The 72089-nt window shown below is 33.8% G+C and overlaps 2 protein-coding genes across 3 annotated transcripts; both read right to left on the bottom strand.

Moving 5' to 3' along the window:
* Positions 1–29328: 29328 nt before the first annotated feature.
* LOC107891136 (pentatricopeptide repeat-containing protein At3g18970) lies at positions 29329–32591 on the bottom strand. Of its 2 annotated transcripts, XM_016815828.2 has the most exons (3): positions 32427–32591; positions 29959–31786; positions 29329–29582 (listed from the first exon to the last, which is right to left on the bottom strand). In XM_016815828.2, exon 2 carries the CDS (start codon positions 31423–31425, stop codon positions 29995–29997), a length of 1431 nt encoding a protein of 476 aa, XP_016671317.2. In that variant the 5' UTR covers positions 31426–31786; positions 32427–32591; the 3' UTR covers positions 29329–29582; positions 29959–29994. The 2 variants fall into 2 exon arrangements, with proteins under 2 accessions (XP_016671317.2, XP_016671308.2); XM_016815819.2 differs by lacking the exon at positions 29329–29582 and having other exon boundaries at positions 29672–31786.
* An 11317-nt stretch (positions 32592–43908) lies between these two features.
* LOC107891149 (beta-glucuronosyltransferase GlcAT14B) lies at positions 43909–48016 on the bottom strand. Its single transcript, XM_016815839.2, has 4 exons — positions 47373–48016; positions 47186–47261; positions 46982–47097; positions 43909–44530 (listed from the first exon to the last, which is right to left on the bottom strand). Exons 1-4 carry the CDS (start codon positions 47860–47862, stop codon positions 44010–44012), a joined length of 1203 nt encoding a protein of 400 aa, XP_016671328.2. The 5' UTR covers positions 47863–48016; the 3' UTR covers positions 43909–44009.
* Between the last annotated feature and the right edge of the window lie 24073 nt (positions 48017–72089).

Genomic DNA, 72089 nt, shown 5'->3' on the forward strand with positions numbered 1-72089 from the left:
CTGAAAATTTTATGGATAGAAGATATATGAGTTTATTTTCAGGAAAAATTAACGGCACTTGATTTGGAGTTTCGTAGCTCTAGTTATAAATAATTTAGTGGCTGTTGCTCAGGAAGACAGCTTGCAGTGAAATTATGATTATGTGGTAAACATTGACAAAAATTTGTTAATGAGTTGCTTATTGTTTTCTTATAAGCTTAGTATGATCTGTAGGTGTGGTTGGCCGAATATTGTATGGAGTTAATACGTAGTTTGTATTTGAATAGTTAGATTAACGTGTTAGTAATCCAATTGTAGGCGGTTCGTGTGTGGATCTCGTCAACATATCGTCGCAAACAGGTGTGTAACTAACACCCTCTCATAGACTAGATTGGCAAAAGCCGAAAAGTCGAAATGTCGAAAAGTCGGTATTTTGGGAATTTGCGAGTGTGCGAATGCTCGTAAGATAGTTGGGTTTGTATAGTTGGTAATCTAAAGTAATAAACTGCAGTACGCGCGATTTCATACATTTTGATAATTTGGGCTTAATGGGCCAAAGATCGGGTTCATGGGCCAACAGGCCCAACTCGGTAAATATGCGCGGTAAGTGTTCTGATAGTACGTAAATAGTTAGGATATGCATGAAAACCCTAAAAGTAGCTAAATTACTATAATACCCCTATGTATGGAAAATTACTGTTATACCCCAAGGTGAAAAATTACCGTTATACCCCTAGGGTTAATTTTGACTGAAAAGCATGACGATCTGATTCTGTATGATGTATGCCATGATTATATATCTGTTGCATGGGGACATGGGTTATATTATGGAGGAAGCGTCCTGGTGGCTATGCCACAATTATCTGATCTGGTGGCTCTGCCACATATATCTGTCCTGGTGGCTATGCCATAATTATCTGATCTGGTGCCTCTGCCACATATATCTGTTCTAGTGGCTTACCACAATATCTGTATCTGGTGACTTCGTCACAATATCTGGCAGCCTCGTTGCGATTTCTGTGGTGTGTAACGGTTAGGTGGGTCGAGTAGTCTCCCCACATGGTGTAAGGTTGGTACGGGGGTGTTATGGATGAATCTGGGTTGGGTTTCTGCATAAACATGTAATATCTGTTCTGTTCTGTTATGGGCCTATGGGCTTTATTCTGAATTCTGTTCTGGGCTAAGGCCAACTTATTCTATTTCTATGGTTTGAGCTGATATAGCCTATGGTTGGGTTAATTTACACACTGAGTTTCCCTAAACTCACCCCTTTTATTTTCATCCACGCAGGTAATCCCCAACCATAGTGGGCTTGGAGCTGTGACGGAATTCGGAGTGGCCACCCGTTCTGAAATTTTGATTTTCTTCTGGTGAACTGGACATCTTTTTATTTACGTTTGAAGTTTTGGGTTTTTAAATGTAATAAGGCCGCTTAATTATTTTTTATGGTTTTAATATGTATTACTAAGATAGGTATTACTTATTTTAACTGTTGAAATTGGATAGCTTTAGGGCGCGTTTTCAAAAACAAAAATTGATTTCAAAATAACACGACAATAAGCAAAGCTTCCGCAATGAAAGTATTTTCAAAAATTAATCACTTTTCCTAAAAATGACTTAATCAAATCGGTTTCCTAGAAATATCCATGACGTTAAAGTGTGGCAATGGCGGTATGCATGTCTAAGATTGGATCCGAAGGGAGCTTGGTACTTAAGCAGTCTGATGGACTCACCACCTATTTTCCGGTTTCCTACCTGGTGCACAGCTTCCATTCACTTTAACCTATAATGAAATTATCTTTTAAAACACTAAGTAAGTTTTTCTGGATTAACAATATAAAATGTTTTGAACGCTTCGATATGGCATGTCGGATCCAGTCATAACGTCTGGGTCGGGTTTGGGGTGTTACATTACATGTGTAACACCCTTCACCTGTATTTAACAACGGAATAGGGTTACAGAGTATTACCGGACTTACAACACAAATAAACATTCAATTCACGTATAATTTCACAAATTATGTAAACATTATTCAAACTCAAGCACAATGTCCCTATAACGAGCCTACAAAGCCCTAAACATACTTTGGGAGCGGTTTGGAACTAAACTGATCACTTTGGAAATTTTTACGAAACCTTGAATTTTTTTCTCAAAACAGGGGACACACACCCGTATGGCCTAGCTGTGTGTCTCACATGATCAACAGACAGGCTCGTGTCATAGGCCGTGTGGACATTCGAATTGGGAGCACATGGTCGTGCCCCAGCCCGTGTTCGATCCCTTGTAACTCTTTAACTTGGGTCACATGGCAAACACACAGGCCCACGTGCCCCAAAAATGGCCATACACGCCCGTGTGCCAGGCCGTGCCAAACCTGTAGGGTATACTGACTTATGCCACATGGTCAAGTCACACGCCCGTGTGTGAGGCCGTGTGAAGCATACTGACTTTGTTTCAAATTCAACACCAGGGTATACACGACCGTGTAACATGACAGTGTGTCGCACACGGCTAAGACACACACCCTTGTCTCTGCCCGTGAGGACAAAAATAGGCTATTTACTAAGCCAATTTGCCACCAAATTTTGAATGTACCTACAACACATCAATTTGCACTATCACATAGCATAAATAGGCATTTAAACAAGCCAATTCAAACATAGTTCATGCATAGTCTATACCACATTTCTCAATACACACAAGTTGCAAAATAGACCAATCCATTTATACCCAAAATCTCATAAACTTAGATCATCAATATGGCTACTTAAAATATGTATTCTTTACCTTGATTCACAAACAAATAACATCACTAATATCAATATTCAACTTCCTAAATACCAACCATTAATAAGCATTACAAAACCAACCTCAATTTACATAACATAAACTATAGGCACATACACATATACACAAGCAAATTAACTCAAAATAAGCCAACTCTCATGGCTATTATATACAAACCAAGACATATACATTTACAAGCCAATTTAAATGGCCAAAATCATTATCAAAACATAACCAACATGAACAAGTCCCTATATATGCCATATACTCAAAACATAAGCTTAAAGTTACCAAATTGATTGTAGGATTGTGTGACGGAATCTCCGACGATCCCCGAATTTGAGCTAGCTTTGAATTCACTATAAAACATAGAAAAAAAATAACGATGTAAGCTATAAAGCTCAGTAAGCTCATATGAAATATACTCGATATAATCATAAACACATAATTCAACAATTGATTATAAGTACATGAATTTACATCAACTAACAAACTTTTCAATTACTCATTCACAAAACTATATACTTTCTTCACCATTTCTTCGATTCAAAGCTAATATGGTTTATGCACATACCTGTACCATCTCATACCATCTCGTACCGAACTCATTCTCAACCACATCATTCATTTACCCGTTGAACCATTCGAAATAGAAGTCGGATACTCAGGAGTCTCATACACTAAGTACTTGTACCATGGCCCAAAGCCAAATCAAGGTAACTTATATCTGTAGTACTGATATCATGGCCCGAAGCCAAATTAGCCGATATTCATGGCCGAAGCCAAATCAGTATAACTCGCACTCGAAGTGCTAATACCATGGCCCAAAGCCAATTCAATGTATCCCTTAATGACATGTCACTAGTATACTAAACTATTCCTACGGTTCAACCAGGATTTTGAATGCCGAATTACCATCGAGTCATTTTTGAACTTATTCAAAATCTTGTATTCAAAACTTATACAATATCAAAGCATTTAAATTACATTTATAATAAAATTTATCATATACGAACTTACCTCGGATGTGAAAACGACGAAATAGGTCGATTAGTTGATAACTTTAGTTTTCCCCCGATCTAGATCCGAATTCTGCTTTTCTTGATCTAAATATATTCAAAATTAACTTATTTAATAATCTCTCTATTCAATTTAATCCAAACACACATTTAAGCACATTTACACATTTTCCCCTAATGTTTCACCACTTTTACAATTTAGTCTTCATTTCATAAAATCATAAATTCACGAAATTCAATATTAACCCATGCTATCCGATTTACCAATTAGTCCCTAGCAGCCCATATTTTTCATTTATTTCACATTTTAACCACTAAATTTCCACATTTCACAATTTAATCCCTATTTTGCATTTTCACTAAAAATCACTTAACAAAACTTGTATAACTATCATCAAACATTCAAAATCTATCATCAAACATCAAAATACATGCTTATTCATCAATAGAAACTTTATAAATCTTTAACAATTTTGTAAATTAGTCCCTGGGCTAGCTAGACCTAGCTGCAACGATATCAAAAACATAGAAATCAATAAAAACGGGACAAAAATTGTACCTTAATTAGCTATACAAGCTTGGCCGAATAGAAAACCTAACTTTGGCTTTTCTTTTCTTCAAATTTCGGCATTAGGAGAAGATGAACACTATTTTATGATTTTGTTTTATTTATTTTTATGTTATTTACCAATTTACAAATATACCCTTAATGATAAACCATTTAAATCATCCATTTAATGTCCAATATTGTCCACTTACCATAAAATGGTCTAATTCCTATTTAAGGACCCTTACTTTAAGGTTCTATAGCTATTTGACACCTTTAGCTTATAGAACAGCACTTTTGCACTTTACGTGATTTAGTCCTTTTTATCAAATTGACCCATCAAACGATAAAATTTTTAAACGAAATTTTCACACCAACATATTTTTATACTATATACAATAAAATAGTAATAAAATAAATATTTTGACCTCGGATTTGTGGTCCCAAAACACTATTTCAATTTGACTAATAAAACAGACTGTCACAACATGTGACAACGGTTAACCATTTGTAAGAATAGTCTTTTTGATCGTCGATATAGGGTTTTCAAATCCATACTGACAAATCCTTTGTTTTTAGTGACAGATTTTTAGTCGTCACTAAATGATAATTTATTTGTAGTAAATCAATATATGATATTAGATTTTTGTTAAATGATAATTGAAATTATTAAGATCATATTTGTATTATAATTATAAAATTTATAATTATATTATATAATATGTTTAATTTTTACAAAATCCATGTTTTTATAATTGTTACTTATATCTACATTTTCATTTTAGACTTGGATTGAAGTAGAATAAAAAGTCAAAGTAGGAAAACTATTGTTATCGAAGGGCTTTTAGTACATTTGAGTATCACTAGTATGTTTAAGGAGTCTTATCTCACTTATGTTATCCAAACATCACTCAATGCTTTAGTGAGATGAGTTCTATCTTGAAAGTTATGAAAGACAACTTCAACCCAAATACATATCAGCCATTGTTGTATCCAAAATGGAGTAGACTCCTTCTCTATATAAGTTTATTTTTTCTATTTTTTTATGAGTAACACCAAAGATAATCCAAGCTAGAGCCCACCAACTTGTTTGAGAAGAGAAACAAGAGTGCCATTGTTATGAGATGCCATGACTTTATCCATTGCACCTACAAGTTTCCCACCAATGAACAAAACACAAACAGTGGACGATGGAATTGAGGAGGTATCGTGCAATGGCGCAAAGGTCAAAGGAAAAAAGCGCAGATTGAGTGATGGAGTAGGCAAAAGATTTGCATGTGACAATAGTGGCGAAAGAGGAAAGGAGAAAGTGGTGGTACTTCTTATAATTTTTTTAAAATATAATCTTTTATAAAAAAAATTCAATTTTTATATTTTCTTAATAGTTTTATAATTTTTAATTATATTTTAATTTTCTTACAATTTATAATTGTAACATCCTGAAATAGGGCCTAATCGGAATAGTGGTTTCGGGACCATAAATTCGACATCAAAATATTTATTTTATGGTTATTATGAGGCTTAGAATATGAGCATATGCATGTTTTAAAGTTTCATAAAGAAATTCTTTGAGTAAGGTATTCAATTGGAAATTAGGGACTAAATTGAATAAATTGTAAAACTTGAATTCTAGAGCAATTTGTATGGAATTGATTTGGGTTATGAATTAGAAGGTCTTGGAGAGTAATTTTCCCAATTTCTAAATTTTTGGACAAAAATGGGCTTGCGTGGATGAAATTTTAAAGAAATTGCATGAGGACATTTTGGTCATTTGGTTTTTTAATGAAATAAAATGGAAAAAAAATCAAGCCAAAATCAGCCATCTTCTTCCCCATAGCTGCTAAAATTCTCTTGTCACCATAGCTAGGGTTTTCAAACATTTCAAGCTCAATAGGAAGTGCTTCCAAGCCCCGTTTTTAATGTTCTTTGTATTTTTAGAATCCCGGTAGCTTGTTCTCTTCATTTCTACCCATATTTTGTGCTAGGGTTCATGTTTAAAAATTTAACCATGCATGAGTTGCTTGTATTTTGATGGATTATGGAGGAATATGAAAGTTGAATGTGTGTTAAACATCTTTTCCTAGGTGATTTTCATGAAAAACCCTTGTAGGGACCATTTTGCAAAAGTTGTAAAATATGTGGTAGAAATGAGAAAATAATGGAAAATATGGGCTTCTATAAGAGAGAAAAGTGTTCAGCTAGGCTTGGGCAAGATAGAAAGTCCATGTGTTTCATTATACGAGCCTAGGGACTAAATTGTAAAAATATCAAAGGTTAGGGGCAAAATGGTCATTTGGACCAGGGGTGAGAATTAGATTTGTAATGTATAATTTGGGGTATTAATGATATAATTTTGTTGTTATAGGCCCCGAGGAACAAATTCCGAAGGTCGATCGAGGTAAAAGCAAGGTTTCGGAATAACCTAAACACAGCTCTGAAACAAATACCAGGTAAGTTCGGGTAACTTAAAGTAAACTCCTAACATGCACAATTGTATGATTTATGATTGTATGATGATTGCATTTATTATTGGCATGAGATATCATAGAAATGCATATTTGATGGTAACATGTGAAAAATATCTCGGTTGAGGTTAAAAAAAGGAGAATTCGATAGATAATCCCGATTGGCATGTGAATTGAGATCCTACATGTGTTGCAGTAAGGATTTAGTCTGGACGGGTAATCCGTGATCTCAAGTATGAAAAGGATCTAGCCTGGACGAGTGTTCCTTGAATGATCGAGCCTCCTGAAGAATATGTGTGCATTATGGATTTAGCCCGAACGAGTAATCTGATTAGGGTCTGAATTTAGCCTGGACTGGTAATTCATATCCGAGCTCATTAGGAGTGTTTTTCGTAATAAGGGATTTAGCCCAGACTGGTAATCCCGAGATAGGATGTGAGGTTCGCGAGAGTGCATATATATGAAATGATCATTCGTATGAATTGACGGTTAATGGGTATTCCATCGAGATTTCCTAGATACTCAACGAGATTAAAATGAGATGTTGAATGATGAACTCATCTAGTTAAATTATATGATGCTTGATTATGTTACTAACTTATTGATTGAATGCATGTAATAGGGAACCATTTCATAATTGTTGGTTTCCTTATCTATCATGGATGCATGTTAAATATTTGGTAAGTCTACTTTCCTATTATTCGAGCTTACTAAGTATGTAAATGCTTACCCCTTTACTTTTCCCTATTTTTCAGAGCTCAAGGACTAGTAAAGATTGGAAGACGATAGAGAGTCAGCACACTATCAACAAGCCCAGCTTTGGTATATAGACATTTCTATTTTATTCAATGGCATGTATAGGGTTTTGAGTATTTTGTTATATGTGTCATTTGCATTTCCAAATGAACGCACGTAATAAAAATATGTTTATTTCTTTATATATGGCCATGGAAATTGGCTTAATTGAAGTAGGCTATAACCTACGAATCTATGCATGATTTTATTTACATGTGATGGGTTGTTACCAATTGGCAATGAGTCGCATGAACGAGCCAATTTCGGATGAATTAAAGTGACATGGAAACCCATAAACACTAAATGGGAAATAACCTTTCATGTATGAAACCAATGATATAAAGTTCCCATACAATAAGATTTATCAAAGATTTACAAATGTGTAGTCATGTTTGGTTTCAAAAATTGATAACTATTAAGTATAGATGGTAGAAAGGGTGACCAAAGGCTTGGAAAATAGCCTATTAGAGTGCACATGGTTAGACACACGGGCGTGTGTCTAGGCCGTGTGTGACACACAGTTCCTTCCTATGGGTGTGGGCTATGGTCGTGTGTCCCCTGCACTTAAAATTCTAAATCAATAGCGCACACGGGTAGGCAGCACGGGCATGTGCTATGGCCGTGTTGATAAGTCAGTGTTGACCACGGGCAAAGGGCATGGGCGTGTCCCAAGTCACACGGACGTGTGTGACCACACGGCCCATCAACACGGGCATGTGACACTTTAAGATAAGAAAAATTTTCTAAGAAGCCCAAGGTTTTTCGAATGTGCACGAATTAGTCCTGCACTGCCTCTAAGTATGTTATAGGCCTCGAAGGCCTATGTATGGGACGGAATATTCATGGTTAAAGGGTTTTAAATTTGAGCAAAAATTTGCGATCCCAAATAGTGTGATACAAATGTAAAGTCCCGGTAACACCTCGAACCCTATACCAGCGTCGGATACGGGTGAGGGATGTTACAATAATAATTTTTAATTTTTATAATTTTATTACAATTTCAATAATCTATTAATAATTTTTTATTATAAAACAAAGAGAGATAGAGAGAGTAAAGAACAAAGAAAATATGGGAAGCAATATAGAATGTATTTTATTGATTAATGGGATGATTATAATGCTTCTTTAAAGTCTCTATTTATAGGCATAAAAAGTATAAATGAAGTAGAGATCTAATTCTAATGACTATGAAAATTTAAAGTACATCAAAACTTATCTTGATCTTTATAGACATCCACTTAATAAGATATTCATAACACTCCCCCTTGAATGTCCATTGGTAGATAATGTGCCTCGTTAAAACCTTATTAGGAAAAACCCTATGGGATAAAAACTTAATAAAGGAAAAAGAGTGCACAATCTTCTATTACAAGCTGCCTCGTTAAAAACCTTTACTAGGAAAACCCAATGAGGCAAAACCTTAGTTAAAGAAAAAAGAGTACAACTTGTTTTTAGATTCCCCTTATGGAAATATTACATTACATCTTTGAGTCGACGCATTACAATCTTGTGTAGTAGTCTTTCAAATGTTGAAGTTGGCAATGCCTTAGTAAAAAGATCTACTAAATTATCACTAAAATGAATTTGTTGAATATTTATATCACCTCTTTTTTCAAGATCGTGGGTGAAGAATGGAAAAATATGTTTCATTCTATCACCTTTGATGTAACCACCCTTCAATTGAATTATACATGCTGTATTATTTTCGTATAAGATAGTTGGAATCTTTTCCTATAAAGACAAATTACATATCTTCTGGATATGTTGGGTCAATAACCTTAGCCAAGCACACTCTCGACTTGCCTCATGTATTGCAATTATTTTTGCATGATTTGAAAAAGCGACAGTTAATGTTTGCTTTGTTGAACGCCATGATATGATAGTATCCCAACATGTAAATAAATATCCTGTTTGAGATCAACTTTACGTGGATCCAATAAATAACCAACATCAGCATAGCCAACTAGTAAATATTTTGAATCATTTGAATAAAATAATCTCATATCAATGGTCCTTCTGAGATATTTGAATACATGTTTAATTCCATTCCAATGTCTACGTGTTAGAGAAGAACTAAATCTTGCTAACAAGTTTACAACGAAAGTTATATTAGGTCTTGTGTTATTTACAAGATGAATCATTGCCATTTAGATATAGTGCTTTAGGACCAAGAAAATCTTCATCATTCTTATAAGGACAAAATTTAATCTAACGATTATACAACCATCAGGGTACTCAATGGATGCACTTTATCCATGTAAAATTTCTTTAAGATCTTTTATATATAAATTGGCTGATGGACATGAATTCTATCTTTTAAATGCTTAATTTTTAAGCCAAGACAAAACTTTGTTTTTACAAGATCTTCCATCTCAAATTCTTTTTTAAACAATTTACTGTATTTTAGAGCTCTTCATGAGTTCCAATAATATTTAGATCATCAACATAAACAAAATTACAAAAAAATTCTTATCTAAACCTTTTTATAAAGACACATAGACAAATTTGATCATTTTTGTAACCTTCTTTTAACAAGTATTCACTAAAACGATTGTACCACATATGTCTAGATTATTTTAATCCATATAAACTTTTCTTTAACCCGATCGAGCAATTTTTCTAAGAAACACTATATCCTTATGGGATTTTCATATAAATTTCACTATCAAGTGTACCATACAAATAGTATGTAACAACATCCATTAGATGCATGTCAAGTTTTTCATGTACTACCAGACTAATAAGATATCTAAATGTGATTGCATCCACCATAGGAGAATATGTCTCTTTATAATCAATGTCAGGCATTTGCGAAAATCCTTATGTTGTCATGATTTATATCTTACGACTTCATTTTTTTCATTTTGTTTTTGCACAAATACCCATTTAGATCCTACCGACTTTACACCTTTAGGTGTTTGGACTACAAGTCCAAAAACTTCATGTTTAGAAAGTGAATCAAATTCTCCTTGAATTATAAATTTTCATTTTGGCCAATCTTTCTGTTTTTACATTCCTCGATAGATTTAGGCTCAGGATTCTCATTTTCTTTTGTTATTTCAATAACAACATTATAAGAAAAATTATTGTCGATAACTACATTTTTTTTCAGTTCCATCTTTTTCTCGTATTGACATAACTTACTGAGATCTCTTTATTTTCATAATTTTCATTTTCACTTTTAGGTACCTGAATCTCTTCTTGAGTTTTATTATTAGTTATGTCATGTTTCTCTTCAGGAACCCTTGCCTCCACTATATGACCATCTTGAATCTTTGCTCCTTTTTTTTTATGAGGATTTTTATCTTTGGACCAGACCGGTCTTCCACGCTTCAGGCATAGATTACTTTCTTTTGCACCAATAGTTTGCCCTATTAGGACATCAATTTGTATTTGAGCATTTTCAGCTGGTATGTGAGATTTAATGAATCTGATAGTTGATTTGTAAAATAAATTATCTGTTGAACTTCTAGTTCACATTGCTTTGTACGAGAATCTTAGACATTGATAATTCATTTAAAGTACTTTATTAATCCATTTTTTTTCTCTCCCCTAATGTAAGGAAAACTGACAACTCATGTCATAACTAAATCTCGAATAAATAGCTTAAAAATATTTAACAATATAAGGAGACTCATATAAATATACATTCCCAATCTCTTATGATGACCCATCTTTGTGCATTGTGGTGGAGCAGTTGGAACATATACCACGCATCCAAAAATTGTAAGATGAGAAATATTTGGCTCTTGACCAAAAATCAATTGTAATAGGAAGTATTTATAATTTATTGACTTGATGCATACAACAAGTAAATCAATACAATCTCATGCTGAAATAGGAAGTTTTGTGCTCATAAGTAATGGTTTAGGTATTAGTTGGAGGCATTTGATAAATGATTCACCTAAATCGTTTTATGTGTGAACATGAGCTACAGGATGTTCAACTTTTATCTTGATTGACATACAATAATTATTGAAAGCTTGGAATATAAACTCACCAATATTAGCAAGATGAATTGTTTTAATTGCATAATCTGAAATTAATCATTTAAATAAGCAATCCCGCAAACGACAAGTTGCAAGTTGATTATCCATGTGATTATTTTGTATATGCATCTACCAAAATCATATAATATCAAAATCAACCACATGGTGGATGAATGGAACCATATTCATTTCAGAAATGCAAGACATTAAATCTCAACTTTAGCCAGTGAGTTTGTAATAATCAATTATCATTAAGAACAAGCAACACATGAGAATTCTTTAAATTAAAGAATTTTCTAGTTCTTTAATAAATATCTATATGAATTCTCAATTAATTTTTGCATCATATATAATCCAGGATAGTCTAACTGGTCACGCCAAATAGTAAATGTATTTGTATCAGTAAACTTTTGGTTTACTTTAACATGTTTTTCAATTGTACTAACAATGTCAATATAAATTTTGACAATTGATAATTTTATCTTATTCTTTTTATTTTGTATCCATATATAAACAATATTGTGACATTTATTTTTGGAAATGTCTACATCAATGTGAAGTCCATAATATTATTAACTCAAAAAAGAAATATAATTTCTAAACAATTATTTGCAATATTCACTTTAGGGAATATGCCAAAATCTTCAAATGTTCAAATTGACGTTAATAATCAAAAGTGATTATACAATTTGTTATATTTATTGCAAACATTTACTTTAAAGAATGTGTAACACCCCGAACCCGAGACCGTCGCCGGAGTCGAACACGAGGTGTTAACAGACTTCAAACCACTTATTTGACATTTCCCAGACAAGCTGCCAATCTGCGTACTAGTCGCTTTAAAAATCATATCTTGAGTTCTGAAAATCGAAATCCAGTTCTGTAAATTTTCCCTGGAACTAGACTCATATACCTATATGGTAGAATTTTTGTATAATTTTGGTCAGGCCAATTAGTACAGTTTATTAGTTAAATTCTCCCCTATTACAGGGTGCGACTACACTGACCTTCTTGCATTACGATTTGGATAACTCCCTGCACAGAGCTTCAATACTGATGCCGTTTGTTTCTATAGAAACTAGACTCAGAGAGGAATCTATACATATATGGCATGACTCCTAATTATCTCTGGTTAATTTATAATTAATTTCCAAAGTCAGAACAGGGAACCCAGAAACCGTTCTGGCCCTGTCTCACGAGAGCCTGAATATCTCTTAACATACTGTCCATATGATCATTTCGTTACTTCTATATGAAAATAGACTCATCGAGCTTAGATTACATAATTTATTCACTATTTAATTCCATTCCTACCAATTTTTGTAATTTTTCAATCCCACGTCACTGCTGCTGCCAGCATCTGTTACTGAAGCAACTATGCCCATTTCGTGATTTCTCATTGATCTAACTAGTAATTCATCATACATATCACAAAATTATAATCATGACTAGCCATACCAAAGGCTAATCATTGTCAAACATCTCCCTACTACACTATTGCCATATCATGAATCTTAACACCAAAATTAATCAGCCATGACATATGGCATAAAAATCGAATTACCAAGACTTACGACCTAACGTTATAAAACCAAATCCAACCGAACATTTATGCCATTTTCGCATGGCTAAAAGTTTACATACCAAATTTCAACAAAACATATTAGCCTATACATGCCGAAATGTTCTCCTAGACCGACTAAAAAGAAGATACCAAAAGTTGCTAGCCGGTGTGATGACTCCGATGACGGCCCGATCACGCAAAAAGAGACGAGTCCAAGAAACCTAAAATAGGTGACAAGGAAACACCGAGTGAGTATATAACTCAGTAAGTCATAAGCAATGCACTACCATCCATTAATAACATTATCACAAGAGGAAGCAAAATGGAACGAGGCTAGTTACTCCATCCATACCGAACCATACCATAGTTCCTCAAACCTATCGGTTCAATCTCATACCAAGTCATGCATTCACATTCCATATACTAATCAATAGGATATTTGAGGCATTTTCATACATCATTTTATTTTCGTTACAATCATACAACTAAACGACCTTTCACCTATTCCACGATAAATCTTATGTACGTGACTTCAATTATAATTGTCACATAGGTTCAAACTTACCAAGCTCAACTTCAAATATAAACATAGCGCCTATTAGTCACGAACTCAAGGTACTTACCCGATCCGCTGTCCGTGATCAACTCAATAATGTCGCACACTTAGTGTCCATAGTGATTCAAAAGTATATATTAAGTCCGCACACTCGGTGCTATATAATCAACTCGCACACTTCGTGCTATATAATCAACTCGCACACTTAGTGCTATATAATCAAACTCGCACACTTAGTGCTATATAATCAAACTCGCACACTTAGTGCTACATAATCAAACTCGCACACTTAGTGCTGTACAATTTAAACCCGCACACTTAGCGCCAATCTCATGATCATAAATGTTTATACCCGCACTCTTAGTGCCGAGATCAACAACTCAATACATCTCACCTCTTTTCTTTTCATTCAACACTTTCATCACCACATACATACATGTATATATATATATTTATCATTCCATTCAGCATCATTACATAGACGTTATGACCATTTAAATTAATACGAACTATATGCTTAATGACTTACTTTATGTTGGGTAAAGTAATTCCAAGTCGGCTACTAGATGACCTTCGATTTCCCCTTGTTGGACGCCTCTCCTTTAGGTTCTTGAGCTTAAATAAATAAATCAACTAGTTTAATTACCTTGCTAGTTATTTATATCCCATAACATTAATAGTTTCCTATCAAAAGAAGCATACGACAACATTTTATTTTTATTCACCTTATGCTTTTTACTAACTTTAAGCCATTCGGCTATTGATCACCTAAGATCCAATTACTAAAATTAACCCAATAAATATTTCAATAAAACACACATAAATATTATATACACGGCAACCACCCTTGTTAATTACTCATATATATTTTAATAATTTTCATTTCATCTTATAACCATTCTTGTTCAAAACATTAGAACCTTAACTAATACTTATAAATTGTCTCAAGGCCGAATGCATTCTTACTTCCAAAGTAACATAGTCGATGATATATTTTATTTCAAGGTACATATTCATAATTCAAATTCAACCATATAAACCAATATCACCCACTTGATCAATTATAGAGAATTAAAGTTAATATCACAATGTGTACTCTATATGGCTCATTATACATAATCAAATTTAACATCATCTATATATTTACTCATATGGCCGAATATACATACCCCCATATAATATCATTTTCATTCCATTTAACACTTAATTTCCACCATATAAACACTTGGCCGAATAATCCTAAACTAGCAAAACTCCACATTTGTTCATACCATCTTTTAAATTCACATGTATATTTTATTTTTACATGAACCATAGCCGAATCGTTTTAACCATGAGTAACATAACAAGCATAAATCATACTTATGGATATACCATGGCCGATTCAATCTAATCACATCCAAAATCATCAACCATTTTCAATGCATATAACATATATAAACATGAATAAGTTTCATATAATCTCTTAACACATTAATTTCTTTCATCAACAATCTTTTGTTTCTTTATCCATCAAAACTTAAAGGTAAGAAAAAATCAAGTTCTTCTCACACATACCATAACCGAAAGTTCCATCCAACACTCTAAATTCAAAATTTTAGTATGGCTAGGTAAGAAAAACGTGATGATTAACCTGAACAAACTAAGATTTCAAAAGAAAGATTAACAAAATTTACTAACCTTCTCTTCATTCAAAAGGCCGAATGCCTTTGCCCCCCCCTCTTTTTCCTCTTCTTGTACGGCTAAGAAGAACAAGGTAATAACCCCCTTTTTTTTCTCTTTTATTATCCTTAGTATTTCTTTTATTATTTCCTTTCTTTTACATAAAATAATGACCACTTCATGGAAATTTACCACATATTCTAATATATGCTCCATCATGGCCGGCCACTATGTATAAAAAAGGAGTATTTGACATGCAAAGCCATTATTTTCACTACATGCTTTAATAGGTCCTTATAAATTAACCTATCACATTTCAAAATTTTCTCACATAAGTCCTATTTACTAAAATTCACCTACAATTAAACAAAATTCAAATATGAAATTTTCGCACATGCATATATACATATAATAAGCATCGAATATGACAGCTAATTATTTTTATGACTCGGTTTAGCGGTCCCGAAACCACTTCCCGACTAGGGTCAATTTTGGGCTGTCACAGAATGTGCAACAAAATAATTTGAATAATAATGTAAGTATATATCATATTCCTTACCAATAAGATTATATAGATATCATTCGCTTCAAGGAATGATTAATTAGTATGAATCATTGGTAATTTTATTCTAAGAATGAACAATTAGCAACACTTCAAATCATCCATCTTCTTTTTATTTTTTTGTCAATAATGACAAGAGGTTCCATTTTATAATTGTTATGTATTGCTACATTCGCTTCGAGGAATGGAGCAGAATCAATAGAAAAAATAATTTATTATTTTGTTTGGCCTTAAGAAGGCATTAGATCAATCCAAAATACTTTTAAAACCCTTTTTCACAAGAGTTTTTCATCATCAATTAACTAGAAAGACATAACCAAGTCATGCATGGAGTTTATTGCAAATCAAATGTGCAAATAAAACTGCCATTTAAAATATCAAACCTGATATAATACTAGTGCCAACAAAAAATTCATAAACTATTGCAGATATATAAGAAGTTTACTTCAAAACATCTCATGTTCACTAAAACTTTTCCATTTATAATTGCTCATATAATTTCTCTAAATAATTAATAAATATAACGTGTATGAACTACCTTTAACAACTTTATGAAAGTAACAACTTTTGTAACACCCGAATTTATTTAACCTTGTTTTTATGAACTATGTCATAAATGAGTATTTTCTTTAGTGGTTAAGTGATTTGAGTGTGTGTTTGAGGTCTTGAATTCAATTCCCACTTTTGGAAAATATGTTATTTTTTATCCTAGCCTTAACTTTGGTGGTTTGACTTATATTTATTTTCGGTCAACTCATATTAGAATGAGCTTATTGGTTCAAGTGGTAAGGTGTTAGCTTATTCTAAGGTCTCGTGTTTGAACCCCGTAAGAGCAAATGATGTAATTTTTGCTTCTGTATGTATCAATTTTGTAGTAGAAGTTCGGTGGAATTGGAAGTTTAAGGTGGGTGGATGAGAATTGGTTGTCGGCTTTAGTGGGATATGCGAGTTAGTGGGTTGGATTTGGGGGAGTTGGTTGGTTAGTGGATAGTGGAGGGAAGTTGGGATTTTATGTGTTAAATCTTTATTTTTATTATTATCTTTTATTTTTATTTTTTCTTTTCTCTCTTCCTCCCTTCCTCTGCAAAAAATTCAGTTGCTCCTTTCTTCAATTCTGTTTATCATTCGTGTTGTAATCATTGTGCATTCGAGTTTTTTGATCCATTCCAAATAGGTAAGCTGCAGTGTAGTTTCTTAATTGTATGGGTTGGAGGGATTCTAATTATGTTTTAACAGAGGGGAAAGACAATAAACGACTGGTGCATCTCCAGCGAATTAAGTGTGGGTGATTTCCGTTCTTTGTCGGTAAGTGAGCAAATGCACTAGATGTTGTTGTGAGGCTTAGTTTTAGAAAATTTTCATTTGAGTTCGTAAATCTGTTACTGAAATTGAGAGTTGGAATGCTAATTTTAGGTTCTGGTTGTCTAGAGATTACTTTCACATAAAAAACGAACCAGGTGTGTAACGAAAACACGAGAAAATAATATTTGACGAAAGCTAAACATCTGGCCTGTCAACGCCACATAGGCGTGTACCCGGCAGTGTGGTAGGCCGTGTGTCGTGTGATAGGTGTATGTGTTGTAACACCCCGTACCCGAGAACGTTGCCGGAGTCGGACACGAGGGGTTCACAGACTAAATTCGCTTACTATCACAGTCCATTTTAGAATTTTCCAGGCAGTTGGCTAACTGCGACACTGTCACCTTAAAAATCATATCTTGAGTTTCACAACTTGAAAATCAGTTTCGTAATTTTTCCCTAAAACTAGACTCATATGCCCATCTACATATTTTTTTCTAGAATTTTTGGCCGGGCCAATTAGTACAGTTTATTAGTCAAAGTCTCCCATGTTACAGGGATCGACTACACTGACCTTTGCGCATTACGACTTGGATATCTCCCTGCACAGAGCTTCAATACTGATGCTGTTTGTTTCTATAGAAACTAGACTCAGAGAGGAATCTATACATATATGGCATGACTCCTAATCATCACATCGGCTATTAGGCCTTATCACACATATACACTTTCACATTCATCACATCGGCCATTAGGCCTTATCACATATATACACTTTCACATTCATCACATCGGCTATTAGGCCTTATCACATATATATACACTGTCTTGGCTGAATCTACATCTATCATTTCCCAATATCACAATTTAGAATTCACGTATGGGTTTAATCAATAGCTTATGAGCAACTAGAACAAGTTTATCAAGGTTTACAACACAATCTCAAATTCAGCACAAGCTGTTTTTCCTGAGCAATAGTCACTAAATCATTTATAACTGGAGCTACAAAACTCCAAATCACTTTCCGTTAATTTTTCCTGAATATAGACTCGTATATATTCCATCCATAAAATTTCCATAATTTTAGGTTTGGCCAATCAATACCAGATTTTTCTTAAAGTTTCCCCTGTTTTACAGTTTGACTAATCTGACCACTCTTCACTACAAATCATATTTCTCATTTTACAGAATTCAAAATGTGTTGTATTTGATTTCATTTGAAACTAGACTCATTAAGGAGTCTAAGCATATAAATTTTATCTTATAACCATTTTTTTACAATTTATAATGATTTTCTGAAAATGGAACAGAGGATTACAGTGTCATTCTGCACTGTCTCACACAACTTTAAATATCTCATTATTGGAAATAAATTTTCTTACACGGTTTCTTTTATAAGAAACTAGACTCATTAAGCTTTAATTTCATAATTTATTCAGCCTCCCATTCAACTCCAACAATTTATGGTGATTTTCTAAATTCATGTTACTGCTGCTGTCCTGAGCAGGTTTATCACAATTTTACTCTTCTGACATATCCTTTTAGCACTTCATAATATCATATCCATTTGGCAACATATCATATCAATAACTTACCTATACTTCATAATAGCCATTAGGCTATATGCAAAAAAAATTTACAATAGAGTTATGATTCTTTTAATATGTGCTTAACATATCATACTCAATCACATTATAGGCTTTAATACTTAAAACTTACCTCAATCGCTAATGTACGTCAATTCCGACTATTCGACCAATTTCCCTTTTTCCACGATCCGACTTTGTTTTCATAAGCTCTTGATGCTCAATCAACAATTTTTAACTTCAAATTTGCAAACAGCAATGTCATCACTTTACATAACAGAAATTAAATTTCATTACTTAAACTATCCACGACAATCACCTTCCGAGCACCTTAATTTTCTTTAAGCTAAACCACCTCATAGTATACATATACACATTCGGCTAATTATAAAACAAATCAGCACTCATAACCGAATCATTGACTAAAATCACATTCGGTAATATGCTTTTAAATAATTTCAATATTTATTAACATCTAAAACTAATTTGCTTGGGGTGCCATGAATTATTCAAATCGGCCGAATATCATTGAATCTCTAAAATCATGCTTATAACCACTTGGCCGAGTTTCACATTTCAAAGCCACATATATATATTATTCAAAGTATTTAACAACACTTAAAAATCCAAAACCATAAAACTCAATTCATATAACACCAAACTCAATGCTAAATCACCCTAGGCACATTCGGCACTAGCACAAGCACACACACATTTAACTTTTCTAAAATTCAACTTTAACAAGCTGCCTATGCTTCCATGATAAAAATCGAATGCTCATCTTACCACCAACATGCATATTTAATTATCTCAAGCCTCTCTTAATCAATTTTATTCATAATAGCATGAACTCAACAATCCATTACTCATACAAAACAACATAACCGAAAACCTTACTCATTCCAAAAATTCAAATCTCAACTTGGTCACAAAAATAACTTGATATCTCACCAACACAACATCAACACCAAGCAAGAATGATGCATCCATGGCCGAGTGTCATTTCCATCACATAGCAAGATTTAGACCATGGGCTAGGTAGAACTCAAGCTAACAACTAAAACATGCATGCATCTCATGGAACATCATCAAACATACCTTAGCCTAGTTACATGCATGGCCGAACCTCTTCAATCTTTCTTCTTCCTTCCTCCTTAAAATTTTCGGCCAAGGATGAACCAAAGGATGAACACTTTTTTTTTTGTTTTTCTTTCCTTCAACTCACGGCAAGGGGGGGACAATCACACATATCCTTTCTTTTTTTTGTTTCTCATCCTACTAACACTAATATTTTATTGCCCATGCTCTTTATTTTATTGTTTCCTCCCATGATGCACCAACACAACATGTCTATGACATGTTTTGCCTATCACCCTTTGTCCATCCTAATGTCATGGCCGGCCACTACTAGATGGGGGGAAAATTGACATGCAAGTCCCCCTTTTTCAACATGCACTAATAGGTCCTTATGTTTTGATCTATCACATTTCAAAAATGTCACACATAAGTCCTATTGACTAAATTCACATGAAATTTACTAAATCGAAGCTTAAAATTTTCACACATTTATTTTAGACAATAAATATCATGTTCAAATAATTTGGTTACTTGGTTTAGCGGTCCCGAAACCGCTTTCCGACTAGGGTCAAATTAGGGGTGTCACATGTGTAGCCATGTGGCATGTCGTTCTGATCGACTATGGGCCTTCCGTAGGGTCGGTATGGGCAAAACAAACCCTTAAGCATGAAACCTATTATTTTGTTAAACTGAAAATGGGCTTAAATAAGGTTTGTATGATATTAATGAAACAAGATATGTATGATCTACTCTGTCACGCATATACATGTATTATGTCTGTTATGTATAAGCATTCATATTATCTGTTATTCTATATATATGTATCTGTGTTTGGGGTAGGATATATATGTAGAGGAAGTATTATGTTAGACAGTATTTCGCTATTATTCTGACAGCATGACTGTGATTATTCTGACAAATTTCGTATGGAGACTATATGGTGTGTAGGGCTAGATGGGTGTCTTATACCCCACATAGCGTGTTGGGATGGTTGGAGTTGGTGTGTAGAAGATGGGGGTAGAACCTTGAATATCTGTATGATTCTTAATCTGATTTTGTTAAGGACTTATATTTGTATTTGTTCTATTATGTGAATGTGAAAATAAAATAAAATAAAATAAAATACACAGATTTTACGTGGAAACCCTTTTAGGAAAAAAACCACGAGCAGAGGAGAAGAAAATTCACTATGTCGAATTCAAATAATTACAAGAGGAATAGATTATGTCTATTTATAGGCTTGTAAAACCATATTCTAATAGGAGTGTAGTAAGATTGAAACACCTTATTCTAATCAATATAAAATAGATGGAGTTTAATAAGGTTTAAAAATCCTTATTCTAAAATAAAATAAAAGAAGTGTAATTCTATATGGATTTTACATTTATTTTATTTTACCACTCTATTTTATTTAAATATGGATTCAGGTCACTTAATTCTAACAATCTCCACCTTGACACGAACTCTTAATGAACAAGTTCTTCATCGTGAACTCTCAACGAACAAGTTCTCCATCTCTTCCATAAAACCCTTTAAGGGTTTAACTTCAACAATGAACACCAACTAAGTCTAAGAAATGCTCAAACTTGGTCATAGGAAGTGACTTAGTCATCATATCTGCAGGATTTTCATGAGTACTAATTTTGCTCACAAAAATATCACCAGGAGCAATAATACCACGAACAAAAAGATATCGAACATCAATGTGTTTTGTTCTCTCATGCAACATTTGATCTTCTGTAAGGAAGATTGCACTCTGACTGTCACAAAATACTGTACTGATTTGAATGTCTTCATTGAGTTCACTAAAGAGTCCTTCCAACTAAATAGCTTCTTTACAAGCCTCATTAATCACCATGTACTCAGCTTCAATGGTAGATAAAGCGCCTGTAGTTTGCAAAGTGGCTATCCAACTAATTGCACAACCTTCGATTGTAAAGACATAACCTGTGAGAGATCTTCTTCTATCAAGGTCTAAAGCAAAATCAGCGTCAACATACCCAATGACTCTTATCTCTAGTTCTTCCAAACTATAAGTGAACATCAATAGTACCTTGTAAGTATCTTAAAATCCACTGAACTGCTTTCCAATGTTCTTTACTGGGATTCACCATGTATCTGCTAACTGCACTGACTGCATATGATAAATCTGGATGTGAACAAACAATAGTATACATGAGAGATCCTACTGCACTAGAGTATAGAACATATGACATGTACTCAATCTCATCATTTGATTGTAGAGACAAAACAGATGAAAGTCTGAAATGGGCTGCTAAAGGAGTACTAACAGGCTTAACACTCTCCATATTGAACCTGCAAAGAACTTTCTCAATGTACCCCATCTGACTTAGGTACAATTTACTTACTTTTCTATCTCTGAGAATCTCCATACCAAGTATCTTTTTTGCTGGTCTCAAATCTTTCATCTCAAATTCTTCACTTAGTTGGGCTTTGACCTTTCTTATCTCTCCTTTATCTTTTGCTGCTATCAATATGTTATCAACATAAAGAAGTAGATGCACAAAAGAACCATCATTGTTTTTCTTAAAATAAACACAACTGTCAAAACTACTTCTTTTGAAATCATGAGAAGTCATAAAGGAATCAAACCTCTTGTACCATTGTCTTGGTGACTATTTCAAACCGTAAAGGGACTTTTTTAGCAATCAAACATAGTCCTCTTTTTCTAAGACTGTAAAACCCTCTAGTTGTTGCATGTAAATATCCACCTCAAGTTCTCCATAAAAAAATGTAGTTTTTACATCTAACTGCTCAAGCTCCAAATCATGTATGGCCACAATACCAAGCAAAGCTCGAATTGAACTATACTTCACAATTGGGGAGAACACATCTGTAAAGTCCACTCTTGGAATTTGATTGTAACCCTTTACAACAAGCCTTGATTTATATCTGGGTTTTTCAACTCCTGGAATCCCTTCTTTCTTTTTAAACACCCAGTTACAACGAACAGTCTTTTTACCTTTAGAAAGTTTCACAAGATCCCATGTTCTGTTTTTTTAGTGATTCCATCTCCTCTTGCATAGAAAACATCCACTTTTCTGAGTCTTCACAGCTAACCGCCTCAGAATAATTAGATGGCTCTTGGTTTGCATCTATATCTTCAGGCACATTTAAAGCATAAGCAACTAGATCAGCCTCGACATACTTCTTTGGAGGTTTAATTTCTTTTCTAGTTTATTTTTTGCGATAGAATATTGTGGTGAATAAGCAATTCTATTATCAAATTTTGTACTGGCTTGAAGAGTCGACTCTGTATTAATCTGATGCTCTTCCTACTTTTAATTTTCTTTATTGGAAGAGTCTTTAAGAGATAAGTTAGGTAGCATAGCAGTTTCATCAAAAACAACATCTCTGCTAATCACAACTTTTTCTATTTTTAGGAAACCATAACTTATACCCTTTTACACCAGCTTTATAACCAAGAAAAACACATTTAATGGATCTTGGTTCCAATTTTCCATTATCAACATGAGCATATGCAGGACACCCAAAGATCTTTAAATCAAAATAATTAGCAGGATTACCAGACCATACCTCTTGTGGAGTTTTTTTCTCAATGGCAACGAATGAAGATAGGTTGATCAAAAAACATGCGGTAGAGGTTGTTTCTGCCCAAAACGACTTTGGTAAGTTGGCATTTGACAATATACATTGAACCTTCTCTATGATCGTTCTGTTCATTTGTTCTGCAATGCCATTTTGCTATGGAGTATGACAAACTGTCAAGTGTCTCACGATTCCTTCTGATTTGCACAGTTTATTAAACTCATCAGAATAGAACTCTAAGCCATTATCTGTACGGAGGTATTTTATTTTTTGTTTCGTCTATTTTTCAATCATAATTATTTAAGACTTAAATGCGAAAAACACATTGCTTTTCTACTTCAGGAAGAACGCCCAAACTTTTCTGGAAAAATCATCAATAAGTTAGCATATAATTAGCTCCACCTCTCGAAGGCACTCTAGATGGCCCCTACTGATCAGAATATACTCCAAGGTTCTCTTCGTGTTATGGATTCCTCTGGTGAATCAAACTCTCTTTTGCTTCCTAAAAACACAATGCTCACAGAACTTCAGTTTGCAAATTCCTTGTCCATCAAGAAGTCCTTTTTTGCTCAATTCTTCCATGCTATTCTCACTCATGTGCCCTAGGCGCTTATGCCAAAGCTTAGTAATATCATCATCTGACAAGGAAGAGGAAACGAAAGCTGCATCACCATTAACAGTAGAACCCTGCAAAACATATAACTTGGTAGTCTTTCTCTGCCCTTTCATCACAACAAGGGAACCTTTGGAAATTTTTAAAACCCTACTTTCAGCTGTGTATCTGTACACATTTGAATCAAGAGTACTCAACGAAATTAAATTTCTCTTCAATTCTAGAACATGGCATATGTCTCTAAGTGTTCTGACAACTCTATCAAACATCTTAACTTTAATTGTTCCAACACTTGCGATTTTACACGAAGCATTATTTCTTATCAAAACAACACCTTCAGACACTGTTTCGTAAGTTGTAAACCAATCCTTATTGGGACTCATGTGGAAGGTGCAGCCTGAATCAAGTATCCACTCATCGCTCACTTTAGAATTGTTGATAGAAGCGATTAAAAGTTCACCATCGCTATAGTCTTCTACAACATCAGCTTCACCGAAATTTTCTGATTGTTTTCCCTTTTGATTCACAGCCTCCCTTTTAATCCTGTTCTGTAGCTTATAGCACTCAGATTTAATGTGCCCTTTCTTCTTGCAGAAGTTAAAGGTTTTACCTCTATTTGAAGACTTCGATCTACCCTTAGATTTACCGCGAGGATTTCATTCCTGTGTTCTTCCACGATCATCATCAGCGTTCTAAGCTTATCTCCCACGAACAATGAGACCCTCTCCCTAAGAGTCGGGTTTAACCACAATATGCTTCATATTATTATACGAGGTCAAAGAATCATAAATCTCATCAACTGTGAGAGACTCGCGGCTATATAAAATCATGTCTTTAAAGGTTGAATAAGATGGGGGCAACGAATAAAGTAGAATCAACCCTAGATCTTCCTTATCATACTAAGCCTCCATGGCCTCCAAGTTTGAGAGAGTTTCTTTAAACACTATTAAATGTTCGTATACAGACGCACTTTCCTCCAAACGATGAACATAAAGACATTGTTTCAATGCAACTTACTTGTTAGAGTTTTCGACATACATATTTGTTCTAGCCTCTTCCATAATGAAGTGGTGGTCTTCTCCTTCATTACATCTTAAAAAATTTCGTTGGACAAATGAATATGTAATTGTGTTAATGCCTTTCAATCCTTACGCTTCTTCTCTTCATCTGTTAATGTTGAAGGCATCTTAGATATCCCTAGCAGGCATCCTCCAGATCCATCTGTGCAAGAACTGTTTGCATCTTAATCTGCCATAATGCAAATATAGTGTTATGATCTAACAGCGAAATTTCATACTTTAAAGACGCTATTATCTTGATCGAGATGAACAACTCGGAAGCTCTGATACCAATTTTTGGAAATAAAATAAAATAAAATAAAAAATAAACACACAGATTTTACATAGAAACACTTTCGAGAAAAAAATCACAGGCAGAGGAGAAGAAAATTCACTATGTCGAATTAGAATAATTACAAGAGGAATAGACTATGTCTTTTATAGGTTTGTAAAGTCATATTCTAATAGGAATATAGTAAGATTGAAACACCTTATTCTAATCAATATAAAATAGATGGAGTTTAATAAGGTTTAAAAAACCTCATTCTAAAATAAAATAAAAGAAGTATAGTTCTCTATGGACTTTACTTTTATTTTATTTTTGCACTGTATTTTATTTAAATAAGGATTCGAGTCACTTAATTCTAGCAGTGAAAAATCTAAGTATTTATATGTTTCCATTAAGTTACGCACTGAGTTTTTAAAACTCATTTTCTGTTCGCCTGTTCTGTTCAAGTAATCCTCAAGCTTAGGCAGGTTAATGCAACGGAGGCTCAGAGGTGTCCACATGTCCAAAAATTTCGCTTATTTAAAAAGTTAATTTAAATTTCTAGTTTATTTTGAGAGTTTTGTAAATATGAGACTTTCTGGACTTTTTGGTTTTGTTGTTGGTTTTGGATTTGATTTAAGTTTCTTACGATGCTCAACAAAACAATTTACGAAAAAAACGTTTTTGAGATCACAAACTCGGTTTTCAAAATGTAACGACTTTTAAATTTCCGCTGCAAATTATCGTTTTACTTGAAAGAGTAAACAATTGATGGTTTCATTAATGAGCATAATAATATGTTTTTCTAAAATGTGGACTTTTTAGTAATAAATTTTATGAGGTTCCAATATTATAGGATCAGATTCTTAACTTTCCTTTGTAACATCTCCAGATTCGGCCATAACGTCTAGGCCGGGTTTGGGGTGTTACAAGTTTCCCAGGGTTTTATAGTAAAAAAAATATAAGGCATTTACAAAATCAAACCACACGAGTTGTTTTAATGCTTCTTATCAAATAACAATTGATTAATACAAACGAAATTCATAGAAATACAAACGATCAAATTAATATAGTAATTCTCATTTTTAATTTTATGAAAATGTTTTCAACCAAAAGAATTCAAGATTTGAAAATGACAACAATTAAACTTGAAATTCAATATTAGAACTAACCTAAAAATCAATTTAGACATTCTTAAAAAAATTGTCTTTAGAACTATGCATGGTATTGAAAAATTTCAAATTGTATAACCAAAATAATAAAAGACATTAAAGGGGCATAATCTATATTCGAACTAAATCAAATCTGAACAATCATAAATTTCATAAGTTTATCAACACAAATTTACATACTAATATGTTTTTAGCCAAATACATTATTTAATTATTAAACCTACTATAGCAACATAAATAAGTCAGTCAACATTCATTTTCATGAACAAATAAGATGTTTGAAACCATAAATAACCCATGGAACCAAAACTTAAAATAAAATCATCTCAAATATATAATTCATATATCAAATTGATTTAATATCTAAAGATGCTATTATTAAGAAAAAGTGTAAAGATAAAGATCTAATTAAGTTGATGTACATTTCTTGTTCAACGAAGTCTTGATGATTTTATCAACAAGTAAGCAAATTTAAACTCCAATAGTAGGCTTTCAATCCAATCAAAATTTATCAATAGCAAACTTTGAAAGTGGATCTTATTTCATAATTTCATATAGATAGTGATATCAAATCCTTCACCATCCTTAATAACATAAAAATAAAATAAGTTAATCAAAATAATTATAATTGATCATGAATTAGCTAAAATAATCAAATATGAAACATTAAATAAAAAAAACTTCTTGCAAAAACTTTGCATCTTGCCATCTAAGATCTTGGAAATCATGAAGAATAAATTTGATCGTCGATAACGTATTATAAAATAAAGAGAGATAGAGAGATTAAAGAACAAATAAAATATGGGAAACAATAGATAATGTAATTTATTGATCAATGGGATGATTACAATGCTTCTTCAAAGTCTCTATTTGTAGGCATAAGAAGTATAAATGAAGTAGAGGTCTAATTCTAATGACTATTATAATTTAAAGTATATCAAAACTTATCTTGATCTTTATGGACATCCACTTAATAAGATATTCATAATATTTTTATTTTTATTTTACAATTTTTAATATTTTTTACCTTTTTATATTTTATAATTAATTTCATATTTGGCATGCCACATGTTACTTTTCAATTGTTTCCTCCTATCATATCACTTTTAATTAAGATTCAAATTCCATTGATAAAACAACTTAATTAGTTTTATTTTTAATATTCACTTCATACATTCTTTTTCTAGCTCAATTTAAAAAAAAATAGTAAGTCCTTTTTACAACCTTTCAGTTGTGGTAACTAATTTTCTTTAATGATTAAATCAATAATGTTTGAATCGTATCAATCTGTCGGTCGATTTGGGAATTAGTGAGATATCGGTTCGAAGAATTACTTTGAACCGGTTAGATCAAGAATTGATACAGACCGATTGAATTGGACTTTTTTTAATAATTTTTTAATTTTTAATATTTTTTAATTGAATCTATTGAATAAACGAACAAATGACCTGGCCGATTCAACCACCACTTTAGCTCAACATAAGATTAAATTCGGTCAACATTGTTTTCATGAAATGCAATTATCTTTCAAAGAAAATGTGCGGGCATTGATGTGGACAACGTTGACGTTTGAGTATTTATTTTATGTGCTATATGTATTCCTTGTTTATGTTTTCGACCCTCACCAAAACAACAAAGATGGATATGGTTTTCAAAATCCGCATATAATAAGATTTGAACCTAAATTAACATGATTTCGTTTTTACCATTTTAACTAACACTTCATTTGCTTTTTTGCAGAAAACATAGCGAGGATCGGGCCACCCTCAGCTGAAGATGTTGATGACTACCCTGGCTAGTGGTGGGAAAAAAAGAGAAAATTCTCAATTAAGTACCACTAGCTACTCTGTCGATCCTCATGATATGAGCAACAACGAATCACATTGGAGATGGTTATGGCATGTTCGGTGCCCCCAACGAATAAGGGTATTCTTGTGACTTGCTTATAAAGGAAAGTTGCTGACTAATGATGAGAGAGTTAGATGGCACATGGCATCGGATTCACGCAGTGAGTTTTGTGCAGAAGTTGAAACGGTGAGCCATGTGCTTCGTGGCTGTCTTGAAGCTTTGGCTACTTGGGTGCGGTTAGTTAAACGGGATGAACTTGATGAATTTCTAAGTATGGAACTGCAGCAATGGTTTGTTTTAGATTTGTCTGATGCTAGTAATTTTTCCAATGAGGTAACAGATTGGGACACCCAGTTTGCAATTATATGTTGGTGTCTTTGGGTTCGTAGAATAAGACTTTTTTACGAGTTTGCGGAAGGAGAGGGACTATGGGAGCATTGTCTACAAATTTGGCAGAATACTTATAGATTGAATATGGTGCAGGGGTCTGTAGTAATCGAGAATTGGTGCATGATCCGATGGATACCACTCCCTCAGGGCTGGTACAAGGTTAACTCTGATGGGTCGCATAAGCTGGACACCAGATGAGCTTCATCGGGTGGTATTATCCACGACCATAATGGTGCTTGAGAAATATTGGTTTACGTTAACCTCTTGAAGTAGGCAGGCTTGGGCATTGGGTTTCAGGCAAATCATCCTTGAAATTGATAGCAAGGCCGTGTGACAAAGTGATCGATAACAGGGGTGGGGAGTTGATGGCTAATGCAGTGGCTCAGACAATGTCTCGAATGAGGCTCCTTAATTGGGGGCATCTCAACATGCTAGAGGATTGCATACTCTCAGGACACCGCTAGCTGAAGTTTGCTCACTGCTCGATGATGATGCAATAGGAAGTGCTAGTGCAAGACTAGTTAAAGAGTGTAACCTCCGGTGGATATTCTTTCTTTACCAAAAAATAATCTAGTACTTATTCACATAATTAAAAGTGTCTCTTTATGGGGTTGATGTGAAAACTTTGAACTATTAATTAAACAACTGGAGCACGACAAACTCGGGCAGGCCAGGGTGCTGCAGCAAGAGCAAGCAAAGGTCCAGCAGTGAGCTGAATGCATTCCAGCATAGATACAACTTCAGCTCCGTCTATGAAATCCTCCAAAAATTGTACCTAAGTAACCAGAAATTTTAGTGCATTGGTAATATATGAAGTGAATTGGAACCAAGTAAAATTAGATTTGAACCAAAGACAAGTTCCTGTAACATCAAGATAATTCAAACTGATCTACAATTTCAAAGTCAAAAAATATCATCAGTGGTTCAGATGAAAAGATTCTGTGGTCCTTATTTGAGATTAGCTTATTACATATTTATTAAGCCACATCTCATAAGTAATCAACAGAATTTGTTCATAAGATGACTTTAATTGTCTCATTAATTTATAATACAATTATCAATAATCCTGATATTTGTTACAAGAAAGAGGAGACATAAAAGGAAAGAAAAAGTTGATGCTAACGCAGAACTTTTGGCTATCTATTACTTACCATCCCATATCAAACAATTGAATCCCACTTCAATCATCAAGGTGAACTGCAGACGGTCCGTATGTAACTACCACCAGGTTTGGTTTCTACCCTCTTTAACTTCATTTTGTTTCTTACCATCTCCACTTGTCGCCATCTTCCAGTAGAAGCATAAACATTTGATAAAGCTATATAATCTTCACTTGTAATAGGCATATGTAAAGAATTCTTCGGTGGCTCTAACCGGAGCAAAATCTTCCCCACTTTTTCAGCCATTGCAAGATCTCCATGAATAGTACATGCACTTAATAAGCTCCGCCATAATACGGCATCAGGTTTGATTGGAATCTCTATGATGAAATCATAGGCTTCATTTAGATATCCTGCCCTGCCTAGAAGATCAACAATGCAACCATAATGTTGTATCTGAGGGTCAAGACCAAACCTGCTCCTCATATTGTGAAACAAGTGAAGTCCCTCTTCAACAAGCCCTGTATGACAGCAAGCTGAAAACAAGGTAGTGAAAGTCACTGGATTAGGTTTAATACCTGAACCCTCCATTGCATCTAGAAGTTCCAATGCTTCTTTTCCTCTCCCATGAACAGCTAAGCCAGTTCCCATGGCAGTCCAAGTCAGAACATTTTTCACACTCATTAGCCTAAAAATGCTTAAAGCACTATCAATGTACCCACATTTTGCATACATGTCAACAAGACCAGTTCCAATAAAAACATCACTTTCAGGCACCCAAATTGTCTTCTCTATAAAACCATGAACACAAGCCCCACTGTAAATCTCTCCTAATTGAGAACAAGCTGAAAGAACACAAACCATGGTAGTATCAGTAGGAATCTGCCCGGAAACATCATTTAACATATCTCTAAAAAGCACCAAAGCTTCCCTACAACATTTCTTAGATCTCCCCCTTTGTGAAGTATAGCCTTTAATCATGGCATTCCAGGTAGCACTGCTTCTCTCAGTCATTTCATCAAACACACTTCTTGCTAACAAAATATCCTTATTATTTGCATAGAAATGAATCAACGTAGTCTTCACCAAAAGATTTGACATAAGACCAGATTTAAAAGCTTTTACATGAACTTGCCTTCCTAACCATAATGTAGACAATGATTGCGATCTAGCACAAGCTCCAAGCACAAAAATATAAGTGAAATCATCAAAAACTAAGAGTCCTTTTGAAACCCAATAGGCAAAAGTAAAGATTGAGTCGTTGGGTTGGCTGCATCTTAACAAAGTGTTGAAAAGGAACAAACTTTGAGTGTGAAAGTGTTCGAATATCAACCGTGCATATTTGGTATTTTGTGGAGAGGATAAAAGGCAGTAGTTTTCAATTAGTTTGGCAAAAAAGGAGGGTTCTTTGAGGCCATTGGTGATTAACTGGGCATGGATTTGTTTAAGGTGGTATGAAGATATTGGTTTTTGGAGGTTTAATAGAGGCAAGAAGCTGAACCTTGATAGAGACTGCATGTGCCCATAATAGTAAATTGATGGGATTAAGCCTTTTTTCTTTGATGATATAATATATCTCGATAGAAACTAAAAAGTATGATGGAGGTTACTTCTGTGACTCTCTCTCCCTCAATACTTCCAGTAACTAAAATCCCATTTTCTTCTTCTGTCCAATTTTATCACGAGCAGTAAAACCATTTCTTTGTTGAACTATACTAAATCTCAAAACAAATCTGTTTTATAGTTGTTCAACCATGAGAAAGACAAGAGCTGAACCTCTTAAACGGGTCTTACTTGCAATGCTTTGTAAGGTCTTGGTCCGCCTGAACTTGTTGTGATTGCTGGAGCAGCTGCTCTTGTATTTGGCCAAAAACGTTACCTGCAATTAGGAGTATTGGGAAAAACGTCATGAGTTTTCAATATATGCTCAATCTTAAATTTGGCTTTGATCTCTAATTGTATCTAAAATATCCAATGCTTTGAGAGCAACTGAACTAATTGGATTGTTTTGAAACACTCATTCCTATTGGATGTCTTGGATCCTTGATAAAGTTTGCTCTACTAGCTTTGTTTTGTTAGAATCAAGAAGTGGAAGCAGATTACACAAAAGACATCACTGAAATTTCATTGAACTTAAAGGACGAATAAATCAGTTAACCACAATAACTGGGATGACGAATAAATCCATGAAATCCATTAGCAGCCAACTTATGATGATCAAATGTGTGAAAGACCGACCAGCGGGTAAAATAGCAAATTTCCTTACGATTTCTCCTACAACAACCATTGCAAGCCCATATTACTAACGCGCAAATGTTCTTCCAGTCCAAGGAATAAAAGGAGTACAAAAAAGTATTCAACCAATGAAAAGAAAAATGTGCTTAAAAAAAAAAAAGAGAATTGCAATGAAAAAAAGAGAGAGAGAGAAAATGGGTTCAGAAAACTGAAACTAAAACAGCATCCTAAATCTCAAAGTAGAGTGGTAAAGTAGCTTCCTTTGAGTTGGGTATTGGGTTTACCTCTAGGTTGCTCTTTGAACCACGGCCTATCTATTGATCTGGACAAAGTTGCTGGCATCTTTGGAGAGAAAGGTGAGGTCGCCTGGGTGTGAAGGGTTTAAATTTAAAAACCTTTTCATTCGCTTGAAATTAATGCGGAGAGATTTACAAAGCTGACAACATTGTTTTTTTGTATTAGAAGCCCTCGAAATTCTATTAAAAATTTAATTAAACCCTTCTCAAACTTTTTGCAGTCATTTAAACCTCCATTAACAAAATTGACCATTCACAATTAGTATTTAATAATAAAAAAATATTTTATAATTATTTTTTAAATAAATACGCAATGAAAATGGCTATCCAAATTAATTTGAATTTCAACATTCATTCAACTTAAAGTTTATAATAATTACTAGATATTAATTAACAACCATAAAATTTTATAATAAAAATATTTTTTCTCATTTTTAAAAAATATTTTACTAATATAACTTATTTTTAAGTATATCAAACATTCAAATGACTTATTTCTATATTTAAGGACTTGATCATTACTTTAATAAAATTGAAGAAAATAAATTTTATAAATTTTATAAATACAATTTAATTTTTTATAATTTTTTATGGTTTTTAATTAAATTCTAACAATTTTTAAAAATTAATTCTTTCTAAATTTTTTATGGTTTTAATAGATTTTTTTTTCTAAATTTTATAAAAATTTATGGTTTCTAATTAATTTCTAAAAGCTTTTTAAAAACATGTTTTCTAAATTTGTATGTGTTATGAATATCTTATTAAGTGGATGTCCATCATGATCAAGATAAAGTTTTAATGTACTTTAAATTCTAATAGTTTTTAGAATTAGATCTCTACTTCTTTTATACTTCTTATGCATATAAATAGAGACTCTGATGAAATATTGTAATCACCCCTTTGATTAATAAAGCACATTCTCTGTTGCTTTCATATTTTCTTTATTTTTTATTCTCCCTATCTCTCTTTATTTTATAACACGTTATCGGCACAATTTTGCTCAAAGTGATAGTTCTTTTTATCGACGATCAAATTTATCCTCCATGATTTTGAATTTCTTTAACGGCAAGATGCAAAGTTTTTACAAGAAATTTCTTTTATTTAATGTATCATATCTGATTATTATTTTTCATTCTTCTTTCATTATATGTTATTATTGTTTTGATTAACTTTCATTATATGTTATTATTGTTCTGATTAACTTATTTTACTTTTTGCTCTTAAGGATGGTGAAAGATTTGATACCGTTATCTATATGAAATCAAGAATATTTTCAAACTATCTCATACCTTTTAATAATGACGATAATGTTAAAGATCTTCAGGTATATTTTACTATGTTTTATTTATTGTTTATTATAATTTGAGACTAATCATGACAACATGAATAGATAGATTATGATTCAAAATCCACGCATGTTTATGATGGTGATTATGAAATAAAGAATCTATTGGGATGCTTATAAGTTCGTCCTACTAGATTTGTTGCATTCCCCGAAGTGAATGTAAACACGAAGAAAATAAAAGATATAGTCATGGACCACTGAAAGTGGGAACATAATAATAAATAAGAGAATAATAAGAGTTCTCAAGATAACTCTTTAAAGGGTAAAGATAACTTATGTTATCAATGTGATATGAAACATTATTGGCCACATATGATATTTTATTTTTGTTAATATTCTTTGAGGAAGGATATGAGAATCTAGTAATAAATTCTATCATTATAGATAGAAAGTATTTATCTTATTTGGTACTAAAACAAATAAATATTATTTCAATATTTGATTGTACAAAATTAGTTGAAAGCTCCAGAAGAGCTAATATATCACTATCTAAAAAGTACAAAATTTGTGATGGTTAATGCATTACTTTTAAAAGTTATTTGTAATAGATCTCATATTGAGATTGTGAATAAAGAAAATATTATATTTCATATGAATGAAAAAGGGGATTGAGTTATTAATTTATAATCTTTATGATATTCTTGTCATCATCCTATTAAAGGGTTGAAAGCAAAATATTTGATCGTGAAATATCTACTCATGAGTAATAGAATATGATAATTCTATCTAAAGCTTATTATGGTTGGATGCACTTAAAGTTGCAAGTATTTTTTAAAAACTGTGAGTATAACTCTACAGTATTCAGAATAAGTTCTCAATTAAAATTACGTGGTAAAATATTACTAATGAGAACTTGCAAAAGAGAAAACTTATGAATGAAAAAAGTCATTGGTTATATACCTATTATACACATGAAAAATAAGATTCCCTTTCAAAGTTTACTATTAATAGATCTTTGGGCATTTGAAGATTTTGGCATATTCCCTGAAGCAAATACTGCATATAATTATTTGGAAATTATATTTATTGACTTTGTGGCATTATAGACTTCACATTGATTTAGACATTTCTAGCAGTAAATGACATAATAGTATTTATATGTGGATACAAATTAAAAGGAATGATAATAAAATTATCAATTTGTTACAATTTAGTATAATTGAAGCACATGTAAAAGTAAACGAGAAGTTTACTAATACAAATGTGTTTACTACTTCGCGTGACCAGTTAGACCATCCTGGATCGAATATGATGTAAAAACTAATTGAGAATTCATATGGACATTCAATCTAGAAGATTCTTTAATTTAAAGAATTCCCATTTGTTGTTTGCTCTTAATAAAAATTGGTTCTTAGAAACTCATTAGCTAAAATTGAGATTTAATATCTTATATTTCTAAAATGAATATGGGCCCATTCATTCACCATGTGGATGGTTTTGATATTATATGATTTTGGTAGATGCATCTACAAAATAATCACATGCGTTATCAATTAGCAACCTGTCGTTTGCGAGGTTGCTTGATTAAATGATTAACTTCAGATTATGCAATTAAAACAATTCATCTTGCTAATGTTAGTGAGTTTACATCCCAAGTTTTTAATGATTATTGCATGTCAATTGGGATAAAAGTTGAACATCCTGTAGCTCATGTTCACAGACAACATGATTTAGCTGAATTGTTTATCAAATGCCTCCAACTAATAGCTAAATCATTACTTATGAGAACAAAACTTTCTATTTCAGCATGAGATTCATGCTTGTATTGATTTACATGTTGTATGCATCAAGCTAATAAATTATAAATACTCCCCATTACAATCGATTTTTGGTCAAGAGCCAAATATTTCCCATCTTACAATTTTTGGATGTGCAGTATATGTTTCAACTGCTCTACCACAACGCACAGGTCATAAGAAATTGAGAATATATATTTGTGAGTCTCTTTATAATATTTTTGAACAATTAATTCAAGATTTAATTGTGACATGAGTTGTCAATTTTCCCAACATTAGGAGGAGAGAAACAATAACTTGTAATGAGTTAGGGGGAGAGTAATTGAGCCAGAAGTTCAATAAGGAAAACTCATTACAAGTTAACTATTAAATGTATTTACAACCTTAATGAGAATAACCAAGTGTTATATACCAAATAATATTTTAATTTGAATCAAAGTCCCAGTAGGACAATCAGTTAGAATAAATAATAGATTGATCGGTTCCGAAGATGAAAATTATTCTAGATGGTCATATAGTGGAGGCAGGTGCTCCAGAAGAGACCTAGTACATAACTAACAAGTAAAACTTCAGAAGAGATTCAGGTACTTGAAACTGAATTTTAAAATAATGAAAAAAAGATCTCGATAAGTTATGTCAATTCGAGAAAATATGGAACCGAATAATAAAAGTGGTCAACGATGATTTTGCATGCAATATTATTATTGAAATAATGAAATAAAAGGAGGATCTTGAATAAATCTATTGAAAAATATAGATATGGAATAAATTGATCAAAATAGAAAGATGCAACTAAAGTATAATTAAATTCGAGGAGTTTTTGGACTAGTAGTCCAAATATCTAAATGTATAAAGCCAATGAGGGTGCAAATAAAGTAGTTTTGTAAAAGCGGAATAAAAATATAAAGTTTTTCTCTAAGTACTGGTATTGATTATGAAAAGATATAATATTCTTTTGTGGTGGATGCAATAACCTTTAGATATATTATTAAATTGACAATTCATAAAAGATTTAATTTGCGTCTAATAGATATTGTTACAACCTTTTATGAATCACTATATAGTAAAGTTTATATTAAAATCCTTGAAGGATTTAAAATGCTAGAAGCATATTAAAATTCTTGGGAAATTTTTCATTTATATGAATTGAAATAATTGAACATATGTGGTAACTTTGACTTAGTCAATAGTAGTTGAAAGAGGATTATAAAATGATCCAAAATACCTATTTGTATTTTTATAGAAAGATCATGATTAAAGTTTGTTGTGATTATTGTTGAAATTCTTGAAGAGATCAAAATATGTTTACCCAAAATTTTCCTTCACTCATGATTTTCAAAAGAATGGTGGTATAAATGCTTAGCAATACATTCAAATAGTCATTTAAAAAACTAGTATTCAAGATTGAATATGTAGAATATGAGAAAGTATGTTATGTTTTCATGAGGGGGAGTAAATACGCGTTGTACTCTTTTTCCCTTAACCGAGGTTTTCTCTCATTGGGTTTTCCTGGAAGATTTTTAATGAGGCAGCATATTATGCGTATTATAGATTGTGTACTCTTTTTCCTTCATTAGGTTTTATCCTACAAGGTTTTTGCTAATAAAGTTTTAATGTACTTTAAATTCTAATAGTTATTAGAATTAGATCTCTACTTCTTTTATACTTCTTATGCCTATAAATAGAGACTCTGATGAATCATTGTAATCACCCTTTTGATTAATAAAGCACATTCTATGCTGCTTTCATATTTTCTTTATTCTTTAGTCTCCCTATCTCTCTTTATTTTATAACAGTATGGTTTTTAATAAATTATTTTTATAAATTTTATAATATTTTATGGTTTCTAATTTTTAATTAAAATAATACTTTTTATAAATAAAATAGTTAATAAAATAGTTAAAAATATAATTGATATTGACCATGATTAATAAAATGGAAGAACATATATAATTTATAAATTATAAACCAATTCATAGTAGAATAAATTTTATAATTTCTATTTTAGTCAATAATATTATCAAAATTTAATATTTTAGTCACTAATCCGTTAAACCATTAATGGTGTCCTTTATTTATTTGCATAATAAAAAACTTAGCCTTCCAATGTTTACAGATTCTATCAAATTTGTAACGCCTTAAAATTTTTAAATTTAATTGTGAGGATATGCAGTAATTAATTTTTGTATCTCTAGTTCTATGCTTTGCTTTTGTGTTTAGGGTTTGGAGTTTGAGTTGTGTCGTTAAAAGTTTTATCATTTTAGAACAACCCCTATCCATCAGTATATAGTTAAGTGTAATTCTGTACAAATTTTTGCTTATTGCCGGAAGTACACTGGTGGTTAAGACAAAAGCATCATTAATTTTTTTTAATGTTCTGAACTCTTCTTCTTTCCCCTTTTTCTTTCTTTTATTTTTTTCTTCTTTTTGCTCCTTTGATTTCTCCTTCTCAATTGTGTTCAACAAGTGAATACCAAAATTAGTGAAACTCTTAAGTTATTGGAAGATTTCTATGTAAGTTCTGTTGGAAACCTTCAACTTCTGCGAAGTTTCGTTAATTTTCTGTTGCAGTGTTAATTGGGAATTCTTTGACTATTTTACATAAACTCTCTAATAATTAGTCGTTTTGTTTTCTTAGGCGTGAGTACGGAGGGAAGTAATCCTTCGCGTGTTGTGCTGATTTAGCACTGATGAATTGTCGGTAAGCGTTTGTCGTCGAAAGTTGACGTCAAAGTTTCAACACATTTTTTTGAGTGTTAATATATACATTGATTCATCGTTATAGTTTTTTGATTGGTTATTGGATGGTTAAATTAGGTTCCGAGATTTCTTCGTGCTATTTCTACTTCAAAACCTCTTTAGGTGTGTGCCGAAAACTTTATTTTTCACGAATTTCTGTTGTCAGAAAACATGGTTGTCCACACCACACGGCCAGGCACACAGGCATGTGCTCAGGCCTTGTGAGCCACACGGCCGTGTGACAGGCTATGTAGTTGGCCGTGTAACTCACTGTTCATCGATTTGGAGCCACAAGGGCAAGGCACACGGGCGTGTGTCCAAGCTATGTGTGGTCATATTAGTGCAGGGTTCACACGGGCAAAGGACATAGGCATGTGTCTAGGCCATGTAACTCACTATTTGTGACTTAAGACCATACAGGCAAGCACACGGGCGTATGCCGAAGCCCTGTGAGTCACACGGGCAAGGATACGGGCATGTGACCTGGCCGTGTAACTCTCTATTTGTGTTTTAAAACCACATGGGCAGAGGACATAGGTGTGAGCCCAAGCCATGTGGCATATAAAAGGCCTCGAAACCCATTTTTGAGGTCGTAAATGTTGTCTAAAACTGATATTAATTTCCCTATTGTATGAATGATTTGAATTTGACTAAAAGAGAACTCTCTAATACTTTGTGACAGATGTATGAATACCATAACTGTATGTATACTGTGATGCTTAATCTGAAATTGAACTATGTTATCTATCTGTGAAACAATTTAGAATAACTGAATACATATTGTGGATAGATTCTGCATGAGTTGGGATATTATGAAGAAGGAAGTAATCTACTTTAAATTAGTGGCTAAGCCACCATGTACATAAATCTGATTCTGGCGCTTCGTCGAATTACAATATAGCAGCTAAGTTGTGTTTCTGCAAATGTGTCAAACAGATACTCTAAGGTCTGTAGGGTTGGTAGGGCATTGAATGCCCTTAACGGTGTGTTGGGATGGCCGAAGATGGTGTGTAATGGATGGAGAGTTAGGAACATCTGCATCTGACCTGTTTTGGATATGAAACTGAAACTATTTCTATATCTGTAATTCATCTATCTCGAATCTAAACTAGAAATGCTTCTGTTACCAAATCGAATCTTTGAATTTGGAAACTATTTGATATATGTGTTTTAGTTGAACAAGCTTCTTTTACGCACTGAGTTCACAACTCACTTTGTTACCGATTGGATTTCAGGTGGTTCTCAGACTTGAAAGGGTCGGCACTACGAGAGCTCGGTCAAGCTTTTATCTTTCTTTTAAATACTACTATTAAGAATTTCAATATTCTAAGATATTATGTTGTTTGGAAAAATGGTATACTCATTTAATCGTTGTGCTGAACATTATGTGTTAAGTGCTTCATTCTAACTGTGTTATAACTGTGGGGTTTTAGTATTGTTGACGTAACTCTCTAGACTTGGTCTGGACGTCTAGGCCGGTTTTAGGGTGTTACAAAATTAGTCCTAAATCTAAAAATATCCAACAAATTTAGCCCTCAACTTTATACATTATATTAATTTAGTTTTACTTCTTAAAAATTCAAAAGTAAAAAATTTTAAAAAATAAACAAAGTATTTAAAAGTTTATTTTTGATAAAAATATATAAGATTTTATAAAAAAAACACATACAAAATTATAAATAAATGAATACACATTTTGTCACATCCCATATTATTTTTTTATTAATATGTGCACAAGAATGAAAATAAGAAAGTGTCTAGTTTAGTGGTTTAATGACTCCTTAGTTATTCTAATAGTCTAAGGTTTAAGTCTTAATGTTCACACTTTCTTATTTAAACTTTTTTTTTACAATTTTTCCATGTGACTTAAGTGCTTTTCATCCACCCCCTTAGTTGCCTCAATAAATTGATTCTCTTCCCCTTTTATGAGTCAAACTTGCCTTAAGTTGTGAAACATGATCCCCCTTTATACTCATATGTTCCCTCTCTTTCTTTTCACTGTATTCTTTCCTATTTGCTATGATTTAATGAACCTGGTTATAGTTGACCAAACTTACCCCACCTTCTTGCCATCCATACCACTTATTTGATCCCATATATATATATTTCTTCCTTTTTCATTTTCTCTCCTTTTTTGACAAACAACCACCACCTAAAATTCCTCCATCACGGGCTATAGCTTTACCACCTCCACACCACTGCCCAATATTCTCTTCTCCTCCTCTTTTCTTTTGGACTACCACTAGACCACCATCGCCAACGCCGTTTTTCACTTGGATTCAATTTTTCCCTTTCGATTTCTCCCATCTTCTCTAAGGATTTAACAATAATATAATCTCAATTTTTATAGCTCAAACGATGATTGTGAAAGGTGAAGACACTTATTAGGCGTACATCTTGGATTCAACAATAGCAAAAGAAGATTTCAATTGGGTGCGAATTGTGAATGAGTTTCCAGATGTCTTTCTGGAAAAGCTTCTAGGGATACTGTCGAATAGAGATATAGAGTTTTCAATTAAAGTTGCATTAGGAACTTCTCCTATTTCGAGTCCATCATACTGAATGGAACTAATAGAATTGAATGAGTTAAAGACTCAGTTGCAAGAGTTGTTAAACAAAGGATTTATCCAACCTAGTGTTTCACCATGGAGTGCGCCAATATTATTTGTTAAAATGGTCTCTTCATATATGTATAGATTACTGAAATCTAAACAAGGTGACCATCAAGAATAAGTACTCGTTACCTATAATTGAAGACTTCTTTGATTAGTTGAGCGGAGCAAAAGTGTTTTCAAAGATTGATCTTCGTTCGGAGTATTACCAAGTCAAGATCAAAGGTGATAATATTCCTAAAATTGTCTTTTGCACTCACTACAAGTATTATGAATTCCTAGTAATGCCCTTCGATTTGATGAATGCGACATCCGTGCGATGAATAGGGTTTTCTAGCACCATTTTGATTGCTTCGTGGTCGTCTTTATCGATGATATTTTGGTTTATTTGAAAAGTGAAGCAGAGCATGTAGAGCACTTGCGAATAGTTTTAAATATCCTTCGTGAAAATAAGTTATTCACCAAGTTTAGACTTCGTTTGCGACTAAATTGATGTTTGAGATTACGATTGATAATACATGTTAGATATTCTTATTTAAATATATGGATGTGGCATGATGAATGTTTAAAGGATGCTAATAAGTTCAGTTAAATTAGACTATAATTGTCTGTTGAGTAGAACATTGTTTTGAGCATGAATAACATTTTAACTTGTGAATTTTTGGTATTTTGAGTAAATGTATCGATACCTTGAAGTTGGGACATTTTTAAATTGACAGAATCCAACTTTGGTATCAACATCCATATACGAGTATCGATACTTGTGATAAAAATATCGATACATGCTCATTCGATATTAGTACCTATGTGGTCTTTTGAGATTTATTAAAAATGAACCTTAATTACGTTTAAAACTATTTCTATTCTCATTTAAATGTTTAAATTAACCATGAACTTTTCTTTAAATGTTAATTTTAGCAGCCGTTACTCTTATTCGAAACCGTATATGCATGTGATTAAGTTCCGTTGGTTGATATAGCATCTTGTAACTTAGGTTCGACAACCAGACCGAGTGAGGGGTGTTACATTTTCAATGGATGACCATGTGAATTCTTAATGATTTTTCGCATCATCAATTATCTAGGATGACCTAATCGGTCATACTAAATAATAAATGAAATTGGATCTATAAACTTCTAGTTTATTCCTAACAAAGATTTGAATTAAATATTTAACAATATATTTTAATAATTTTTATTTTTTTAGTTTATAATGTTAATTGAAAGCTAAATTGTTTCAAATTTGTCCATATATTCTCTAAATATAATATTGCACATATAAAATCATGTATATATAACACTTGTTTTGGAATAAATTTAAAAATTTATGTATATATACTACTTGAAAACGTTCTATTGCAAGTAATAGAGAATATCAAGTAATAAGACTAAGAAAGAAAGTAGTAACTTCTTCTTCTTTTTATGTTTCTTAATAGACTAATAGTCTAAACCAATATAAGATAGAGTTATTTTTATTTTAATATTCTTTTGAACTTTCCAATCTACATGGGAAAGTAACTTTTCCATATTTTATCATGCAAATCACATTGCCATATTAATGGGAAAGTAACTCCCAAAGGAAAGTAAATAAAATTTGACATAGTGAACATTGGAATCACTTTCCAATTGATTAAATTCTCAAAAAAGTAACTACTTTCCATCATACCTAATGCTACTTAAAGTATAACACTTTTCTTACTTTAAATACCTAATTTTTTAAAATTAAAAGTGAAATTTAAACTATCAATTTCGTTTCATTTTATCCCAAAACACAACAACCACTAATAAGAATATGAACGTGACATGTGATACTTTTTTTATTTGACGTTGTACACTTTTGAATAAAACGAGACAAAATTTATAACTAATATACCACTTTGCACCCAAAAAAAAAAATATCTATAATATATATAATTATAATATTTAATTTAAAATTATTAATTAAAGAAATTGATATAAAATATAATTTATAATAATTATACATTTAAAAATAATTATAATTAAAAATTAAAATTAGTTAAAAAGGTTGAGCTAAAATAATTATAATAGAAGTAGAAATTGACGTAAATTTGTTTTTACAATTATAATCATTTAAACAAGTTTAATATTTTTTTTAAATTTTTTTTACTTGATGTTATTTTTTTTACATATTAATTGTATGTTATTAAAAAATTACTATGATCAATTTATTGAATATTAAGAAAATGAAGAGTTTATTTTATAATATATCAAATTTTTATGGTTTATACAAATGCTTTAATAATAAAGTATTAAATTTGAATCATCAAAATAATTAATATATTTTAATAATGTTTATTAGTTATTATTTTAAATAATAATTGCATGCAATAAAATTATATTGTATGTTAAAAATAGTAAAAATGTTTTAGTTATGATTTAAGTTTTTTTAATATTAGTAAAAGAAAAAAAAACTTATTGATCTACATAACCTTTTAATATGATATCTGAAAATTTATTTTTTTTAAATTTGAATTATAAAATAAGTTAATATATTTTAATTATATTTAAAAATACATTATTTAAAATTAATTTAAACATTAAATGTGGAAAGCAGTAAAGGTAAATGAGATTGAAGCCTTATTATTTATTTATTTCTCCAGAGTTTGTTCCGCAATAAAAAAAAGGAAGCATCAGATTCTAGTAATTCGAAATTGGTCAAAATTTTGCCACTGAAAAGATTCCTGCTTCGTGAGCGGACTTTTTAAAATTCTGGGCATGTGAAATTATGCTTCTTCTTTAGATTTATGAAAAAGGGCGAAATGTTGGGGGTTTGATATCAAATATTAGAGATATTTATATAAATCAACGGATTAAACCTGGGTTTATTCTCTAAGCTGTATGTAAGAAATACAGGAAATTACTTATTTTTGGCTTGAAGCAATTTCAATGGTGTCCTTTTTAAGATTTATATTTCTTTTTCCTTCATAAACCCCTTTGATGATTATTTAAGGGATATGCATATAGTTCTTGGAAAAACAAAAGGGATATTAGAAGAACTCAAGCTTTTTAAATTATAGGTAACAACACAAGTTATTTTTCATTCAAAAAAAGGGGAAACAAAGAAACACAAATTTATATTTGTATGGGTTCATTATAAGTAGAATAAAAAATGAATTAATCTATGGTCTACACTGCCTCTTACTGAAACTCCTTGCTGAAGCAATTTTAGTCAACAAAGATTTTAACCTCCTAGAGCCAGCTCCAGGTTTCAAAACACCATAATTCTCACCCTGTAAACTAGAGCATGCCTTTTGTTTCTTCCCATTTTCAGCACACCAACCCCCATATGTAAACTTTCCATGCCTCCTCTTGAGAAGCTCCCTGTCGATTTTGTCAAGAACTGGGTCATTTCTCTTGAATTTTCTGCCAAATGGGCGGCTGCTCTGAACCATTCTTCTATAATCTTTGAGTCCTAGGGACCTTGGGTGCTGTTTTGGAGGAGTGTCCCATGTGATGTAGTGAAGGTCATGGTTCACTGTTGTGTTTTTGTAGTCTACTGAGTTGCATATCAATGTCTGAAAGTAACCTTCTGGAGAAGACACAAAGTTGGTATAGTAAAGTAACAAAGTCCTAGGCAGGTTGTCCCACCCAACAATGGAGTACTCAGCAAAGGATCTTGAGATCACAGTCCAAGCTGAACCTGTTGGATTTTGAACCAAATTAATGATGAGTTGATAATTAACATTGGTTTAAATGGTGATTTCTGATGGATAATCATTCAACTTCATGAAAAAGAATCTGTCAAACCCAGGACAAATTTATTGAATAAAGGATATATGAAACATTCTAAGTTATTAAGGGAATCGCAGAGATTAAGTCTTAATTAAATGTTTATACTAAGTACAAGATAGGATAGCATGTGTATTCCAAATGGAACAAGTCAGGCAAAGATGCATGTGAATCTGTACAGTTTCTTGGTGAATGTGATATAGTTTTAAATCTGAAAGTCCTTGACTCTTTTGAATCAAGGAAAAATACAATACCTAAATAAAAGAAGTCAATCCATGAAAATGTAAAGGACAACCTCCAAAGAGCACATACTGTATCAAACTCATACCTTGCCTCAAATCGAACAGTAAACAAAAAAAAAAAAAGCTTATGATTTGATTTGCTAACAACATTGTTTGGTGATTGATGAAAATGGTAAAACCCAACATATAGGTTACAAGGCTAGTTTGGTAGAATGATGGAAAGCCACGCAACATTGATTAGAAACACTATTAGGTGGGGGGATTATATCAGCAATTTCCCAGCAAGCAACAACTCAGTAACCTTGCCTACCATCACCAGCGCACTAATAGAAAACTACAGGTCAACTTCACACTAAAAAACCTCTTCAATCTTCAAAGAAATCATCCCCTTTTGGTTTTATCGTATCTTTAACTTGCAATTCAAGCCTCTAGTTCTTTTCATTCATATAATTTTGTATTAAATTTGATACTTGAGTTCAAGGGCGTAGTTAAAGGGGCTTGTAGGGCCTCGATCTCCCTAAAATAAAAAATTTTCTATTTATGCTTAAAATTTTAAATTAATAAAGATAAAATTACATTTTGCCCCCTAAAAATAATAAAAATTTGATTTAATCCTTTAAAAATTATAAAAATATAGACTATTAAAATGATGCAATTGCATTTTTACTTCGTAAAAATTACAATTTAATTTCAGCCTCCCTAAAAAAAAATTCTAACTTCACCCTTGCTTGAGTTTAACATTTTTTTATAATGTAGTATCTATATTTTTTTTTGTCTAATGTGATACTTATATTTGACAAAAGTTATTAATTTTGATATTTGAAGGTAACGATGTTAACTTTTTAGTGTTTAATTATTTTAGAGTTGATTTTATGAAAGTTAACATCAAAGCAACCATAAAACCCAAATTAAATCACATTCATCGGACTATATTTGACAAATTAAACAAATTCGTTCTATTATCAAAATCATGACAAATTCAAACATACTAATATCAACAATTAACTTTCAACAAATCAACCCTAAAACCCGTATTAACCACTAAAAAAAGTTAACATTGCTATCTTTGAGTATCAAAATATATAACTTTGGTCAAATACAAATACCACATTAGACAAAACAAAAAAAACATAAGTACCATATTAAAAAAATGTCAAACTCGAGGACCAAATTATGCATTAAACCTATAATTTTCAATAAATTTATCTAACTTTATTGATATATTCACAGCATTAATATTTTGTACGTTTTAAGAAAAATCTTAATGATTTTTATTTATATTGAAAATAAAAGGCAATGACTGGATGTACATATAATTTTGGTACTACTGATTGAAAAATATGTTAAGAAAAAAAGGCAAACTTCCCTTTAATCCCTTATAACATCAAATCTCAAAAAGAGAGAGAGATTGTAAATGTTAGAATCCAAGTCTCAAATATGTTTAATATCACTTTGTAAGAGTCATTGCATGAATCAGGTTCATGTGCAATTTGAGAATTCCCATATAAGAAAGGTTCAGATTTTCATTTGTTTATCCAGAATTATTGGAGTTTTCAACCAAGTAACAAGTTGACCTCACTTATTCCAACTAATTAGGGGTAGGGCCTTCGTCTATATTTGAAGCAAAATACTAGAACAACAAAAAGATTAACAAGTCCAAGTTAAGGAAACCCTTAAAACTGGAGTGTACCCACATCACAAAAGAAAAAAGGAGGGGGCACAGCCCTAATTTTAGGAGTTTTGGAACTAGGACCTTGAGCTTTCAGGATTTATATTTTAAGCAAATAAGTAAATGATCATTTTGTCGGCAGTGGGTTATCTGAAAACAATCACAGACCAAAAGGCAATAAACAAATAACGAATCAAAATATGCCAAAAACACAGGGACCCACTTCTACAAAACCCCAAAAATCTTTTAGTTTTCTGAGTTCCTAATGAATTCGGATGCATGAACCGTGTGCGTGGACTATGGTACTTTTCAATGTAATGTCTCTGCACTTTGTTCAGGACCTCACACTATGGTAGAGATCTAGCGAATTATCTTTTAGATGAATTTGAAAGGCAATCTAGGGAAGGAGGAGGACAAAATGGAGAAATAATCAAGGAGTATGGGGAAAAACCTGTATAAAGCTTGAAAGCCGTTGGTAGTGTCCTTTGCTTAATAACCCACCAGATTTCTGACTTGTTCCTGCTGTAAAGCCCCGGATCTATTATTATGGGTTTCCCTCTCTTATTCCTGCAGTATTTTTATCATAAGATTCATATTGAAATCTAAAGTTTTTTTTTTAAAAGGGCAAAACAAGATTGAAACAACAATTTCTTACAGTTTCCAGCCCAGCTGACTGCTATGTTGAATGAAATTGAGATCTTTTGGCAAACCAGAAAAGGCATGAATCAGATCTGAAAAAACCCACCAACATAAATGAAGTCATAACTCCATTAATGCAATTATACAAACAGATGGAAAACAAAAAACAAAAAACAACAAAGAAACAAGGCCACTCACCATACCATCTTGAGTTACTAAAGGATAATCGGAAGCACTGAGGTTAATAAACCAATCCCATTTGCAGCATCTCAAAAGCATTGACATAGCATGAAGAGTTGTAGCAAGCATAGTTGGACCTCTATAAGTAACCAAGTTGGGTTTCCCAACAATATAAACATTACCAACCAAGCTAAATACTGGGTGATTGGATACGAACTCTGCAATTAGCTTGTGCTCCGAGGCAGGCGCCTCGTAATCCAGATGGATCAGATACTGATTTCCAGGGTGATACAGAGCATGTAGGGTACGTTTTAGCTTGATTATATCCCCTTTGGATGCTGAGATTAAGTAGGCAAAGGTAACCGGGTATGTCCTGTTGGATGGGTGTACAATGTTTAAGGTTGCCATAGGATTGAACCTTGTAATGGGGATGCTTAGTTTAGTGGGGAGGTACAAAACAGACAACAGAATAGTGGTAAACATGAAAGAAACCATGAAAACTTTGATCCCCATCTTAGTTTAGAAACAAAAAAGTGAGAGTTGGGAAGAACAAAAAAGAACTGGGTAGTTTTAAATGGTTTATATTAATGGAAGGGATGGCAAATGTGAAAGATTGGGGAGAACCATGTAAAAAGGTTAAGTGTGTGGATTAAATTATTGCAGGGGTTCCTTACTTTGAAGTGAAGGCCTCCACCTGTCCCCGCAATCAAAACTATTAATTAGGTAATGTAATTACTACTTTGCCAATGGTTTCACGTGGACAAAATTAGGTTTGAATAGGATATTTGTGGAATTTGGGGGGAAATCCCCACGATAAGTAGTCAACATCATTACTCCTTACCAAACACAAAAAAACAACCAAACCTTAAAAAGCATTCTAAATATTCTTGAGGAAGCTTTATCTTCTTTACTTTCATATTTCTTTAATCTCCACTTAACACTTAGGCACGTTTAATTTACTATAACAAAATAGAATTATAATTAAATAGAGTTATAATAGAATAAAATTGTAATAAAAAATTCTATTATTTAATTGAATGGAATGGAATAGAGCAGAATAGCATTATCGTATTTGGTTGAATGAAATAGATGTTGTAATAGTTTTAGGAAAAAGACTTAAATGACCAAAATACTCTTAGCAGAATTTTGTAGGTAGATAATTATTATTATTATTATTAAATTTTAATAAAATTATTATTAAATATATTTTAATAAAAATAAAAATAAATAATTTAATCATATTTTAACATAATTATTATTAAATACAATTTTATAAAATAATACATAATTTAATAACATTCTCAATATAATTATTATTATATTAATTAAAAAATCATAATATATAATATTATAAAAATAATATATAACCTACTTTATTATTTTTAAACTACAATACATATTTAATGTGCTAAAATATCATTAGTGAAACAAATAATTTAATTATTCTACAATAAATATTAGAAGTAATAAATAGGTTGAGAATTATATTTCATATCCAAATATAATATTCATATATTAACGAAAAGTTACATGATTTCATTAGCTTATATGTCATAATCCATAAGCTAAATTTTACAACATAAAAAAGTTACAACATTGTAATGACATTCTATCATGTTATTATACTATCCAAATATTACAAACATAAAAAGTTGCCAAAATATCATCAACATAACCATGATTTTTAATGGTCAACAAGAAATCTTATGATCCATTCCAATCGCACCGAAGAAGGTAAACTAAAGAAAATGAGCATTTACATTGGATGGTCTGGAATTTTGCTTAACGCGTGATAGCGCTCATCCTCAGTTAAGCCTTCTACTTCACATAAGGTTGGATGTAATTTTAGAGCACTTTCTTGAATGGTCATTTCTGAATTAACACTTCGGAGGCAATACTCCTACTGATTTCAAGGGCAACGGTCCGTATATTTTCCGCAAATAAAGTGGCAGCATCAGTAAATGAAGTATAAGAAATATGATCACTTGCATTAGAAATCTTTTCTTTTTCTTCTTTGAAAATGTGGAATCACCTTGGTTTCTAGATGGTTGCAGTTGTGTAGTTGAAAGATCAATGTCATCCAAAGAAACATCAGCTTCGCATCCATGGAAATTGTTTTTTTCTTCATGAGTATTTGTAATAACTACATCCTCAACATCTATTTCTTCAATAATATCAGTGGCTATTTGAGAATCTTTTTCGTGGCTCGATCTTTTGCGTAGGTGGCAGTAAGTTGGTATAATAAGGGAAACTATGATGTTTGAATTGATCGACTTCTTTATAACTCTATAAAAAATGAGGAACCTATACTAGATATAGGTTTGGTAAAAAAAAAGATAATAAAGACTTGAAATAATTCTTACATTTATATATGATGTTTCACACAGCATCTTCAGCAATAATTAGCTGCCTATGCTCGTCCCAACCAAAGCCAATATTGTTTTTTCCCCTAAACATGTCATAAATGATTGTCCAATCCCTTTTAAATGTTCCAATCCTCGATTCAAGATTAGGTTTAGCCTTTAACATAGCATGGGGTAAAAATTTTTCTAACATTTTTTCTAGCTCATTTAAATAACCGACTTTGAATCCCATATCTGCATTAAAGGTTCCAACATTGTGCAAGTCGATCATACAGGCACCTAACACAACATCTTCTTTTGGAATCCATTTCCTTTTGGTTCCTTGAGAATTTTGGGAAGAAACACTTGATTGTGAAAAGCCCGACATAACTATCTTAAGAAAAAATGAAAATTAAAATTAAGTTCAATATTATGAATAAAAAGGTCAACACTTTATGAAATTATAACACATGATGAATCAAAAGAAAACAAATTATAATTCAACAAGTCTAGTACAATACAAAAAACAATTCAAACACCACCAAAGTTTCATAAACTAGATACATGAAATAACATAAACAAATTAACATTTACTATTTTTACCCTAAACCTAACAAATTTCTAGATGCTTGCCATTTATCGAACATTTGATTGGCTAATTCCATCCTCCAAGTAGCCCATGCATTCGATGGATGAATATTTACAATATTTGGTTCATCGTCATCTATTATATTACTAGGTAATCTTTCTCCTAACTCTGCTTCAATAGGATCAAGACTCATATAGGTTCGAATAAAATTATGAAACAAGCAACATGCAATAATGATTCTACTGTGCACCCTCACAGGATAGAATGATGGACTCCTAAGTATTCTCCATCTAAATTTTAATAACCGAAAGCATGTTTCATTAACATTACGCACTGAAGCATGTTTCATATTGAAAAATTCTTCCGGAGTACTTGGCTGGTAACCCTGACGCCACTCATTCAAATGATATCTTTGTCCTTTAAAAGGCGTAAGAAATCTCTCACAGTTTGTGTATCCAGCATAAACTAGATAATAACAACCTATAAAAAACTATTTATCATGGTTAATTTCACAAAAAAAAGTATGATCTTAAAAATTAATTCAAGTTCATCTAATTTTGCACTTTACCATGAGGAACTTTTAGTCCATGTCTCTTACTAATGGCATCTCGAAGAACCCATCCATCAGCAAAAGAACCTTTCCAACCAGAAAGAACATAAACAAAATGCATACCAGGTGTACAAACACCTAGCATATTTGTTGCTATGTCACCTTTTCGCATTCGAGATCTAGGTTTATCAACTATTGGAACCCTAATCTTGATGTGGGTTCCATCTAAAACAGCTAAGAAATTCTACATCACATGTATAAAACCTCGGGTTAGGATACTATAGTTAAATCTAAATCAACTAAATTATGTATGAGCTATATATTGAACTCACTCTAATACCTTGAACCATTTCCACCTTGGGTCTGTAGAATTAGTTGTAATTGGCTTTGCCTTTTTAAATAACACATTTTGTAAGCGTACCACAATATTTAAAACATTGTGAAATGATCTGCTAACGGTTTCCCAGAACCTATTAAAGTGATGCTTGATAACTCGATTTTAAGGTGATGAGAAATGGTATGTAAAAACATTGTCACTTGCTCATCAACAAGCATATTTCTTGACGACTTCAACCCTCCTAAAGTTTGTAACATCTCACATAGTTTAAAAAAGGTAATTCTATTAATCCTAACTTGTTCAATACATGTCTCGTCACTAGCTTATACAAGTCTTTTCACATAATCTCATTTTGCATAAAAATCTAAAATATATGATCTAATCTTTGGTCTATAAGTATGTAGGCTATGGATGACACCCAATGGAACTAAGAACCAACTCGCAATTGTACACATTTGCAACCATACTGTCAATGGAAGACCAATTCTTTTACGCCTCTCACTTTGTACTATTAAAGACAGATGAGCCATTACTGTAAGATATTAAAGTGTTACATATCTTCAAATCATAGTAAAGGGTCACATTTCTTCAATACTAATTTCAATAACAATAAAAAAAATCAAAGAATTTAATTACCAAAGAACTTACAACGATTCAGTGAATACAAGAAGCTCAACTGTGGGTGGAGGAACCAATCAAGCAAGCCAAATAAGAAGAGGAAGCAATAACACACTGTAAAAAAAAATAAACATATTAAGAGTTTTTGTAAAGCACAAAATAGAAATTACAACTATTTTTGCAAGTAAAAAACTTGAAATTAATTTCTTTATCAAATTTCATTCAACAAAATCGACTCTTTGTTTGGAAAATAATAATCTCTTGAACAAAAATTATAGTTTTTTTAAAAGAAAATTTTAGATACAGCTTGTGATTAAAAAAAATTAGATACAACTTGTGATTAAAAAAATTTAGACACTGAAATAGAAATAATGATATAATTTAAGTGTTAATTTCGAGTTAAGTAATAATTTTAATCGATACTTGATTACATATAACAAATATTTTAATGTTACATTTCACATTCTCATTTCATTTAAATTATGACAGAAAAAAGGCTAAACACCACATATGTATAAACTATTCTACTTTAATTCATCAAATCAATGGGAATATGTGTGATCATTTCGATTAATAAGGCAAGGTATAAATTTAGACTGGAAGTAATTGTTATTAATTTAATAAAAAAATATTACATTTAAATTTAATTATAAAAAATATAAATATCAATATAGAAAGAAGATGAATGAATGGTTAACAACAATCTGACTTTAGGAAAGCCCCTAGAGAGGCAAATTATGAGGCATGTAGGTTTGGACCTTAGACTCGGTTGTGTAAAACACATATTTCATGCATTTGGACCATGTCTGGAGTTGTGTTAGATATAAGTGATCACCATAAATGCTTGAACAAAAATGGTACAACATAATATTTAACATAGAGTATTACCAACATCTTTATCTTTGTAGTATGACAGCAAGTCAGCTTCATACATGACATTTGCAGTCCCTCAATGCTATTCATAAGCTAAGCAATAATAGCTTTTAATTAAAATCAAAGAATTTAGATAGATGCACAACAAATGATGCGAGTCTCAAGGCATAATTTCAGACCATGAATGTGATGGACTCACACTACCTCAAGGCCTAACAACAATATCAAAGGTTAAGCAAATCAAATCAGGATTCAATCAAAGACAAGATTCGAGGAAGAATCTTTTTGAGGAAATGGAGAATGATACATGCACAAATAGGGTGAAAATTATTAAATTCCAATCACCAAAACTGCCAATTTTCAAGCTTGATAAATCAACATACTTGCGACGACTTTTTGATGGGATCCTAGCATTTCTGGGTTGAGATGTCTTCATGGCATTTGAATATCCATCTCTTACCTTCAAAACAAATTTTGAAGCACTCAATTTTGAGTTTGGGAACTCAAGTTATGACCGTTTTAGTGAAGATTACGTGAACAGAATTTCTGGATGAGATTATGACGGGAATTACGAATTACGGGCTTTTAATTTGAGTGTAAATCATATTGGGTTCGGGTTTTAGGTTTAATTTTTATTATATATGAGCCTAATATTTTATTTATTAGCTCTTATTATTTTATTCCAAAATTTTAATAATTATTAAGTATTTTAGGTTATTTAGGAGTTTGATGTTAATAAGAAAGTTTAGTTTAAAACTACTTCTTGTTTAGATTAAATTAGAATTCTAGTATACTTATGAGTTTTATTTAGATTTATTTAGCTAGCCTATATATAGGCATTTACATTGTACACAATTCATACGTTATTCTATTTCTCTTTTGAGTTAATGAATTCTCTTTGAGTTTTCCTTTCAAGAATTTCTCTTTAGTTTCTTTTAAAAGAGTTTTAACAATCTTTTGAGATTTTGGAGATCATCTTCAAACTTTTTCTTGCCAAGGTTTCTATCTTGGAGCGGAAATTAGAGCCACTTGAAGGGGGTTGTGGATTCTTCGTGTTTCAAAAGCTTCTTAGGACTTCTACACGCCACATTCTATCTTCTTTATTTTCTTCCTTATTGTTTTAATAGTAGATTTATTATTCTATTTTAATTATCTTAGTTATTTATTTTAATTGTTTTATCTAACTTGGATTTGATTGCGTTTCAGGTTGCGTAAAAAATCCAAGTTTCTTTCCAAACGTCTAGAGCCCTAAGTTAAATTCGCGAATTTGACAAACTTTACAATCCGCTTCCGCATTCATCAACAAAGCTTTGGACTTACTGGTTAAAAGTTACCATGTGGCTCACACGTAATCTTTATCAAATTTTGGGTATCATCAACACTAGAATGTCTAGTGAAACACATTTCTTTACATACAAGATGTTATAAGATAATCAATAAATATTAACACAACTAGCCAGTACCATAACTATTGATCATAAAAAATAGGGAAAGTAAGAAAGATCAATACAAGATTTGTTGTCTACTATTTATAGCAGCTGAAAGCAACCACCTACAAAAACCAACTAGATGGTAACCATTGGGATATTGAGATGTCCAACTACATCTTATGCATCTAATATGCAATTAACACCTTGCATCAATTTTTAGCACACCATCCTCTTATATGAAATTCTTAAATGTTTTAATTCCCTTATCTGACTCTTACTACAATCGAGAACCCCATAATTTATGTACTAGCCCCCAAAAGAAAGAAATGGAAACTACAGTTAAATGTTCAGCTCACATGTCATTTTCTCAATACATAATATTGTACCTGATACCAATGAACAGTCTTAACAATTAAATTCAATGATAAAACATAATAAAAAACCATGTTTTGATACCCTTTTACATGTTAATAACATAGAATACCATCATCTTTCATTGTTAAAATGCTATTAATGTACAAAGAACTAAATAGTGGGAAAGAATCAACAAACAGATGTATTACTTATCATATCATATCTGTGTTAGTGATAGTTTTCAATGTAGGATTAAACCTTGAAGTCTACAACTCACGACATTTACTTCAAACCAAATTCCAGGACTTTTATAGCTAACCTAAATAATTTCCTTTCAATTTCTTTTCTTGAAAGCTAGGTTGTTAAGCTATAAGCTTTTCATAGCTAATCTATTAAGCAATTAACTTTTCACCAACATAATTAAGTTCGTTAGATTTAGAACAAAAAACATGGAAGCTAGACTGTTAGAATACTAGCTTTTCACACACAACAATACCTACTAAATCCAGTAAAGACTCCTCGATAACATTAGCATTTTTGCTTTCATTAACCATACCATATATAAGACAGTCCAGAAATTGATCCACCTTACAGATTCAAACTTGTGACACTAATTAGATGATGAAACATGATCGTGCAATGCAGCACCACATGAAGTATGAAGTAGTGGATCCTAATAAACACATTCTCCTTAAAGATCATCCACTGAGATCTCAAACACATAATGCATGTGAATCCTTCTAAAGCAATCTTGGTACCTTGAGTAATAATAAGCTCTAAAGAAACAAACTATTGAGCAGATAAAGAGCAATAGAAAATAATTCAAAAGTTACTCTGATCCAAGACAGTAGATTCTACAGCAGATCGAATCCATTTACCAAACTGAATTTACTCAAGAGCATCAATAGTTAACAGATCAAGCTATTTTACTAATTGACGAGTAGCAAAGAAATAAATAACCACATTCACATCACTTCAAACTAAGATTAACAAAGTTAATGTATTGAAACTAGAAGTAGTAAAAATGAACAGATTGAAACTCATTCATCGGACTAGATCATCAAAGTGCACCAACTAGACCCAATAACGTTCAAGAATAATAGAAATAGATGAAAATCCTCTAAACAGAGCATAAAGACACAGAAAATTATCAACTATATATGTCACCATATTTAGCAAATACCTTCAAATGATGAGGCCGTCCAACTGAGTTGTCTTAGTTGAATCCTTTTTGCTACACTGCCCCTACCATTACTATCTTCCTTGTTCGATAATCCAAAAACAAGGAAAACACCCACCCATAATCAAAACCCAGAATTAAAAAAAACCTAAATTTTAATACAAAATGAATTTTAAAATAAACAAAATAGGGTTTTGATTTATATGAAAAACAAGATCAAATGAGAGGTAGAAAGGGTAAACTTACTGAAAGCTTGGTAGGATAAAAACTCATATCCAAGAAAGGAAGAAGACTAACACAGGGACTGAAATGGTGAATGAAATAGTAACAAAAAGAGGTAGAAAAAATTTTGGGTAAGAAAAAATGGCAGAGAGGAAAATGAAATGAACAATGAAAGGGAGAAATATTTACCTGCAGGACACTAGATAAAGGGGAGGAGCGCCGGAGTTGAAGGAAGCAAGGAATGACTGTCGTTTGAGTGTTTTTGAGGTGAAAATTTGGTGAGGGTAAGATAGGGTTCTTCAATCACTGAATTAGTAATCGGTGGAGAGGAGAGGGCATAAAAATCACCAAATTCCCAACATAAGCCTGAAATAGAATACACCCATAATAGGGTATTCCATTGAACCAAACAGCTGTTTGTGTGGGCCTACATAATAGACTTGTAATAGACTATGCCATTACATTGAACCAAATACCTTAGTATTAAGGTATTTGGTTCAAATATGTCTCTTTTTTTTCTTTAATTTCTAAATATTTACTTTTTTACTATATTCTAAATTAAACATGTTTAATATTTAAAACAACCGAAGCTACTATAATAATTTATTTTAATTTTTTTGAATGATCTCATTATAAGTTCTAGTGACGAAGTTTGAAATTTTGTTTGAGGCAGAATTAAATGGTATATTTTTATAATAGTAAAAATACAATTTCATCATTTTAATAGCCTACATCTTTATAATTTTTAAAGTGTTAAATCAAATTTTTATCATTTTGTGGGGGAAAAGTACAATTTTTCCATTAATAATTTAAAATTTATAAATTATAAAGGGTCTAAATTAAAATTTTTCCATTTTAGGGGGACCATGGTCCTCCTAGGCCTCCACTACTGTAACAGCCTGATTTTGGGCCTGGTCGGAACAATGGTTTTAGGACCACAAATCAGAAATAAAAAAAAACTTTATTATATTTTTATAGTCTACAGTTTTATGGAATGATTCTGTAAGAATTTCGTTCAAAAATTTTGACGTTTGAGCACTTAATTTAACAAAAAGGACTAAATTGAAAAAAGTGCAAAACTTGAGTTCTAAGAGCTAGAAGTGTCTAATTGCTATAAAATTTTAAATTTAAGGTCCTTAGACGGTAATTAAACCATTTTTTAAGTTATTGGACAAAAATGGACATGAAGTAAGAGAAATTTTAGTGTTTTAAGAAAAGGGCATTTTGGTCATTTGGTAATTAAATGAATTAATAAGCAAATTAAAAGGAAATTTTTTCTCATCTTCTACCCCTTGGCTGAAATTTACAATAGGAAGACATATCTAGGGTTTTTCAAGCTTCCAAGCTCGATTGTAAGTTATTCAAGCCCCGTTTTTAATGCTCTTTACATTTTTTAAGTCGTTGTAACTCGATCTACCTATTTCTAACACTAATTTGAGGTATGATTAAAGTATAGGGTTTGATCCATGTTATAAATGTGTGTATTTTGATGGCTAATGGTAGAAACTACATGTTTAATGTTAGAAAAACAACTTTTGCTAAATGATTTTCGGTAAAAATGTAAAAAAGGACCTATTTGTAAAAGTTACAAAATAAGTAGTAAAAGTGTGATTAAGTGGAAAATATGGGCTGGTGTAAGTATGAAAATGGTTCGGCTAGGCTTGGATTTTGAAGAAATTGAATACATTTCAATTTATGAGTATAGGGACGAAATTCTAAAAATGTGAAACATTAGGGGCAAAAATATAAATTTTCCATAATATGATTTTTGGATTGAATTGAGAAATGTGTGTATTAAATAAGTTAAATTTTTTATTATACATCAAGATAAACGAGGTTCGGACCTAGATCGAGGGAAAAACAAAGTGTTTGACGATTAGATAAAATTCTAATATTTTTGTACCGAGGTAATTTCGTATGTAAATAATGAACTTTTATATTTGTGTTTTAAATGATTTAATATTTTATGAATTGTAATTGACTCTTTAGGATGCATTCGACAAAGTTTCGACAAGTGAGAAATCCCGGTTGAGCCTTAGGAACAGAATAGGATACGAGTGACATGTCACTAGGAACCCATATGTTTATGTGATCTAGGTGCTGGTCTTGTACGTCCTACCAGTGGCTAGGTAGTCTAGCATGAGCTACGAATACCTGATAGCTTGTGTGAGCAGTACTGTGTAGCTACGTCCTGACTGACAGCTTGTGTGAGCAGGCCCGTGAATAGCTCGAAATTGAGCCTATATGTATTATGAGATGTGAGGTAGCTTTGGCTACATGTATGGCACTTATGTGCAAGATTTCTGAGTATCCGTTAATATTCGGAGTGTTCAACGGGAATATCAAAGTTGTGAAAGGCTATGGTATGTTATGAGTTGGTACAGGTATGTACGTAAAACTCATACGTAATGAGCTCGAAAAGTTATGAACCCTTGGTAAGGTTATGATTGAGTAAGTTAAGACTATGGATTTTGATATCATTCATGTTAATTTTTATCATGCTAATTGTATGTTAGGTGTGTGGTTATGATGCTTATTATTTGCATAGGAACTTACTATGCTATAAAGCTTACTCCCTTTGCTTTTCCCTTGTCTTATAGTGTCATGAAGCTAGCTCGGGATCAGAGACCATCGGAGATCCACTCACACTATCAAAAAATTATTTTGGTATCAATGATCTCAACATTTTGAGTTATGTGTCATAATTGATTTGGCCAAATGTGTTGGCTTATATTGGTTGAAAGTTTATTTTGTATAGGGCCATTTAAAATTGGCTACTATTGGTTAAAGCAATTTATATGATGATGTCTCTCTTAGATGTGGAAATTTACATGATTTGGGTTGATGAGTATGTAATGTTTGTGTATGAAAGATGGTAGCATGTGAACGATGTGTTGATGTCTTTGTTGTGGCTGATTTGGTTGTTTATATGTGTTTGGATTGGTGCTATGTTATGTTACGTAGGTAAGTGCTTTAAAGGGGTGGCAAAATGACTTGGTAAATAGCCTTATTTTTGTCCACACGAGCGTGTATCTAGGTCGTGTGTGACACACAACTTGCCTCACGAGCATGTGTTTAGGACGTGTGTCCCCTTGCACCCTAATTTTTGCAAAACAGAATGATCAGAATTGAGCACATGGGCAGAGACACAGGCGTGTATCTTAGCCATGTGGATGACACGACCTCAGGCACGGGCTTGTGTCCTGGGAGTGTGAAGTCTGCACTTATTTTATGAAAAATCACAAATTTTAATTCGACCACACGGCCTAGCGCTCAGGTGTGTGACTTGACTATGTGTCTTTAATTTGTACATGGGTGACAAACAGAGAGTTACACGGGGTCGAGACACGGGTGTGTGTGACTACACGGGCGTGTTCCAAATCCACATGGGCGTGTGACCCATGTTTAGGGAAAATTTTTCTAAGTGTTGTAAAATTTTCTAAAGTTCTAGGTTTAGTCTCGAACCACTTTCAAAGCATATTTTGGCATCGTAGACTTGTATTAGGGACTTTATAATTAAATGAAAAAAATTTTAATTTGGACGAAGATTCATGGCTCAAAAATGTATGTTTACTTGTGTTTAAGTCCGGTAATGCCTTGTACCCTGTTCCAGTGTCGAATACAGATAAGGGGTGTTACATTTAATGGTATCAGAGCTACAATTTAGTCAATTCTCGGACTATCATGGCTTCTGACAATTTTAAACTGTGTTTTTATATAGTAAATGGGTCTCGACCGAGCTGTAGCTGATGATATAGAAAGTAATGCGCTAGCTCCTACTCAAGGGGCGGCGTCATCTAAAAATAGACCTCCTATGGTCAGTCAAGGAGGAGAGGCTAGGGAAGCTTTCCTCCACATGATGAACGAGTGATATTTAAAGTTTGTTCAAACAAATCCAAATGCTCAACATCCTCCACCCCCTCCTTATCCTCAACTGATTCCTGTAGTTCCTCAAGGTGTGAATTTGGTACGACAGAATAAGCCTTCGATTGATAAGATTCGAAAGCAAGGCGATGAGGAATTCAGGGCTAATGTAGATGATAACCCTGAGAGAGCCGAGTTCTGGCTTAGAATACTATCAAGGTATTTGATGAATTATCATGTATACCCAGAGAATGTTTGAAATGTGCCATATCATTATTGAGGGTCACAGCATATCACTATTGGAAGACACTAGTATCTGTGTTACCGAGAGAGAGGGTTACATGGGAGTTCTTTCAAGAGGAATTCTGAAAGAAATATATCAGCCAACGGTTCATCGATCAGAAGCATAAAAAATTCTTGAGTTGAAACAGGGTCAAATGTCAGTGATAGAGATTCTCGTTCGAATGTATCAGCTGTGTAACACCCCGAACCCGAGACCGACACCGGAGTCGGACACGAGATGTTAACAAACTTTGAAAAATTTTTCCAGACACTGCCCAGTCTGAGTACTAGTCGCTTCAAAATCATATCTTGAGTTTCACAACTCGAAAATCAGTTTTATGATTTTTCCCTGAAACTAGACTCATGTCCCCACCTATGTATTTTTTTCTAGAATTTTTGGTCGGGCCAATTAGTACAGTTTATTAGTCAAAGTCTCCCATGTTACAGGGGTCGACTACACTGACCTTTTCCCATTACGACTTGGATATCTCTCTGCACAGAGCTTCAATACTGATGCCGTTTGTTTCTATGGAAACTAGACTCAGAGAGGAATCCATACATATATGCTATGACTCCTAATTATCTCTGGTAAATTTATAGTGAATTTCGAAAGTCGGAACAGGGAATCCAGAAACTGTTCTGGCCCTGTTCCACAAGAACCTGAATATCTCTTACTGTACTGTTCATATGATTATTTCGTTACTTTCATATGAAAGTAGATTCATCAAGGTTCGATTACATAATTTATTAACTATTTAATTCCACTCCTACGAATTCTTGTGATTTTTCCAATCCACACCACTGCTGCTGTCAGCCTCTGTTTTCAAAGTAAACCTTACCTATTTTCGGGGTTTCATGGACCAACTAGGGCCTTGTCATACATATGCCCACATATGATCATACTTAGCCATTCCAATGGCTGATCATTTGCTCAACACTTCCATTCCAACTATAGTTACATCATGAAACCATCTATACATTCATAAACACGAATGGTCTAATGCCATACTCCACTTCTACAAGCCATTTTCGCATGGCTGTACACTTATACATTTCATAAAGTACTCGAAAAACCACAATGGGTAGTCCTATACATGCCATATCAAAATTCAACCAAAATAGTACCCAAAAGAGCCTTTGATAGTGTGGGCGACTTCGACTTCAAGATCCCGAGTCCGATAGCTGGAGAACCAAAAATCTATAAAACAGAGGAGCAGTGTAACGAGTAAGCAATTTATGCTTAGTAAGTTTTGAGCAAGGAATTCCAGCATAAACAAAGAATAACACACATTTAGCTAAACGGAATATTTCACAATACGCAATTTACCGATATCAAACTTGCTTCACAACATTAACAACCCTTATGTACATACACAATAGACTAACTTAGCCGAAGGCCGGTAGCTCATTTATCAACTGAGCGAACATTTATTTGTAAGGGCTCGATTAAATTCAACACATACGTAACATATCCCCATATTGGGATGTTTTTCGAGTATTCGCTGGAATTTTACAGCAAGCTCATTCATTACCAAATCACGTACCTTCGGGATTTAACCGGATATAGCTCCTCGTTCAAATGCCTTCGGGACATAGCCCGGTTTTAGTAACTCACACAATGCCTTCGGGACATAACCCGGATTTAACAACTCGCACGAATGCCTTCGGGACTTAACCCGGATTTAATAACTCGCACGAATGCCTTCGGGACTTAACCCGGATTTAGTATCTCGCACAAAGGCCTTCGGGGCTTAACCCGGAATTTGTATCTCGCACAAATGCCTTCGGATCTTAGTCCGGATATATTCACTTAGCACAAAGCCTTCGGGACTTAGCCCGGGCAGCATTCAATTAATCATGCACATCTAACAATAATTCATGGCACATTCATATTTCATTTTCATTTGCGAAACTCAAACACAAGGCACATATTGTCCTTGCACATTCGGCTCAATAGCCACACATAGAGCATGTTTTAATCACATCGTAATTTAAGCTCTCTTACTCAAGAACTTACCTCGGGTGTTGTCGAACGATTCCGCTAACTATTCGACCACTTTTTCCTTCCCTTTATCGGATTTATTTCCCCTTTGCTCTTGAGCTTAATTAAACAAATAAATTGATTTCATCATTTAGGCATCAAAAAGATGAACACAAGGCACTTAGCCCATATTTATACATTAGACATTAAAGTCTCATACATGCAAAAATCATGCACCAACACAACATATTAGCTAATTTCTTTCCCCTTGGCCGAATATGCATGTCTATTTTTGGGGTCGATTTCAACACTTAATACACACATATACACACTAGTAAAGCATCCTCCCCCTTTTCATCAATTTAACACATGCATTGCTCATTAACATGCAAAGTTACATTCGGCCTTAGCACACATCTTGCTAGCCGATTCTTCTCCATTTAGCAACCAATGCACATATGTGCTCACACAAAAATGCTAAAAAGGAGGTTCAAGAATCATCAAGCCATCATCACATGCATCATTAACAAGCTTCATATTTTGCATGCAATGGCATTAACACGACCTCCACCTAGGCCGAATCTTAACTCATCCTCATGCCTCATCACCACAACATCAAACATCAACCAAGAATGATGCATCCATGGTCAAGTGCCATTTCCATCACATAGCAAGATTTAGACCATGGGCTAGGTAGAACTCAAGCTAACAACTAAAACATGCATGCATCTCATGGCACATCATCAACCATACCTTAGCCTAGCTACATGCAAGGCCGAATCTCTTCACCTTTCTTCTTCTTTCCTCCATAAAATTTTTGGCCAAGGATGAACCAAAGGATGAGAAAATTTTTCTTTGTTTTTCTTTCTAATTTAGGCTAAATGAAGGTGAGAAAAGGATGAACAAAGATCTTCTCCTCTCTTTTCTTTAGCTCACGGCAATGGGGGGGGAAAGAATCAACTACTCAATTTTTTTTGTGTAATCATCATACTCCTTTTCATTATTTAATTTCCATGCCTATTATTTTATTTTTTTCCACCCATGATGCACCAACAAAACATGTCTATGACATGTCTTGGCCATCAAACTTGGTCTACCATGCTTGTCATGGCCGGCCACTACTAGTAGGGGGGAATTTGACATGCAAGTCCCCCCTTTGTCCACATGCACTAATAGGTCCTCACACATTGACCTATCACATTTTAGAATTTTCTCACATAAGTCCTATTGACTAAATTCACATGAAATCAACAAAATCGAAGCTTGAAATTTTCACACATTCATAATTACATATTCTAGACAATAAGTATCACATTCAAACATTTCGGTGACTCGGTTTAGCGGTCCCGAAACTACTTCCCGACTAGGGTCAACTTTGGGCTGTCACAACTCTCCCCCACTTAAGAAATTTTCGTCCCCGAAAATCTTACCGGTAAATAGGTTTGGGTATCGTTCTTTCATCGAGCTCTCGGTCTCCCAAGTAGCTTCCTCGATCCCGTGTTTGAGCCATAACACCTTTACTAGCGGAACTCTTTTGTTTCGCAACTTCTTCACTTCACGAGCTAGGATACGCATCGGTTCTTCTTCATAGCTCATGTCGACTTGAATTTCAACCTCTGATGGGCTAATTATATGCGATGGATCAGATCGATAGCGTCGAAGCATCGAAACATGAAAGACGTCATGAATCTTTTCAAGCTCCGGGGGCAAAATCAATCTATACGCAACCGGACCAACTCGTTCGGAGATTTCGTACGGCCCAATGAATCTTGGGCTCAACTTGCCCTTACGGCCGAACCTGAGTATCTTTTTCCAAGGTGAAACCTTAAGGAACACTTTGTCTCCCACCTGATACTCGATGTCTTTTCGTTTCAAATCTGCGTACGACTTCTGACGATCCGTGGCTACCTTCAGACTTTCACGGATTACCTTTACTTTCTGTTCAGCATCTTTAATCAAATCAACTCCAAAAATTTTACCTTCACCGAGCTCGGTCCAAAACAATGGTGTACGGCATTTACGACCGTACAAAGCCTCGTAAGGTGCCATCTTAATACTTGATTGAAAACTATTGTTGTAAGCGAATTCAATCAAAGGTAAATACCGTTCCCATGAACTACCGAACTCGAGGATGCAACATCTCAACATATCCTCAAGTATCTGAATTATCCGCTCGGATTGACCATCGGTTTGGGGGTGAAAAGCAGTGCTAAAATGCAGCTTGGTACCCAGAGCTTCTTGCAATTTCTTCCAAAATCGTGAGGTGAATCTCGGATCTCTATCCGACACGATAGGAACAGGTACCCCGTGTAATCTCACAATTTGATAAACGTACAATTCAGCTAGTTTATCCAATGAAAAATCCATACGTACGGGGATGAAATGAGTCACTTAGTCAGTCTATCAACAACAACCCATATCGCATCCTTCTTACTTGCTGACAAGGGCAGTCCGGACACAAAGTCCATTGTGACTCGATCCCATTTCCACTCGGGTATCATGATCGGCTGGAGTAATCCTGAAGGCACTTGATGTTCCGCTTTCACTTGTTGACATATTAAACATCTCGAAACAAAGTCGGAGATGTCCCGTTTCATACCATGCCACCAAAATTGACGTTTCAAATCGTTGTACATTTTCGTACTCCCCGGGTGAATTGACATTCGGCTACAATGGGCTTCGTTCAGAATCATCGAAATGAGTTCCGAATTCCCTGGAACACACAAACGATTTCTGAACCTCAAGCAGTCATCATCATCAATTTGAAACTCCGATTCCTCGTTCGAAAAACACTTAGCCCGTTTTGCAACCAATTCATCATCGACTTTCTGAGCTTCACGAATTTGGTGAGTCAATAATGGTTTAGCTTTTAATTCAGCTACTAACACATTGTCTGGTAGAACAGACAAATGCACGTTCATCGCTCGTAAAGCAAACAATGACTTCCGGCTTAAGGCATCCGCAACCACGTTAGCCTTTCCCGGGTGGTAATCAATGACAAGCTCGTAATCTTTCAACAACTCAAGCCAACGTCTTTGTCGCAGATTCAAGTCTCGTTGAGTCATCAAATATTTGAGACTTTTGTGATCCGAAAATACATGGCACTTCTCACCAAACAGATAATGTCGCCATATTTTTAAAGCAAACACGATGGCAGCTAGTTCGAGATCATGGGTCGGATAATTCCTCTCGTGTGGCTTCAATTGTCTCGACGCATAGGCCACGACTCGACCTTCTTGCATCAATACGCAACCCAACCCAAGTAGGGATGCGTCACTATAAATGACAAACTCTTTACCTGATTCGGGTTGCACCAAAATTGGAGTTTTAGTCAAATGAGTTTTCAGTTGGTCAAAACTTTTCTGACATTTCTCCGTCCACTCGAACTTAACATCCTTTTGAAGTAGCTTCGTCATTGGCGTGGCTATCATCAAGAAAACTTTCACAAATCGTCGGTAATAACCGGCGAGCCCCAAAAAGCTCCGATCTCAAATCTATTTTTGAGAACACTGAGGCTCCCTTCAGTTGGTCGAACAAATCATCGATGCGCGGCAACGGATATTTGTTCTTTATCGTCACTTTATTCAGCTGACGATAGTCAATGCACAACCTCATGGTTCCGTCCTTCTTTTTCACGAACAATACTGGTGCACCCCAAGGTGAGAAACTTGGTCGAGCGAAACCTCTATCCGTCAGTTCTTGCAACTGAGCTTTCAACTCCTTTAACTCGGTTGGTGCCATACGATACGGAGCTATCGAAATCGGCGTAGTCCCAGGTACAAGCTCAATACCAAACTCTACCTCCCGAACAGGTGGTAAGCCCGGTAATTCTTCCGGAAAAACATCCGGGTATTCACAAACCACCGGCACAGATTCGGGTTTCTTTTCTAATTCTTTGTCATCAAGTACATACGCAAGGTATGCTTCGCACCCTTTTCTTACATATTTCTGTGCCAACATTGCTGATATTACAGCTGGCATCCCCTCTAAGTCCGCAGACTCAATTCGGACTACTTCGTTATTTGCGCACCTCAAATCAATAGTCTTGCTCTTGCAATTCACAATCGCATCATGCGCGGTCAACCAATCCAAACCAAGGATAACATCAAATTCATCAAACGGCAAAAGCATCAAGTCCGCCGGAAAACAGGAACCTCGAATTTCCAGGGGACATTTCTCACACACTTTGTCGATAAGCACGTAATGACCCAAGGGATTTGACACCCGAATTACAAACTCAGTAGACTCAATAGGTAAAGTCTTACTGGATGCTAAGGTTTCACATATGTAAGAATGAGTAGAACCGGGGTCAATCAAAGCAATTACATTAGTATCAAAGAGAGTGAATGTACCGGTAATAACATCAGGCGAAGAAGCATCCTCGCGGGCACGTATAGCATAAGCTCTAGCAGGCGCACGAGCTTCGGATCTGGTTATATCATCTCTAGATCCTCTCTGACCACCACTAGCATTGCCCGTAATTCCAAATGGTCTACCTCGAGCAGTGGTAGCACCCGGTTTCCCACTCTGATTTTCATTCTGTTCAAACAACCTCGGGCAATCTTTAATGAAGTGGTCAACTGATCCGCACTTGTAACAGGAGCGGTCAGGGAATCTACAACTCCCCGAATGCCATTTACCGCAATATCGACATTTCGTTCTATCTCGACGTTCATTCCCAACACTGGCGACTGAAGTGCCTCGTGTACCCACAGGGGGTCGATCACGATCTCGTCTAAAAAGGCCCGAAGTGCCTCTAAACTGGCCCGCATCATCTCGAAATCTCTTCGATGCTTGTTGAAGAGACCTTCCCGAGGATCTTTTACGAAACTCTCCAGTTCCCTCATCAACTCTTTGCTTTTCTTTTCTAAGCTCTTCGGCTTTACAAGCTCGTTCAACAAGTACCACGAACTCTCGTATTTCAAGAACGCCAACGAACATTTTATATCTTCATTCAGCCCATCCTCGAAGCGTTTACACATAATAGCTTCGGACGAAACACATTCCCGAGCGTATTTGCTAAGTCTAACAAATTTTCGCTCGTAATCAGTAACCGACATGGAGCCTTGCTTAAGCTCAAGAAATTCCTTCCGTTTTTGATCAACAAATCTCTGACTGATATACTTTTTCCGAAACTCAGTTTGGAAAAACTCCCAAGTTACTTGCTCTCGGGGCACAACAGAAGTCAGAGTACTCCACCAATAGTAGGCAGAATCACGTAGCAAGGAGATGGCACACTTTAGGCATTCATCGGATGTACAAGATAGCTCATCGAGTACCCGGATAGTGTTGTCCAGCCAAAATTCAGCTTGCTCGGCATCATCGCTATCCATAGCCTTAAATTCAGTAGCCCCATGTTTTCGGATTCTATCAACTGGGGGCTTATTTGACCTTATTTGGTCCGTTACCGGCGGTATTGTAGGTGCGGGGGTAGTATTTGTCGGGAATGGAGGTTGTGGAATAGCCATATTAGTTCGAATGTATTGGTTGAACCAATCATTCATCACGCTATAGAATGCTTGTCTAGCTTCATCATTCGAATTACTAGCATTAGTTTGAGAGTCTGCCGGCACTGTCCCTTGTGCGGGAGCAGGCGCTACACTCTCAAGATCATCAGCTACCTCTCGGTCACGATCGGGATCCATTACTATAAACACATTTACAATTTTCAGAAGTCACCACACTATCAAGTAATCACATAAAATGGCATGTATAGCTAGACCCAACACATTACGGTAGTCCTAGAATCGACTAAACCGTAGCTCTGATACCAATTTAATGTAACACCCCGAACCCGAGACCGACACCGGAGTCGGACACGAGATGTTAACAAACTTTGAAAAATTTTTCCAGACACTGCCCAGTCTGAGTACTAGTCGCTTCAAAAATCATATCTTGAGTTTCACAACTCGAAAATCAGTTTTGTGATTTTTCCCTGAAACTAGACTCATGTCCCCACCTATGTATTTTTTTCTAGAATTTTTGGTCGGGCCAATTAGTACAGTTTATTAGTCAAAGTCTCCCATGTTACAGGGGTCGACTACACTGACCTTTTCCCATTACGACTTGGATATCTCTCTGCACAGAGCTTCAATACTGATGCCGTTTGTTTCTATGGAAACTAGACTCAGAGAGGAATCCATACATATATGGTATGACTCCTAATTATCTCTGGTAAATTTATAGTGAATTTCGAAAGTCGGAACAGGGAATCCAGAAACTGTTCTGGCCCTGTTCCACAAGAACCTGAATATCTCTTACTGTACTGTTCATATGATTATTTCGTTACTTTCATATGAAAGTAGATTCATCAAGGTTCGATTACATAATTTATTCACTATTTAATTCCACTCCTACGAATTCTTGTGATTTTTCCAATCCACACCACTGCTGCTGTCAGCCTCTGTTTTCAAAGTAAACCTTACCTATTTTCGGGGTTTCATGGACCAACTAGGGCCTTGTCATACATATGCCCACATATGATCATACTTAGCCATTCCAATGGCTGATCATTTGCTCAACACTTCCATTCCAACTATAGTTACATCATGAAACCATCTATACATTCATAAACACGAATGGTCTAATGCCATACTCCACTTCTACAAGCCATTTTCGCATGGCTGTACACTTATACATTTCATAAAGTACTCGAAAAACCACAATGGGTAGTCCTATACATGCCATATCAAAATTCAACCAAAATAGTACCCAAAAGAGCCTTTGATAGTGTGGGCGACTTCGACTTCAAGATCCCGAGTCCGATAGCTGGAGAACCAAAAATCTATAAAACAGAGGAGCAGTGTAACGAGTAAGCAATTTATGCTTAGTAAGTTTTGAGCAAGGAATTCCAGCATAAACAAAGAATAACACACATTTAGCTAAACGGAATATTTCACAATACGCAATTTACCGATATCAAACTTGCTTCACAACATTAACAACCCTTATGTACATACACAATAGACTAACTTAGCCGAAGGCCGGTAGCTCGTTTATCAACTGAGCGAACATTTATTTGTAAGGGCTCGATTAAATTCAACACATACGTAACATATCCCCATATTGGGATGTTTTTCGAGTATTCGCTGGAATTTTACAGCAAGCTCATTCATTACCAAATCACGTACCTTTGGGATTTAACCGGATATAGCTCCTCGTTCAAATGCCTTCGGGACATAGCCCGGTTTTAGTAACTCACACAATGCCTTCGGGACATAACCCGGATTTAACAACTCGCACGAATGCCTTCGGGACTTAACCCGGATTTAATAACTCGCACGAATGCCTTCGGGACTTAACCCGGATTTAGTATCTCGCACAAAGGCCTTCGGGGCTTAACCCGGAATTTGTATCTCGCACAAATGCCTTCGGATCTTAGTCCGGATATATTCACTTAGCACAAAGCCTTCGGGACTTAGCCCGGACAACATTCAATTAATCATGCACATCTAACAATAATTCATGGCACATTCATATTTCATTTTCATTTGCGAAACTCAAACACAAGGCACATATCGTCCTTGCACATTCGGCTCAATAGCCACACATAGAGCATGACTTAATCATATCGTAATTTAAGCTCTCTTACTCAAGAACTTACCTCGGGTGTTGTCGAACGATTCCGCTAACTATTCGACCACTTTTTCCTTCCCTTTATCGGATTTATTTCCCCTTTGCTCTTGAGCTTAATTAAACAAATAAATTGATTTCATCATTTAGGCATCAAAAAGATGAACACAAGGCACTTAGCCCATATTTATACATTAGACATTAAAGTCTCATACATGCAAAAATCATGCACCAACACAACATATTAGCTAATTTCTTTCCCCTTGGCCGAATATGCATGTCTATTTTTGGGGTCGATTTCAACACTTAATACACACATATACACACTAGTAAAGCATCCTCCCCCTTTTCATCAATTTAACACATGCATTGCTCATTAACATGCAAAGTTACATTCGGCCTTAGCACACATCTTGCTAGCCGATTCTTCTCCATTTAGCAACCAATGCACATATGTGCTCACACAAAAATGCTAAAAAGGAGGTTCAAGAATCATCAAGCCATCATCACATGCATCATTAACAAGCTTCATATTTTGCATGCAATGGCATTAACACGACCTCCACCTAGGCCGAATCTTAACTCATCCTCATGCCTCATCACCACAACATCAAACATCAACCAAGAATGATGCATCCATGGTCAAGTGCCATTTCCATCACATAGCAAGATTTAGACCATGGGCTAGGTAGAACTCAAGCTAACAACTAAAACATGCATGCATCTCATGGCACATCATCAACCATACCTTAGCCTAGCTACATGCATGGCCGAATCTCTTCACCTTTCTTCTTCTTTCCTCCATAAAATTTTTGGCCAAGGATGAACCAAAGGATGAGAAAATTTTTCTTTGTTTTTCTTTCTAATTTAGGCTAAATGAAGGTGAGAAAAGGATGAACAAAGATCTTCTCCTCTCTTTTCTTTAGCTCACGGCAATGGGGGGGGGGGGAAAGAATCAACTACTCAATTTTTTTTTGTGTAATCATCATACTCCTTTTCATTATTTAATTTCCATGCCTATTATTTTATTTTTTTCCACCCATGATGCACCAACAAAACATGTCTATGACATGTCTTGGCCATCAAACTTGGTCTACCATGCTTGTCATGGCCGGCCACTACTAGTAGGGGGAATTTGACATGCAAGTCCCCCCTTTGTCCACATGCACTAATAGGTCCTCACACATTGACCTATCACATTTTAGAATTTTCTCACATAAGTCCTATTGACTAAATTCACATGAAATCAACAAAATCGAAGCTTGAAATTTTCACACATTCATAATTACATATTCTAGACAATAAGTATCACATTCAAACATTTCGGTGACTCGGTTTAGCGGTCCCGAAACTACTTCCCGACTAGGGTCAACTTTGGGCTGTCACAAGCTGGGTATTCGCACAGAGACCGCGGGAAGCAATGCTTGAGTTTTAAATCTCAAGCTACTTCAATGGCAAGTGTGGGTAATGTTAAATCTAACAGACCCGAACGTTAACATTGCGGAAGAAGACATCTCGGTGGGTGTAGGATGAATGACCGAGCTTGTTTCAAGTGTGGTTCCCAAGAGCATTTTATTCGAGATTGCCCTGAGATGGCTGAGAAAGAACAATTTCCGAGTGCAAGGCCGAGTAATAATAACAACAGGGGTAGGCCACCAAGAAATACCAGGAATGAAACTAGCGGTAAAGGTGTGATGAAAGATATGGCCGTGAGATCTAAGGCCAGAGCACCTGTTAGAGCTTATGCCATTCGTGCTCGTGAGGATGCATTATCTCCCGATGTGATTACTGGTACTCTTTATGATACTAATGTTATTGCATTGATTGATCCTGGATTGACTCATTCTTATGTTTGTATGGATTTGGTATCTAGTAAGAATTTTCCTGTTGAGTCTACTGAATTTGTAATTAAAGTGTCAAACCCATTAGGCAAATATGTGCTAGTTAATGAAGTTTGCAAGAATCGTCCTTTGATGATTCGAAATCACTATTTTCTGACTTACTTAATGTTACTGCCATTTGATGAATTCAATGTTATTTTGGGAATGGGCTGGTTGACATTGCATGATGCCATAGTAAATTGTAGACAAAAAACTATTGAATTGAAATGTGAAAATGGTGAGGTTTTTTGGGTTGAAACTGATGAATAAAGTGAACTGGCTATAGTGATTTCGCCTATGTCTGCTCAGAGGTACGTAAGGAAAGGTTGTGAAGCTTATCTTGCTTATGTGTTGAATACAAAAATTTCTGAATTGAAAATTGAATCAGTATCGGTAGTCTGTGAATATCCGAATGTGTTTCCAGAGGAGTTGCCTAGGTTACTTCTGATCAGAGAGGTTGAGTTTGCTATTGATTTAGTACCTGGGACTTCACCAATATCAATTGCTTTGTATAGAATGGCTCCAGTAGAGTTAAAATAATTGAAAGCTCAGTTGCAAGAGTTGACAGATAAGGGTTTTGCTAGACTGAGTTTTTCTCCTTGAGGTGCGCCAGTGTTATTTGTAAAGAAGAAAGACGGATCTGTGAGGCTTTGTATCGATTTCCGA

The sequence above is a fragment of the Gossypium hirsutum genome, chromosome A11 (assembly GCF_007990345.1).
Source record: "Gossypium hirsutum isolate 1008001.06 chromosome A11, Gossypium_hirsutum_v2.1, whole genome shotgun sequence".
Taxonomy (NCBI): domain Eukaryota; kingdom Viridiplantae; phylum Streptophyta; class Magnoliopsida; order Malvales; family Malvaceae; genus Gossypium; species Gossypium hirsutum.

Coding starts and splice junctions, on each gene's coding strand:
- LOC107891136 (XM_016815828.2), bottom strand. CDS start 31,425: ATGCAGTCTCTATCAAGGTTCAGCTTCTTGCCTCTATTAAACCTCCAA.
- LOC107891149 (XM_016815839.2), bottom strand. CDS start 47,862: ATGGGGATCAAAGTTTTCATGGTTTCTTTCATGTTTACCACTATTCTG. Junction 47,098..47,185: donor AGTCAGCTGGGCTGGAAACT/GTAAGAAATTGT, acceptor AAAATACTGCAG/GAATAAGAGAGGGAAACCCA. Junction 44,531..46,981: donor GGCTTTCAAGCTTTATACAG/GTTTTTCCCCAT, acceptor AAAATCCAACAG/GTTCAGCTTGGACTGTGATC.